Here is a 72,089-nt window from a genome sequence, read left to right on the forward strand (position 1 = left end):
ACTATGATTCTCCTAAACTATGACACTGACTATGATTCTCCTGAAGTATGACACTATATGATTCTCCTGAAGTATGACACTGACTATGATTCTCCTATGTGACATTCAATAATAGAAAGTACATTCCGGTTAGGTATAAGCTCACAGACGTCATTGCACATGCTTAATGTTGTGTGGGGAAGAAAGAAAACTGACCTTTCCAGGAAATAAACTAAGTATATGTCTTGATATGAGAGGATACATCTTTTACAAATAACACAACGGCTTAAAAAAATGTGTGATATGCCAAAAAAGCTTGTTTTATCCAAGACATGACTCAATTTCAAGATTTTATCACTCACCAAGACATTCAAGTTACGCTGTATGAAAACAAGTCCCTAGATCTCACAGAAATAAGACTGGTTAGATGATTGTACCTTATATTAAGTGTGATGAGGTATTTTGAATAGAAATAAGCCAGATGTACTTCATAAGATTTTGAGCAGTGTAAACTATGATTCTCCTAAACTATGACACTGACTATGATTCTCCTAAACACTATGATTCTCCTGAACTATGACACTGACTATGATTCTCCTAAACACTATGATACTGACTATGATTCTCCTAAACACTATGATTCTCCTAAACTATGACACTGACGATGATTCTCCTAAACTATGATACTGACTATGATTCTCCTAAACTATGACACTGACGATGATTCTCCTAAACTATGATACTGACTATATTCTGCTAAACTACAATACTCTGGTACTGACACAATGATACTGCTAAACTACAATACTCTGGTACTGACACAATGATACTGACTAAAGTAAACTATGATACTGACTAAACTACAATACTCTGGTACTGACACAATGATACTGACTAAACTTTATTCTATGATACCGACATGATACTGACTAAACTGATGTTTTGCGGGGGTCCGCGATGTATTTCAACCACATTAATAACAATGAATGTGGATGAACCTCACAACGCGAGGTTGTAGTCCGGCTATTTTCACAATTTGAGTATATATAGTTTGGTTTTTAAAAGGTCTTAAAGTCCTTAAACTTTCACTTTTTGTCATTTGGGCTATAGCCTGTCCGAAATGGGCTTACTCAAGTAAAAGTATGAGAAACAGTGTAAGGATGTTATGGTTTCTGTGGAGCTCCATGTGTTTGGACCTCCTCTCTTCCTGTGGCGACTGGAGCAGCTTGTTCTGGAGGCCATCAGTCTGGAATCCTCAAGTAACCTCATAATTACCTGGAGAGAGTAATGGAGTTTCAGGTCACCATCAACTGCTGAAGTTGCACACACACACACACACACACACACACACACACACAGACAGAGGGTTCTACCCAACATAACATACAACAGGACAAAGGTGAAAAATGTCAGCAGGGCACTGAACCCCGTCCCGTCCCGGTAGAGCAGGAGTACCATACTACCAGCGCCTTTTGCTTTTTGACACCATGTCCTTACCTGCATGTGAATCAGTGTTGATTTCGTCAACAAATAAAAACTAGACTCAAATGTAAGGGTGGAGAAGAGATCCAGTAAAAGACAAGTCACAATATGGCCCCTTCACTCCTCGGTGAGCCAAATAAAAGAGTGATACCTTAATTAATGTTCCTGGATGCACCAACAGTCAGTCACAGGTGCAGTTACAGTAGCAGACTAGCATGTATCTCAGTCCAGACACTATCTTCTCATCCCACGTTACATTACATTAAAGTCATTTAGCAGACGCTTTTATCCAAAGTGACTTACAATAAGTGCATTCAGCAGGTAGGGAACGAAACTACTAATCACCAGAAGTGTTAAGTGCATTCTCTTATAAGACAAGCAACTAAGAGTATACCTAGTGCTCAGGTAAAAGTGCAATATATCAGCTACCTACTTTCTTAAACAGACAAATAGGAAAATCAAATGAGCAAGAGCTAACAAATAAGTGTATCAAATAAACAAGATCCAATAAAACACATTGCCAGAGAACTTAGAGCGAAGTCCTGGTCGCTCGAGCTCTATCTGTAATGTCCTCTTTGCGTCCTCCAGTAGAAAACAACAGACTCACCACATCAACGGTCCAACTGTGGAAGTTAAACTGTGTCTAGAAAACGTCTGTTCACGTGCAATGAACCCTGTGGCACTATAGACTCACTGTGTGCAGGGTTGCCAGATCTGCTTATTATAATTTCCCCACAAGATTTTATTTGAAAATAGCAGATCTACAAGCTCACAACACGTCGCATCGCGACGCGTTGTCGCAGGGGTCCTTAAGGGGGTTCCAGGGGACAAAGCTAAATTATAGATGAAAATCAAATCATCAAAATCAAAACATCTTCCAGGTCAGATGTTTGTATAGAGGCTGGTGTGTTATTATATTACATACAGATGTTTGTATGGAGGCTGGTGTGTTATTATATTACATACAGATGTTTGTATGGAGGCTGGTGTGTTGTTATATTAGTTTTCTTCAAGTCCAGTCCATTCTAACGGTGTGTTGAGGCTCACTGCTGTTAAAAAGGAGGGGGGAAAGTAATAATAATCTTAATAATTAATCAATTTACTATAACGGTTCGTTTCCCAGTACAGAGGCAAATTATTTTACATTTTAAATGTAATAGAATTTTGTGTTTTACATTTAATCACAAATGTAAAAAAAATGCAGATCTGCAAGATGACAACGTGTTGCATCGTGACACGTTATGAGCTTGCAGCTCTGCTATTTTCGCTGTGAATACAAGTGTCTTGAGATTTTGAATTCAGAGCATTGAGAGAGTGCAACAGAAACACACTATAGAAGAATATGAAGTATACAATTAAAACTAGTTAATCAGGAGTTGAGAAAAGAACATAAGAACAATAAAATAAATAATGAATTACAGTTCAGAATCAATAAACTCATTAGAGGGCTGTGTCAAACAGAAAAATCTTTTTATTTCAGAGAAAATTCATACAGATGTGACAGGATTTAAGGTTAGGCAGGATTACAGCGGTTTAACTGTTATCTATTTAAATGACTTTAAACTTGTTTTTATGCCAGCTGCTGAAATCCTCCAAAACAATATTAGACAATAAAGTTTGACTGTAGCCTGTCCTAGTTGCTTATTTTGAGCTTCTTTTTATAGACCTGGTTGCTTGTTTTCTCTGAGAACAGAATCAACACTACTGACTACGGCTAAAAACGATAGCTCCGGTCTGGGAACCATGCTCTCTGACTGGGACGGTGGATAGAACTTTCTGTTACAGTAAAATCCATCTAAAAGTACCACCACACAACTGAAAAGTATCGCGACTATGACCGCAAGTTAGAAACTCAAAGTGGTTATAATAACATTGAGGTACAGCTGTTAACAATGCGATGTAAATACCAGCGGCCGTCAAAGTTTTGGTATCGGGTCGAGTCGAGTACACAAGTACAGTATCGGGCCCGAGTACCGATACCAGTATCGGTATAGGAGCATCTCCAATCACAATTAACTCATTCACTGCAGGACTTATTTCTGGCTGTGTTTGCCCACTGCTAGCGATTTTCGTTTTCTTTTACCTTTTCAACTGGTCACAGAAAATGTAGCTCCATTATGATCGCTCGTCTGACCGTTTGTAAAAAACAATCCAACCGCTGTCCATTGCCTTGTTACAGCATGTGAATATACCATCTCTCACCAAAAATGCACGCTTTTCTTACCTTTTCAACTGGTCACAGAAAATGTATATCCATTATGATCGCTCGTCTGACGGTTTGTAAATACAAGCGGTATCAGTGTGCGTCACCCAGAGAAAAAAACAATCCAACCGTGACCGCCCCTTGGCTTGTAACAGCATGTTGAAAATAGCATGTCTCGCGAAATGCAGGGGAAAAAAGTCAACTCAAGATACAGCTGTTTTCACGAAAATGCTAAACAGGGAGTGGACGGAGGCGGATACCTTCGGATGACGTTATTTCCGGATCCGTGTGAGTAGAAAGTGAAAGCGATCACTTGGGTGATAGAGAACAACACAATCTTTTATAAAACCACAAAAAAACTAAAAGTCGTCATAAGTCGTCCTTGGCAGTTGGACGATGTCTCATCATAAGTTGTCCTTGACAGTGAATGAGTTAATAGCGGTACCTAAACTTTTGCCACACAAACGGCAACTAAAACATTTATTACCATGTATGTGTCCTCAGTTGTATCTTCTTTTTTTTTACATAACTTTTTTTATCCCACGATTTTGTAACCCCTATATTTTACACCCAGTGCCAATTGTCTATGTAATCCTGGGCACTACCTTCCCTCTGCCAACCTAGGGGAGGCCAGGGCCAAGCTCATGCCTCCTTCAATGCATGAGAGCCAACTGACCTTCTTGTCACCTGACAGGGGGGTTTCCCTGGTTGGACCCTGGTTCCCTGGTTGGACACTGGTTCCCTGGTTGGACCCTGGTTCCCTGGTTGGACGTAACGCGTGGAAGGAACACGTTATTCCAACCAGTTCCTTTCCCCTCCATCAGGCGCCCCGGCTGGCCAGGGGGAGGCAGTATAGTGACCAGGATTACTGCATGTTTTTGTGAGGGTACCCTAGGTTGTATTTTCAAATAACATTTTCGATTGAAGGATTTTTCAGAATCTGGATATCTGGATCTGGGCTTTTCCTCCGTATGAATCCTCATGTGTCTTTTCATATTTTTAGATTGGCTAAAGCGTTTGCTACAAACTGAACAAGCAAATGGCTTTTCCCCTGTATGAGTCCTCATGTGATCTTTCAGATGTTGACTTATGTTAAAACTTTTGATACAAATTGAACAAGTAAAGGGCTTTACACCTGTGTGTGTCCTCATGTGTTTTTCCAGATAAGCAAAATGGCTAAAGCTTTTTCTACAAATTGAGCAAGCAAAGGGCTTCTCCCCCGTATGAGTCCTCATGTGACTTTTCAGATTTCCAGAGAGGCTAAAGCTTTGGCTGCAAACTAAACAAGTAAACGACTTTTCCCCTGTATGAATCATCATGTGTGTTTTCAGATTTCCAGATTTGCTAAAGCTTTTTCTACAAATTGAGCAAGCAAAGGGCTTCTCCCCTGTATGAGTCATCATGTGACTTTTCAGATTTCCAGAGAGGCTAAAGTGTTGGCTACAAACTGAACAAGCAAATGGCTTTACACCTGTATGTGTCCTCATGTGTCTTTTCAGATTTGCAGTATGGCTAAAGCTTTTATTACAAACTGTACAAGCAAAGGGTCTGTCCCCTGTATTAATCCTCATGTGTTTTTTCAGATCAGCCTTGTAACTACATACTTTTTCACACTCTGTACAACAAAAGTTTTTCTTTCCTGTTTGACTACTCATGGATGGTGTTTGTTCAGACGATTTCACGTTCTGAGACAACCTTTGTCCTTCCACATGTTGTGTCTTGTGTGATTTCAGTGTGTTTAAAACAGACTGATCATCACTGGGCTCCCACTCATCACTGTCCTCAGTAATGTCAGATTCAGAACTGTGTGAAGAGAGGAGCTGGTAATCACCAGTTGGTTGTGATGTTCCACAGTGCTCTACATCAGCTTGTGTTTTCATGTGTTCTGTTGAGGTGCTGGCTAGAGGCTCTGTCTCTTTGTTTGCATCATCAACTTCACTTTTCACTGCTAGTAATGTCAACGATGACCCTGCAGTCTCCTCTGGTCTTTGAAGTAGCTTCTCCTCCTGTTCCTCTTTAATCTGTAGAGGTTCTAGTTTCACCTGGACCAGACTGATGCTCCTCTCTTGCTGTTCCTCCTTAATTTGTATAGGTTCTAGTTTCACCTGGTCCAGACTGGGACTCACCTCCTGCAGTTCCTCTTTAATCTGTGGAGGTTCTAGTTTCACCTGGACCGGACTGATGCTCCTCTCCTGCAGTTCCTCTTTAATCTGTGGAGGTTCTAGTTTCACCTGGACCGGACTGATGCTCCTCTCCTGCAGTTCCTCTTTAATCTGTGGAGGTTCTAGTTTCACCTGGACCGGACTGATGCTCCTCTCCTGCAGTTCCTCTTTAATCTGTGGAGGTTCTAGTTTCACCTGGACCAGACTGGGACTCATCTCCTGGTGTTCAGGGGAAGCCTCCTCTTTACACATAGACAGGCATTGGAGATCTAGAACAAGGAGAGAGGAGGTAACGTCAGCGGAGGGCAATTCAATTGTTTATCTATTGGATTGTTTGATTTGTGTTTTGATCTTTAATAAACACTTAAGTTACTTTTTACACCGTGTCTCCCTTGTTTTAGCTATGTTCCCTGGTTCCCCTAGGCTAGGGGTCGACCGATAATCGAACGGCCGATTATCGGCGGCCGATATTCATGATTTTTTATTGATATCGAAATTAATCGAAATCAAAATTTTCGCGGGTGTTAAATTGGAAAATGTGACCCGTAGAAATGTGTTACCCGAAGATATGTCTCATATGAAACTCCTCAGAGAGTGACACATATGGTCACATAATTCTACAGGTCACAGCTGCTGAATTCGAGAGACAAGCTTGCAACTTCAAAGTTGGACTGGTTAATTTGATTAGTTTATTATTATTTATTTTCATTATTATTATAATGTTTCCAGGAAAAATAAACCTTTGGGGAACTGTTTTGTAATGTTTTATTTATAATTCAGTTCATAAGAAATGCTGCTACAATGGAGTCTGGTACTGACCGACCTGACCTTACGGGGTTACTGTCTGGTACTGACCTGACCATGTAGTACTAGACTGGAATGTTAATGTATGTCCATATTATATGTTTATTATAATAAAAAACATCAATGGCACTGGTCTGAGTAATATCTACTCTTAACTCACGCGCTCATGGGACATGTATTGATTGCATAAATGTTATTGGTATTAATCTAAGAAAGCCAAAGCCTATTATAATAATAATAGTTACACATTGCTTGTGTGACTGGCTATAAGAATCGGACAACTTTGCTATATTATTTATGAGTGCTATGGATAAAAATAAAAGGGAAAGACTGCTGTAAGGGTCCATGTGGTTCTGTAGTGTAGACTGTAAGGGTCCATGTGGTTCTGTAGTGTAGACTGTAAGGGTCCATGTGGTTCTGTAGTGTAGACTGTAAGGGTCCATGTGGTTCTGTAGTGTAGACTGTAAGGGTCCATGTGGTTCTGTAGTGTAGACTGTAAGGGTCCATGTGGTTCTGTAGTGTAGACTGTAAGGGTCCATGTGGTTCTGTAGTGTAGACTGTAAGGGTCCATGTGGTTCTGTAGTGTTGTAGACTGTAAGGGTCCATGTGGTTCTGTGGTGGACACTACAGAACCACACAGACGGACGGACAGGGGGTAAAACATACTCTCGCCGTGCCTTTCGGCCTGGCGGAGACAATAACGGGTGGCCGTAATTTATGGCAATTCGCGTCGAAGTGTTTGTAGATGTTGGCTGGTGTGTGTGTGTGTGTGCTTGGTGCTTCGTGGAATCTCAACAGTCAAAATGCAGTCTAATCGAACCGCATTTCTAACACCAGCCAGACACATCCTCACATATAGAAACTATCAGGCGTCATCCGGCATCAAGATGAGCCATTGGTCTTGGAAGAACTGATGAAATACTGCCTGGTGCCTGTACCCCCCAGCCTAGGGACACAGGATGTTTTTTTCTCCAAGACCAATAAAGCCTCTTTCTTACAATACCTTCTGGAAGATTCAACCCCTGGAAATCTGACCTACCCCAAGGATGCTCTCTTCATCCAGGATGGCATGGCACTGCTTCATGCTCTTACCAACCTTCCCCCAACCTGTGGTGATATATGTCTACAGATACTAGATCAGATGGTGGCCAAGAAGCACTTTTTGTTCTCAACTGACAGTTACCATACAGACTCAATTCAATCCCAAGAAAGGTTGAGGCGTGGCAGCTCAGAGAATCATTTTGGCTGGACCAGCAACTAGGAAGCCATATGACTTCAAGACGTTTCTTGCCAATGATGACAACAAAAAGCAGTTTTGCCAGCTCCTGCTAGGTGTATGGAGTGACCAACAGGCAGCTTCAAGGCTGGAGAGAACAGAGATGGCAGTGCTGATCGTGGAGGGGAAAGCCCATCAACTGGCCTCATCAAATGGAAAGGTAAATAGGAAGCCTATATTCTTCTTCTTGAGATGTTTTGTCTAGATCTAGAATTGGTGGTGAAGTAATCAAAATGGCCCTGTGTTTCAGGTTGAGGTGTGTGAGCGCCCTGAAATCTACAGCAACCAGGAAGAAACTGACACAAGGGTGGTGCTGTACCTTCATTATGCTGCTGCGCTAGGATACGAGAGTGCTGTGGTCAGAACGCCTGACACAGACATTTTTGCTATTCTTCTGTACCATGCTCATGCCATCAAGTTGACAGTTTACCTAGATACAGGATCAGGGAAGCATCGCCAACTGCTCAACCTCTCTGAGCTTGCAGAATCCCTGGGAGAAAACTACTGTGCCACTCTTCTGGGATTATATGTGTTCAGTGGAGAAGACTGCACCAGTGCATTCAAAGGGAAGGGGAAGGTGGGGCCCTTGAAAAAGCTGGAAAAGAATCCCAGGTTTCGCGAGGCATTTTGTCAGCTTGGTGACGACTGGAATGTCAAGCCTGAGGTGATGAGGCAGTTGGAGCAATTCACGTGTCTGCTGTATGGACAGAGTCACGAGTCTTCAGTGGACATCGTCCGTGCCAAGTTGCTGCAGAAAATGGTGGGGGCGGATGACAAACTCAGTTCTAAATCTAAAGTTGTCCTGGCTCGCCTTCCTCCATGCTACTCTGCTCTGAAGCCACACATCCAACGTGTGAACCACCGTGTTGCCGTGTTGCCTTATACAAGCGAGCTGATTGCTATTGTGGAAAAACCAAACCCCTATGATGAAGGGCAGGGATGGTTGAAAACCGAAGGGGAATTGACACCAGTGTGGTCCTGCGGTCCAGTCCTACCAACCTCACTGGTTGATCTCCTTGACACTGGAGATCATGGACCAGAAGACAACGAGATTGAGGAATTTGAGGACAATTTTGACTCTGACGAGTTCTATGATGACTGATTAATGTGACTGTGCATTTTGTTCTGCATGGTGCAAGTTAGTGTATATGGTGGACACTGTTTGTACACTGTTGCTTACAAATGTCCCTGTGTACAGGGCAGGATACTGTAATGTGTGTATTTAGTTAATTGTTCATTACAGAGGATGTTGTTTTGTGTGTGATGTTATGCTATATGTTATAAAGCTTGCTTAAAAACTCTGTCTAGACATCTTATTTGCACATAGAAACCTATTGTTGGATTCTAGGCTTCTAGAAAGCTACTGACTGAATTTAATATTTTCTCCGATTTGAGGTATAGTGCAGACTTTTGGCTACAGAAAGAGTAATTTTCAAGATAGAAAGGTCATCTTGGGCTTAAATTAAAGCTTAGGCATATGGGAAGTTTTCTATATACAAGTGGGGCAGTGATACTCACAAAAAAGTGCTGGAAAATTACCATCTTTGTTGTTGTTTGTCAAGCGGACAGTATATTTTTCTGTGTTTCTGGGGATTATATAGGTCATATTTATAAATACAATGGTAGCAAGCCCCAAAATGCTATTCTGCTACTTACCCTTATGTGTCAGGATAGTCCATGACAAATTTCAGACTACCATGTCTATTTTTGGAATTTTGATGAATTAATATTTGCATTTACATAATTTAGCCAGAGCCATATACAAAAAAGGGGATTTTGAGGTAGGTGGGACATTTTGACAACTTTTTATCATAGCTCATCATTTTCAGCACATATTTTTCCAATAAGAAAAACCTGATTAGAAGTATAATTCCGGGGGGTGCATGATACCCCCCTGCAGTGACTGTACTATATAGCTTGGAACTGTATTTTACCGTTGGTGGTTGTGTTTGAAATGTTGTGCTGGACTTTGCATCTGGAAGACGTAAATACAACTAGAAGATTTAGATTATAATGGTGCTGTTGTAACAGTAGGGCTCAAGTTGTACTGCTTTGGATCAGTGACTGGCGGAGAATTGAGATGCTAGGATAGGGTTCATGTGGTTAATTATGTAGAATAGAGATACTAGGGTTCATGTGGTTAATTATGTAGAATATAGATACTAATGAGGAATGTGTTCACTGTTTAGCAGCAGGTAGATTGTCACTTTTCTACGTTTTGATTTTTGACAATAGTTCCTCCCTTGGATTTACTCTGCTCTGTGTGTGTGTGTGTGTGTGTGTGTGTGTGTGTGTGTGTGTGTGTGTGTGTGTGTGTGTGTGTGTGTGTGTGTGTGTGTGTGTGTGTGTGTGTGTGTGTGACTCACTGCCTGTCTCAGTATGGTTGTTGTTTTCCTGAAGGGTGAAGATGGGAGGCGTGGAGGCATCAGTCCTCCAGGGGGCAGCAGAGCTCAGGTCCCGACTCATGGCTGCTGAGTCATTGGAACGCAATGAAACACACACACACACACACACACACACACACACACACACACACACACACACACACACACACACACACACACACACACACACACACACACACACACACACACACACACACACACACACACGAAATAGAAATGTGTTTAATATTCCATTTAGACTAGAGCTATTATTAATAATTAAATACATATAGTTGTACAGTCAAACAATGAAGGGGAAACGTTTTCTAAATTCCACAGACAGCTGGACATCTAGAAATGTGTACAATGACATTATTTACTCCTGTCACTATTGGACTCACTGCTCTAACTATCAAAAGCTATAATGTATAATTACATTATAATTAAATCTATGATCCAATGTTGCACCTACATTTTTCTACAGGCTAAGGATTATTTATTGTCTATATATCTAATTCCCGCCGGCCGATAGGTCTATTGAGAAGGAACCATTGCAACGTTAATGCAAGAAAAAAAATACAATATGCAAGTATAATCAATGTATGGTTTTTATACTGTGTACATGCGGCAGGAACACCGGTTTGGTTACCAAATGGCCTTCGGCCTTTTTTGAAAACAAAGGCGTCTTGCTGTGGTTGGCTACAACAGAAGAGGGGGAGGGGCTGATCATGTTGTTACCGTATGTTGATTTTGTATTTTTTCTCCCTGGTGAATCTTGCCCAGGAGTTTGAGCAGCTAGTACTGGGCAGGATCTTTACTGACCGGGCAGCTCAGCTGTCCCCACTTGCCCTCATGACGCAACGCCCTATTAGCCCAGTGGTGTACAGTACCTAAGTACATTTACTCAAGTACTGTACTTAAAGGGCCATTTCACCCCTGGAAGAAGTTTTCGGTCTTTTAATGAAGTTTAGGAGTCAAGAAACAAGATCCTGGTTTTTTTTTGTGAATAATCTGTGTTTTTAGATATCTAGTAATCTTCGCAATATTCGTGACGTTATTTGCGTCATGAGAGATTGGTCTCATTCCTTTCCGCACTACATGTCTCGGCGTGTCTCAGTCAGACCATCTCAAAAGACAGCCCCAATGGGGTGTCCGTAACACTTTGTTCAACCTTCTTTCCCCACTCGGCCACTCCCATTAGCTGCGGCCAGCGGCCCTTGCAGAGTGAGGCATTACTTTACCTGAGTTATCTTCTGATAGTTGTACTTGAATGTTGACATGAAATAATAATCCTGTGTAGTGTTTCATAAGCGCAAGCTTGAAAAAAAAATACAGCGTGGAGTAGCAGCGCTGGTAAACAAACACCGTCACGAAAGGCTAGGATCATAATACCAAGGATGTGACAGTGATGTCAATACTATGCGACACGGAAGTGAAACTGCATGAAGATAATAAGGATGTCCCAGTGATATGACATCACTAACGAATCCTTGGACATGTAACTAGATGAACGTTTGCGAGGACAGCCAGTGTTGCCAGATATTGTGAGAGAAATAAGCAGCCAGGTCTATGAAAACAAGCCCAAAAGAAAAATAACTATGCCAAGAGCACTTTACCTAGACATGGGATATTATATATTTGAAAATTGCTGATCTACAAGCTCACAACGCTTCGCAACCCATTGTGAGCTTGTAGATCTGCTATTTACAAAAAAATCTTGAGGGGGAAAAAGTCCAAAATGTGGATTTTTCTTTTTTTTTGCAAAATATTTTTATTTGCTTTTCAAAATGTGGAATATTTTTGACACATATTTGTTAGGGGCTCCCTGCCACAAATTATAATTTCAGATGGGGGTCTGTGGAAAAATACATGAACATGTTTGAGAACCACTGGTTTAAACAGCAATCAAAACATTTGGAAACAAGCCCAAATATCAACTACATTTTAGAAAGAAGCCGCTTATAATAAGCAGACGTGGCGACACTGGCATGCTGTTTGGATGTTATTGTTGGAGATCACACCCACATGGAACCTCCCCTGCCACAAGGCACCAAAGCATTATGGTCATTGTAGTAATGCAGCAGTCCAGTCAAACCCTAGTCAAACACACAGATTTCATTATTTTTCTGGCCATAGGGTGCAAATTTTAAATTGTGCTACTGTTATCTACTACAAATACTATTACCATTGAGTGATTGCAGTTTCTTCCAGGGGTGAAATGCTCCTTTAAGTACAATTTTGAGGTACTTTTACTTTACTGGAGTATTTCCAATTGTCTATACTTTTACTTCTACTCCACTACATCTCAGAGGCAAATATTGTACTTTTACGAGTCCCCTACAATTATTTGAAAACTTTAGTTATAGTTATGCAGATATAGATTATTAAATTATGAAACATACATTGAGCACTTTAGCCCTATTTTATACCTATGCTATTGGAAAATAGCAGATCGCGACGCGTTGTGAGCTTGTAGATCTGCTATTTTCAAACATTTTAGCACTTTCACTTTTGGTACTTTAAGTACATTTTGATACCAATACTTTAGTACTTTTACCCAAGTAAATTTTGAATTCCTGACTTTTACTTGTAACAGCTGTTCTTCTACATTGCAGTATTGATACTTTTACTTAAGTAAAACATCTGAGTACTTTTTCCAGCACTGCCTAATATTCATAGAGTTCATTCATAGAGTATTCCGTTCCGTTTACATTACAGACATGTGATTATTATTATTATGTAAATCCTCCCGTTTCAAAAAGGCATTTACAAACTTTATATCTGAACATAAGACACATGAGCACATTCACAAACTAGCAAGTATCATTCATAATGTGATACAGCTGTGTTACATGGTCTATAAAAGGAAATAAAGAGGTAAAATAAACAGTAAATAAACAATACCTTCTCTGAATCCTGCATGGACTGAGAGCGAGGCGCAGCTATGATGACGTCATAGAGCCACTTAAAGTGACAGTACTGTTAGTTACTGCTAGGCTGTCATTACTTCAGCTGGAATAGAACTGTAAACCTAGATTACTATTTCTATGCATTTGATGTATTACCTCATGTTTACCTGGCCCCTGTCAAAGTCTTAACCGAACCCCTCAGCACCCCCCCCCCCCCCCCCGAACTATTTTTCTTTTTTTCTTATTATATTTCTCATATATTTCTTATTTTTCATACCAGCAACCTCTAAGCTGATTATATGACGTTCTAGTTATAGTAGTGTATAGAGTACAGAAGTCCTGGCGTCACTCGTTCATCGAGTAATGTTCGTAAAGTAATGTCTCTATGGAGAATAACATTGGGTCATCATAGAATCGTCTCATATAAGAATTGTGGTCCAAAAATAAACAAACTGTCTCGGCGATATTGTCAGGGAGGAGGTTCTGTATCGTTTATGATAGTCAGTCATAGTCAGTCGTTTCCTCACCGTCAGTTGATGGTTCATATCCATAAGAGTCAAACCGCCGGGGTCATTTGTTTATTTTTGGAACACAGTTCTTATTTGACGCGATATCAAACACGTCTATGGGGATTCAGAATGGGGGTGGAAAGCCGCGAACCAGGTAGACAAACCTAGGATGTGTAAATTACGTCAGACTTCGGTGCTCAATATCTGTCTGTCTCTTATATGTCATCATGATTTGTGTGCGTGGGGATCTCATTTTAAACAAGCTTAGTACTTTGTGAGCCTTCCAGTTTAGTAGACCTTGTATTGTGAATGTGTATTTCCATGTACTGTTTTTCTCATGTCTTACTAAATAAAGTACATCAAACCTTGCTTACAGTCACTCTGCATGGATTAACAGCGTCTGCTACATGCCTAAATGTTAAATTGTATGTGTTTACCTTGCTTACTGTAAGTCACTCTGGATAAATGCCTACATAGTAAGTTGTCCCATTTCGTTACACTGCTCTCTCCTCATCTCTCTCCATGTCAGCTTCATGACGACAGTTCAGTACAACAGTGCTTCTCAAAATGGGGTCCGGGGACCCCCAGGGGTCCTTAAGGGGGTTCCCGGGGACAAAGCTAAATTATAGATGAAAATCAATTGGACCCTTCCAGGTCAGATTACATGGAGGCTGGTGTGTTATTATATTACATACAGATGTTTGCATGGAGGCTGGTGTGTTATTATATTACATACAGATGTTTGTATGGAGGCTGGTGTGTTATTATATTACATACAGATGTTTGCATGGAGGCTGGTGTGTTATTATATTACATACAGATGTTTATATGGAGGCTGGTGTGTTATTATATTACATACAGCTGTTTGCATGGAGGCTGGTGTGTTATTATATTACATACAGATGTTTATATGGAGGCTCGTGTGTTATTATATTACATACAGATGTTTGCATGGAGGCTGGTGTGTTATTATATTACATACATATGTTTGCATGGAGGCTGGTGTGTTATTATATTACATACAGACAGATGTTTGCATGGAGGCTGGTGTGTTATTATATTACATACAGATGTTTGCATGGAGGCTGGTGTGTTATTATATTACATACAGATGTTTGTATGGAGGCTGGTGTGTTATTATATTACATACAGATGTTTGTATGGAGGCTGGTGTGTTATTATATTACATACAGATGTTTGCATGGAGGCTGGTGTGTTATTATATTACATACAGATGTTTGCATGGAGGCTGGTGTGTTATTATATTACATACAGATGTTTGCATGGAGGCTGGTGTGTTATTATATTACATACAGATGTTTGCATGGAGGCTGGTGTGTTATTATATTACATACAGATGTATGCATGGAGGCTGGTGTGTTATTATATTACATACAGATGTTTGCATGGAGGCTGGTGTTATTATATTACATACAGATGTTTGCATGGAGGCTGGTGTGTTATTATATTACATACAGATGTTTGCATGGAGGATGGTGTGTTATCATATTAGTTTTCTTCAAGTCCAGTCCATTCTAACGGTGTGTTGAGGCTCACTGCTGGTGCAAGGAGGGGGGAAAGTCTCACACACCGGCTCTGACACTGAGGCCTATTAAAGGGCCGCAACGTCAAATGAACTACTGCATAGATGGAGTGTGAGACTTTCCCCCCCCTCCATTTTAAAGGGATATTTCATCGTCATTTTATCATCTACTCAGGCTTTTGTGAGCCCCACAGGTCGTTTTTTAAGTTGCTTGATTCAGTATTTAGATATTTGATATTCATTTTATCAGACCGTGTTTTTTGCTAACACAAAGAACAAAGAACACGGCCCCCTCACGTATTAGGAGGGCAGGGTGAGTCACCAGAACCAAGGACGGGTGTTTTTGATTAATCTAACATGTTAAAAATAGAGTTTGAAGTTATAATGGGTTTGTATAGGAAGGGGGCGTGTCTGATAAAATGAATATCAAATACCTAAATACTGAATCAAGCAACTTAAAAACTGTCTGGGGGGCTCACAAAAGCCTGAGAAGTTTTTTTTTAAAGTGAAATATCCCTTTAAGATTGTTCCCGAAGGTCAGCACTTCACCAAACCCTTGGTGTGCGTTACCGTTCCTGAGGCTCACTGCTGTGCCATGAGACAAGTCCAGATATGACAACCACACATCATTATTATAATTTACATCAAGTTATACATTATCTTAATAATGAATCAATTTACTATATTGGTTCGTTTCCCAGTACAGAGGCATTTTTTTGCACATTCTGGGCATGTCATTATAGGTGAACATTTTAAATGTACTATAATAGAATTGTATGTTTTATATTTTATCACAAATGTTCACAAATTAGCTTGTAGCTCTGCTATTTCTGCTATAAATACAAGTGTCTAGAGATTTTGAAAAAAGCATTCAGAGCATTAAGAGAGTGCAACAGAAACACATTATACTGTAGGAGGACATTCAGTATACAATTAAAACTAGTTACTCAGGAGTTGAGAATAGAACATAGGAACAATACAATGAATAATTAAATGAATGAAGTTCAGAATCAATAAACTCATTAGAGGGCTGTGTCAAACAGAAAGTTCTTCAGTTTTTATTCCAGAGAAAATTCATACAGATGTGACAGGATTTAAGGTTAGGCAGGATTACAGCTAGAATTTTGAAGACGGTTTAACTGTTATCTATTTAAATAACTTTAAACTTGTTTTTATGCCAGCTGCTGAACTCCTCCAGATGAAGTAAGATAGCAGAATTCGGATACATATTTGAGTCAAAGACTGTGTGTCCCTGTAGGTGATACCATAAGTCCTGTTACAGAGACCGCAGGATACTGTGTGTGTGTGTGTTCACAATACAAGGTCTACTAAACTGGGAGACTCATTAAGCACTAAGCTTGTTTAAGATGAGATCCCCATGCACACAAATCATGATGACATATAAGAGGCAGACAGATATACACACTACTATACAGAATGTCATACAATCAGCTTACAGGTTACTGGTATGAAGAGTAAAAAAAAAATTTACAAGAGAAGAAAAAGAAATAGGGGGGGGGGTAGGGGGGTAGGTTAAGACTTAGACAGGGGCCATTTTCGAATTGCAGCCTCCTGAAGGTGTATCTTTAGGGCAGTTTTGAAAGTGAGCAGGGTTTTACACTCCTTTACTCCTTTTGGTAGGGCATTCCACATTTTTGATGAATAGCATGAGAACGAGTTCATTCCCTTTGTTGAGCCAAATCTGGGTTGAACATGATTTGTGGAGCTGCCTCTGGTGTTAAACCGAACAAGCGAATGGCTTTTCCCCTGTATGAGTCCTCATGTGTATTTTCAGATGTTGAGATTGGCTAAAGCTTTTGTTACAAACTGAACAAGCAAAGGGTCTGTCCCCTGTATGCGTCCTCATGTGTCTTTTTAAATGTTGACTTTGATTAAAGCTTTTTCCACAAACTGAGCAAGCAAAGGGTTTGTCCCCTGTATGAGTTCTCATGTGTGTTTTCAAACCTCCAGAATGGCTAAACTTTTTGCTACAAACTGAGCAATTAAGGGGCTTTTCCCCTGTATGTGTCCTGATGTGTCTTTTCAGATTTTCAGATTGGCTAAAGCTTTTGCTACAAACTGAACAAGCAAATGGCGTTTCCCCTGTATGAGTCGTCATGTGTCTTTTCAGATCACAAGTTACATTAAAGCTTTTGCTACACACTGAACAAGCAAAGGGTCTGTCCCCTGTATGCGTCCTCATGTGTCTTTTCAAACCTCCAGAATGGCTAAACTTTTTGTTACAAACTGAGCAATTTAGGGGCTTTTCCCCTGTATGTGTCCTGATGTGTGTTTTCAAACCTCCAGAATGGCTAAACGTTTTGCTACAAACTGAGCAATTAAGGGGCCCTGTATGTGTCCTAATGTGTTTTTTCAGATTTTCGGATTGGCTAAAGCTTTTGCTGCAAACTGAACAAGCAAAAGGCTTTTCGCCTGTATGAGTCCTCATGTGTCTTTTCAGATCACGAGTTACATTAAAGCTTTTGCTACACACTGAACAAGCAAAAGGCTTTTCGCCTGTATGAGTCCTCATTTGTCTCCTCAGTTCAGTCTTGCAACCAGAGACTTTGCCACACTCTGTACAACAAAAGCTTTTCTTTCCTGTTTGACTCCTCATGGATGGTGTTTGTTTAGACGGTTTCATTTTCTGAGACAACTTGTTGCTCAAAGACAACCTTTGTCCTTCCACATGTTGTGTCTTGTGTGATTTCAGTGTGTTTACAACAGACTGATTATCACTGGGCTCCCACTCATCACTGTCCTCAGTAATGTCAGATTCAGAACTGTGTGAAGAGAGGAGCTGGTCATCACCAGTTGGTTGTGATGTTCCACAGTGCTCTACATCAGCTTGTGTTTTCATGTGTTCTGTTGAGGTGCTGGCTAGAGGCGCTGTCTCTCTGTTTTCATCAACATCTTCGCTCTTCACTGCTGGTAATGTCAACGATGACCCTGCAGCCTCCTCTGGTCTTTGAAGTAGCTCCTCCTGCTGTTCCTCTTTAATCTGTGGAGGTTCTAGTTTCACCTGGACCAGACTGGGACTCATCTCCTGGTGTTCAGGGGAAACCTCCTCTTTACACATAGACAGGAATTGGAGATCTAGAATGAGGAGAGAGGAGGTAACGTCAGCAGGGAGCAATTCAATTCATGGATGCTCTGATCGATCGGTTAGCTTTAATGACTCGATCGGCCGTCGCCAAATTCACCGATACGGAAAAACGATCTTATATAAAAAAAGATTTGCCGTTTACATCCAAACATGTTTTTTTCTGGCACTGAATGAGTTAATAAGGAATAGCTCTGCATTCTGGGAGGCCCTCCAGCGCCTGCCTGCATTCCAAGCATTCCAACACGGAACTGTAAACAGCAGCTCTAGGAATATTTATTTGCTGACATCCCATTAATTAAATAATACGTGCCGTGGCATGAGTTTCATAGTCATTTTTTGTAGTGTGCATCAATCATTGTTTATGGAATAAACAAAATATTAAGGAAGAAGCCAAATACTATTTGCTTCATTGAAATAAAACCTAAATACATCAGCACCGTTATTATAGCCTACCTATGAAGTCTAGACTGTAATTCTTTCTTTAGGAACCAACTGGACCCTTACAGTTCTAACAGTGTTAAGGGGGTTTGTGGCCTAATCTATAACAAATCCTTAAAATTAAAAGAGAAACACTGCAATAAACTGTGTATTGGAAACACTGATTACTGATCTGAGTACAGTTGCATAGTACATGTGAACACTAATTCATACTTTGTTCATGATCCTTTTTGCAAGTATCACTTGATTTTTTTTTTTAAAACAAGACTGACATGAAATGTCATTTACAGCTTGGCTACCAATATAAAGAAAACTAGTGCATCTATGTCTGTTTTGAGCACCGAGCAGGCGCACTAGGGTTCCAGACGATAGAAGTGATAGAAGCCCGCGCAGTAGCGCTTTAAATGTGGTATTCTTGCAATCCCAGATTTGACCACCAGGCGACGGCAGCTTCACTGTTTTACCGCGGTTCTGGGGGCTTGGTTCAGAGTATGGGAAGCCAGAGGCGACCCCTCATTGGCTGGCCTTTAGTCGAAAGAGAGAAAGTGACGACTAGTTGCAGCTTCTGTTTATTGACAGATTTGCCAAGCTGTAATAAAAGACTATCAAAATCATTGCAAAACAAATCAGTAAGTAGGAAAATCAATTGTAATCGATTGATAAACAATTGAATTAGGGATGCTCCGATCAGGTTTTTTGGGACCGATCACAGATTATTTTTTTTCATGATCGGCCGAAACCGATACCGATTATTATTTTGGAAGGAAAATATTTACCCTTTGCTACTACAGTATGTTTGTTTGAATGGTCTTACCCATACCATATTGATGACACTTGTAGCTTAGTTTGCCCTTTATTAAACAATCATTAACCTCACTCACCTCTTGAATAGGAGGGAGCTCCGAATATTATTCAGTACAGTATATCAGCTTCTTGCTTAAATATATCAGTATTAACTAAACAAAAATATAGTACAAACAACCCCCCCCCCCACCCCCGCCACTGAAAGCTGAAAGCTGAAATCTTGTCAGTGGCAGGCAAATAGCTATGGGCACTTTGAGAATCACTGGTTTATTGAGACGCAATAAAACAATTACAATGCCTTAAGTCAAGTAGTGACTTCTTTATTAGACAGAATCTTCATTCACATGGGATTATCCCACTGATAATTAGTAGGCCTTTATAGACACTTGATAGTTATGAATAAGCTGGTGTGTCTCAATTCTGGGGTTAAACCCTGCAAGGTGCACATTTTAAATGCGATGACATCACAGGGGCACGCCATGTGCCATTTCATACACCCCTTCTACTCTTCGAATGTGCCCTATTCCCCCCAATTTTTAAGCATACACCGACACACGCTTCAAGCACCTCGGTGGATAGCCAAGCCTGAGCAGTCGCAATTAAAAAGTCCATCACATAAATATTTTAGAGCCCCCAAAAGAGCTCAAAGCGTCGCTTTTATGGCACAGAATTTACTTGTAAGGTTTTTTAGAATAGTATTTAGTTGTTTAAATTTCATATATACAGTATGTGGTCAATTCACCATGACAGAGCCTATTTTAAAATATGCCACAACTTTCTCTAAGAATTCAGAGAACCGGTATGTCTTGTCCTGTGGCGGGCAGTGATACTCATGTAACCGTCTAAAGCAACCTGTTGTCGGCTTTTCCTTTTCATACGTCCCCTGACTCCCCTCGCTCCGACGTTGCTCTTGTGGATCTTTATGAGATGCATGACTGAGATATGATTTGTTGTGGCTATAATCTACAGGCAATCGGTTTCACATTGTTTACTGTAGATTATATATTAAAGAAACTTTCTCTGTGTAATGTTTGATTTAATGTTTTGTTTTAAATGTTTTCATGTAACATGAGGAAACTGCCTTAATTCGGGCGGCAGAAAGCACATCTAGCCTATTTATTCATTTACGGTATATTACCGTGCCTTATTTCATGCTCTTTATTGTTTATAATATTCATGCCATTAATTCTGTTCTGGCGTTGTCTGTTCAGTGTTCTGAGGTCTGACGTTTGTGTGTGATTGAGTTTGAGAGCCACTGTATATATAGCCGTGCCGTCGGGTCGGGACTTCTAGGATCTCTTCGACCGCCGAGCATGTACCGACAGCCACAGCCCGTCGTTAGCCGAGGGGTAGTGAAGAAAGGGGAGAGAGGGGGGTAAAGGCTCCGTAGAGTGGACCTCTACAGACGACGCACATTGCCCGTCACATATTTGAACAAGATACCATATTCTCAACACTCAATTCTGATACCGATCGATCAATTCTAAAGCAAAGCAGTAGGCTACTACAGGTACGACTAGCTATCGCAGTTTAGGTCCAAGGACCAAAACAAAGAAACTGCAGGCTTAAAAGCTGGGTACTCGCTCCAGTCCGGGGGACCCACGCCTCCGGGGGACACCCGGCTCTCCAGGCGGTCCCGTGGACCCACTCTTAAGTGTTTTCAGATTATGTGAGTGAAACCCCAAAAGAAGGGACCAGTTTTACCACTTGAACCCTATTACATCAGTTATTTTCAAAAATAATCTTGAAAGCAAGCCAAAATAAGCAACTACACTTCAGAAACAAGCCCCAACAAAAGCACAAAACCTGCAACTATGAATATTTGCACACGACGTTACAGGAAAACAAGCCCAGAGTCGCCTATAATAAGCAGAACCTGGCAACACTAGCAGCCCCTGCAGACCAGCGTTGCAGACTACTGCCGCCTCCTGGTGTGCAGAGTTATGTCATCTGCTTTACTCTCTACACATGCGCACAACAATGTGCCGTTGGCTGACAGTTTGTGGAGATTTCTTTTGCCAAGTATGTTGTAGTGTGGAAACATTCAATGACAGACAAATACAATACTATGCAAAACATCATATGAACAGTTAGAAATCAACTTCATCATCGTGGTAGTTATTTTTTGCAGATCTGGTCATGGCAGTTACCTTATTTTTTAGCTTATTGTTTTTGGAGATTCACATGGTGGGTTTTGAGATCCTCGTTGAAGGATATAGCGAGCTTGGTCTTACATTTATGAACTTCAGAGCATAAACCTAACATTATTAACTTAGCCTCAGTACGAACAAAAGTTTACCAACAAAAACAAGAATACAGAAACCGCTGGGGACGAGCGATTCGCAAAATAAATGGAGACGAGTGTGCTTTGGGGCGAGCGTTCCGGTTACCATGTAAACATGTGTTTGGAATGAAGCCTGAACCAACACTGGCTCTGTGTAGTTTGATGTGTGGCTGTAGCATCATGAACCAACCTGCTCTGTGTAGTTTGATGTGTGGCTGTAGCATCATGAACCAACCTGCTCTGTGTAGTTTGATGTGTGGCTGTAGCATCATGAACCAACCTGCTCTGTGTAGTTTGATGTGTGGCTGTAGCATCATGAACCAACCTGCTCTGTGTAGTTTGATGTGTGGCTGTAGCATCAGGTCCAGCAGTTTGTTCTCTCTCTGGAAGAGGTTGCACATGAACTCTGCAGCCGCACTGAGGCGCTCCAACACAAACACTCTGACATTAAGCTTCACACTACAAACATCAACACCACGATGCTGTTCCTCCAAAACACACAATATCTCCTCTCCCACCGACGTCATGTGTTCATTTATCTTCGGCCGTACAGACTCCATTTGACTCATTTTACCTCCTTTATGAGACATTTTCACCAAGCTCTCTGTTCCTACTGTAATATACTTATATAATGTGTAAAGCTCTCTGTTCCTACTGTAATATACTTATATAATGTGTAAAGCTCTCTGTTCCTACTGTAATATACTTATATAATGTGTAAAGCTCTCTGTTCCTACTGTAATATACTTATATAATGTGTAAAGCTCTCTGTTCCTACTGTAATATACTTATATAATGTATAAAGCTCTCTGTTCCTACTGTAATATACTTATATAATGTGTAAAGCTCTTTGTTCCTACTGTAATATACTTATATAATGTGTAAAGGCACAAAGATCCACAATTCCACCATTACGCTAAACAGCTCGGCTAACGCGAGCCACGGCTAGAGAAAATAAGAAGCAACACGCATTTACTTCCGGGTCAACGTGTTTCAAGCATGCGCAGCATAGGACCCAGGCACTGCTGCCTTCCGCCGCCTGGTGGAGGAGGTGTGTAACTGTTACTGGCCAATCGATTATTTATCAAGAAGTTTTTAATGAAATGACGGCTCTGTCCAGCCTCAATGAAAAAGCTTTATTCATTTCAAATAAGTCAAAACGTTAGAAGTGAATACAGATGTTTACATGGAGACTGGTGCATTATATTAACCTATTAAAACTGGAAAAGCATCTTTGCCACCAGTTGAATATTCATGCTATATAGTATCATATTTATTTTTATTCATGTTTGAATACAAATGTACAGCTTTTCAGAAAATTGTTCATCAGGTCTTAATCCACGTTGGTAAATGGACACTACGATGTGTTGTTTGTGTACATACAGTACACTTTAATTAATCTGTCTCTTGATCCTTCTGTCTATATTTCAGCTCACTGACAGGTTCCATGTGGCCATCATGAGTAGGCAACTGATTCTGTCACAAATAATTGTCACTTTTACACATATTTGATGATTTGATGTATTTAATTTGCACAAGAGGTTGAAGTGTATTATTTTGTGTACTCACTTTGTATTTTTGATTGCTATTTTTATATTTTCTATTATTATTATAATCATTTCAAATACAACTAAAATGTGTGGGTAGTTTGTATGAAAAAACAAAACAAAACATAAGTGAGTTACTACCGTGAATAAAGTTGGTCAAAGCGAGCCTCCGTCTTTTTGTTATAATTCTGTCTTTTTGCAGTTTGATAACATTACACAGCAAGCCCAAAATAAGCAAATACACTTTAGAAACAAGCCCAAAAAAACACAGCTACCGATATTGAGAAGCAGCTTTACATAAAAACAAGCTCAAAGTCGCTTATAATAAGCAGCCATGGCAACGCTGATGGGAAGGTGGTGTTTCACCTGGGCATAGACGGGGGAATCAGGGAGCAGCCTGTTTGGGGGAGTCACGGGAGCGGCAGGGAATTGGGGACGCCAAGGGAAGCCAAAGGCCTACAGTTCTTCAACCGTATTGTTCAATTTGCATTTTGAGTTTTTTTTTCCAGTTAATTTTCTCGTTAACAAGTTTGTTTTTTATATTATCAATTCAATGGGCAGCTTTTTTTATGCTGTCAGTCTGCATTAAAATAAACTCAAGAGAAGACCTCACTGTCAACACGCATTGGAAATGCTTCACACCTAATTCCCTCACTGGCAGATTATTGTTGTTCGGTTGCAAGAACAAAACCCTTGACTCCCTGTGTTTGCTTCTGCATTTGGGTTCACCAGGTTGTAAATCATGCGAGAACTTAGTATAAATTCTCACTTCAGTATACTAATGCAAATGTAATGCACCATTATGTTTCAGATGTAGAGAGATAGACCCAATGATAGACCCAATAGGTAGATTTTGTGTAATAAATGAACATTTCTGGCACAGGATTCCATCGTCCACGTCAGACTCAACACAGATATAATACTTTTAATACTTTAATTGCAATATTCATATTCACAAAACACAAACGTACCCTACAACCCACTCACCCACCCACCCCACAATACATCTGCACCCCACCCACATACAATCCTACATATACATACAATACAAATTCACACTTTAATTCCTCATAATTACATTAAAATCCCTTGATTTACCAATCTATGACGTTACAAGCCAGCCCTGTAATTGTACAAAAACATCTTTTGTTGACCAGGATTGGTCTAATTTCTTCTTTGGGTGTGGTAAATGTAGGTTATAATGAGTTGTGGGTTAACAACAGTAATGGGAGTATACTGCAATATCCTCTACAATGCAGAGTCCTGCAACGGGCCGGGTACCCGCGGATACCCGACGGGTACCCGCGTTTGACGGGTGAAAACGGGTGAAAATTTTACTTTGATAAGATCACAGGTACGGGCACGGGCGGTACTGAACTAATCGCGGGCGGGTATCATTTTATTGTGAAAATCAGAGAGCACTGTTTCCGCCCAAACAACATCACTTGTGTAACTTAACACAGCACAACTGCATGGAGCACGCTGGTCAGTTATCTTAACTCACAAAAACACATTGAACATCCTGTTACACCTTCAAATTAAAACTATCTGATGACGTAGTAAACAACGACACATGTGTGCTGCGTAGATGCGCGCTCGCGCGTGGCTTAACACATTGACTGCCAGAGTTTTTTCAGAACAGTCTGTAGCCTCTGCCAGGGTTTTGAACGATTTTGGTACCTTTTCGCATAGCCACAGAATATTTTTCTCCAGTATGATTGATCCCCAGATGGTTTCTAATCACAGATGAGATTCAGGTGTGGTTTCACAAATGTCAACGAGGTCATTATGACCTTGTTGTCATGTGTTGTTTGATGTTTGAAAATAGCTCCAAAAAACCAAAAAACAATGTGAATTGTTTGTCCGTTTGAATTTTAACATTGAAGTGGATGGAGCAGCAAATATTTGGAAATTGTTATCTCCTTATTCGTTTGGAATATCGAAAGAGTGTCAATACTAAATAATTAGAGAATCTTTTTTTTTTTTTTCAGGACGTTTTTAAACGTCTTTGGCAGGCAATAGCTGAATTCCCAAAGACGTTTATAAACGTCTTTGGCAGTTAATGTGTTCGCTCGCTCCTCCGTCTTCACTTGATTTCTGTACAAACCTGACCACTGAATGTAGCGCTGTTGTTGAAGGCTGCTATCTTTTTCAACACACTTTTCAAAAGGTTTTACACGGGTAAACGGGCGGACAACGGGTCGTTTATTTGACGGGCAGGGTGGGTCTGGTTCGTATTTTGAAATAATCACGGGTGACGGGTCGGTCTACGGATCTGAGTATTGACGGGCAGGGCGGGCGCGGGTTCTCAAAATTGGACCCGTACAGGACTCTGCTACAATGACCACAAAATAATTAACTCAATTGGCATCCTTATCCACTGTATGTATATTGATGTGTAGTAACACTCATAACTGAAAACAACAAGCAGAACTGTCATGGCTAAGTAGTTTCCTCCCACAAACTCACAGATCTACAAGTTATGAATCTTTGTTTAGATATTGTACCACTGCACATGCTCACAGGCCTAGAGAGCTGTGTCCTACACCTAAACTATGGATAGGCCAAATAGAATATATTGTGTGTGTGTGTGTGTGTGTGTGTGTGTGTGTGTGTTCAAGATTATCAACCATACTTTGAATTTTACAATGTATGCGTCTTCACATGCGTTTTCAGATGATGAGATTGGTTAAAGCTTTTGCTACAAACTGAACTAGCAAATGGCTTTTCCCCTCTGTGTGTCCTCATGTGTTTTTTCAAAGTTTGAGTTACGCCAAAGCCTTTTCCACAAACTGATCAAGCAAAAGGTTTGACCCTTGTATGTGTACTCAAGTGAGCTTTCATATATCGAGAATCACTAAAGCTTTTTCCACATACTGAACAAGCAAAGGGCTTCTCCCCTGTATGAGTCCTCATGTGTGTTTTCAGATCTCCAGCTCGGTAAAAGCTTTTTCCACATACTAAACAAGCACAGGGCTTTTCCCCTGTATGAGTCCTCATGTGATATTTCAGATTACTAGAGTATCTAAACGTTTTGCTACAAACTGAACAAGCAACTGTCTTTTCCTCTGTGTGTGTCCTCATGTGAGCTTTCAGAGCATGAGTTACACTAAAGCGTTTTTCACAAACTGAGCAAGCATAGGGCTTCTCCCCTGTATGAATTCTCATGTGACAGTTCAGAGATCCAGATTGGGTAAAGCTTCTTCCACAAACTGAACAAGTAAAGGGTTTGTCCCCTGTATGAAGCCTCATGTGAATTTTCAAATTTCCAGATCTGCTAAAGCTTTTGTTACAAACCGAACAAACACATAGTCTTTCCTTTGTATGAATCCTCATGTGTATTTTCAGATCAGCCTTAAATCTACATACTTTTTCACACTCTGTACAACAAAAGTTTTTCTTTCCTGTTTGATTCCTCATGGATTGTGGTTGTTTTGACAATTTCATATTCTGAGACAACTTGTTGCTCAAAGACAACCTTGGGTTTACAACAGACTGATTATCACTGGGCTCCCACTCATCACTGTCTTCAGTAATGTCAGATTCAGAACTGTGTGAAGAGAGGAGCTGGTAATCACCAGTTGGTTGTGATGTTCCACAGTGCTCTACATCAGCTTGTGTTTTCATGTGTTCAGTTGAGGTGCTGGCTAGAGGCTCTGTCTCTCCGTTTTCATCATCATCTTCGCTCTTCACTGCTGGTAATGTCAACGATGACCCTGCAGCCTCCTCTGGTCTTTGAAGTAGCTCCTCCTCCTGTTCCTCTTGAATCTGTGGAGGTTCTCGTTTCACCTGGACCAGACTGGTGCTCCTCTCCTGCTGTTCCTCTTGAATCTGTGGAGGTTCTAGTTTCACCCGGACCAGAGTGGGACTCATCTCCTGGTGTTCAGGGGAAACCTCCTCTTTACAAATAGACAGGAATTGGAGATCTAGAACGAGGAGAGAGGAGGTAACGTCAGCAGGGAGCAATTCAATTCATGGATGCTCTGATCGATCAGTCATCGATTTAAATCGGCCGATTTTAGCTTTAATGACTCGTCGGCCGTCGCCAAATTCACTGATACGGAAAAACGATCTTATATAGAAAAAGATTTGCCGTTTACATCCAAACACGTTTTTTCTGGCACTGAATAAGTTAACTCTTTCTGTGCCACAGGACGTAAAATACGTCCGTTCTAACAAACGCCCTGAGTGCCCCCGGACGTAAAATACGTCCGGGGAAAAAATATTAGCTTTTTTTTTTTTTTTTCACTTTCCACTAGATGAAACTCTTCCCCAGCCTGTGACAAAATTTGGGGCTTCTATCATGAAAGAAAACATGAAATCATGCCATCAAAAGTCAGGGTGACCTAGAATCAAAAACATTTTATTTCGAGTTTAGAGTGCTTCTGTGTCAGTCATACATAAACATTCTGTGATCGCAGCCGCCGTCGACCACGTGATCAAAACAACTCGTGGGAACACAGACAGAGACACACACACACACACACACACACACACACACGCACACACACACACACACACACACACACACACAGAGCGTGGGGAAACAAATCATTGGGGCTTCTCTGATGGAGGAACCACCTGACAAAACAACTTATTGGGACCTCTGTGATCAAACACCCCGACATCAAGTTATGGGGTCAGCTTGGGGACATCTTCTTTGCAGAAAGGAGACACGTGAGCAAACAAACTTGTCGGGGCATCTATCAAACGAACCCGACAACAACATCCATCAGCACTGATCATAAACAACCTGTGGGGCTCCGAAGATCAAAGTACCGCCGAACATCACCTGACCCAAACAGAAGTTTATAAAGGTTTGTGGGACACACTGTCCTTTGAGGGGAAGCAGTAAGGAGAAGCTTAGAGAGAGAGAGCGTAAGCGATCGATCATACTACTATACAGAGATTTTGAGAGAACACACACACACACACACACACACACACACACACACACACACACACAACATGCCTGCCAAGAAGAAGCAAGTCAAGAAGCGCGCAGCCTCCGTCGGGGGCAGACAAGCTGCTTCTGTGGACGAACCCGTCGCTGGGCCCAGCCGGGCCAGTACCGGGATGCGACAGCAGACCATCCAGGAGGCGTTCCGTCGCGTCGAGGTGCCGGTGACCGAAGCCTCCGCGAGGGTACCGTCCGTGCCTGTTGCCTTGGTGCCCGAAGCCTCCGCGAGGGTACCGTCCGTGCCCGTTGGAGAGACCGACTCTGAGGTCTCTGGCTGTGAGGAAAACGTCGCGGAACCGATCGATTGTCTCCGTCGCAGTGTCAGGCTGACAGTTAGTCGACGTGAGGTTCTGGAGAGTCCATTCAACAGTCAGAAATCTCAGTCCGATCCCTCCGACACGGACCTGGAGTCGGATTGTGATGAATGGCTTCCGTACGAGAGAGTGGACGAGACGCAGAGCAGACTACGTTCTGTCCCAGACATCAGTGGTAAGAAGAATCTATCTGTCTATCTGTCTGTCTGTCTATCTGTCTGTCTGTCTGTCTGTCTGTCTGTCTGTCTGCAGTTGTCCATGTAACATGAAAGTATGTTGAAAGATTTGCGCACATTTTCAAAAATAGCAGATCTACAAGCTCATAATGGGGCATACACTCTCAGATTATAGACCTGTAAGGGTCCATTTGGTTCTATTTGTACACTCTAGACCTGGCTGTATGGGTCCATTTGAAACCCCCCCCCCTCCCCCAAGGGGCAGGGGGGGTTCCATTTGGTTCCATGGAACCAAATGGGGGTCCATTTGGTTCCATGTGTATTTAGTATATACTCTAAGTCCAGACCTGTAAGGGTCCATTACAGGGTGTTTGAGATTCTGTCTGTCTGTCTGTCAAATATTTTTCAAAAATAGCAAATCTACAAGCTCTTAGGAGTAATTGACTGTTTTTTTTGTTATAGAGAGATCATATTTGTGTGTGTGCGTCTGTCTGTCTGTCAAATATTTTTCAAAAATAGCAAATCTACAAGCTCTTAGGAGTAATTGACAGTTTTTTTTGTTATAGAGAGATCATTTGTGTGTGTGTGTGTGTGTGTGTGTGTGTGTGTCTTTTTGGGGATTCAGATATAGATAAGAGTGTCTGCTAATGCCTGAAATTTGTGATTTTGTGGACATCATATTTACCTAGCAATACTTTACTGTAATTTTAGACTCTGAGTTCAGTGAGGAGGACAGTGAGGAGGAAGAGGGCCCACTACCTGCTGATGAAGAGTTGGGAGTTGCCAGAACAGCTCGTGGTAAGAAAAATAAGTTGATTTCCCTGCACATCTGAGATGAAATGTACGGTTCCATTTGGAACCCCCCCCCCCCCACACAAATACAAAAAAAAGTGTAATATGTATTATATGGTATTTATGTATTTCTGTCATTTACAGGTCGACCACAGCAAGGGAAGAAGGGGCGTCGTCGTGAGGGTGCACGATCATCATCTGATGAAGATTTGGGACATAGCAGTACAGCTTGTGGTAAGAAAAAAAAGTCAATTTCCCTGCACATCTGAGATGAAATGTAAGGTTCCATTTGGAACCCCCCCCCCCACACACACACACAAATACAAAAAAAGTGTAATATGGTAATTATGTATTTCTGAAATGTACAGGTAGACCACCACAGCAAGGGAAGGGGCGTTGTCGTGAGGAGGAGGAGGAGGAGGTGGAGGGTGCACCATCTTCTGAAGAGTTGGACTTTGGCGCTACAGCTAAAGGTAAGCTTTTTCTTTTTCTTACTGAAATTTTCACCAATCTGGGAACACAGATCCAACTGAAACTGAAAATGAAAAACAGCGACATCTGCTGTTTGTTCTATGTCTTGCAGAATCTGTTCTTGAGAGATTACATTTTCACAGAAGCCAGCTTGCATTGTAGCATACTATAAGTCAATGAATGGAGTTGATATGGAACCAAACATTGTGCATTACCTGGGGAGTCAAACAAGTGGTCCTATCTGTTTGAGATCTGTTGGTTCAATGCTTTTATCATTTACAAAGCTAAAAACCCACATGGCAACTGTAAAAGTCTTCTCTGATTTTGTGCATATCTTTATCATAACTATCTGATATTTTGCTATGATTTCAGATACTGAGTCAAGGAAGAGACAGCGCAGATCCAGTTCTACCGCACGCGTTGGCAGTACAGCTCGAGGTAAGGTTTCCCTGCACATGTGAGATGAAATGAATGTATTTAGTACGTTATAAATAATAATAATAATGAATTGCATTTTTATAGTGCTTCGCTAAGAGCGCCACTTACTCAACGCGCTATACAATGTTTCATTCATTCACACACCGATGGTGGAGGATCGACATCGGGAGCAATTATGGGTTCAGTGTCTTGCTCAAGGACACTTCGACACCAACTCTGGGGGAGCCCGGGATCGAACTGGGAATCTTCCGGCTTCCATTCGGCCAAGATGTCATAGCAAGTTCATAGCACGGCGTGCTATGAACTTGCTATGACATCTTGGCTCTTATGTCATAATGTGGCGGCAGTGGCTCAGGGGTAGAGTGGCCGAATGGAAGCCGGAAGATTCCCAGTTCGATCCCGGGCTCCCCCAGAGTTGGTGTCGAAGTGTCCTTGAGCAAGACACTGAACCCATAATTGCTCCCGATGTCGATCCTCCACCATCGGTGTGTGAATGAATGAAACATTGTATAGCGCGTTGAGTAAGTGGCGCTCTTAGCGAAGCACTATAAAAATGCAATTCATTATTATTATTATTATTTGTAATGTACTGACAATAAGGTTACATTTGGTTACATTTGTACATTCTCAAAGTTTGACCTGTAAGGATCCATTTGGTTCCTTTAGTGCACTCTCAGAGTTACAGACCTGTAAGGGTCCATTTGGTTCCATTTGTACACTCTCAGAGTTACAGACCTGTAAGGATCAATTTGGAACCCCCCCACAAATAAAAAAAAAGTGTTGTAATATGTATTTTATGGTAATTATGTATTTCTGTAATTTACAGCTACACCACAGCAAGGAAAGGGGCGTCGTCGTGGCGTGGCCGATCCTCTGCCGTGGTATGACCTGGGTGAAAAGGAGTGGATGCCAGAGGAGTTCCCTTTTACAGCTGATCCCGGACCTCTCAATGGCGCTGCTGAGCTGGACTCAGACATCCCACTGGACTTTCTCCAGCTGTATCTAACGGACACCCTTCTAGAACTTATCGTGGTTCAGACGAACATCTACGCAGAGCAGGTCATTGCGAGCGTCACCAAGCCAAACTCAAGAGTCCACCAGTGGACTCTAAAGCCACTCACAGTTCAGGAACTGAAAAAATTCTTAGGGCTCCTCTTCCTGACCGGTATCGTTCGTAAGCCTGCCCTGAAAATGTACTGGTCCACAGATGACATTTATTTTGCCTCCTATTTTGGCAAGACCATGAGCCGTAATCGGTTTCAGCTAATCCTCAGATTTCTGCACTACACGGACAACAGTGTGGCTGATGAGAATAGAAGAGTAGCTGACAAAATGTACAAGGTACGTCCTGTTTTGGACTACCTAGTCACCAAATTCAGTGACTTGTATCAGCCAGATTCATCTATCTCAATAGATGAGGGTACCCTACTCTGGAGAGGTCGACTTTCCTTCAAGGTCTATAACCCCCAAAAGCCTGTAAGGTATGGCATAAGATCTTACATACTGTGTGACTCAGCTACAGGGTACTGTCATAATTTGACTCCATATTGTGGGAAATCTGAAACCCTAGAATGCACAGTACTCGCTCTTCTTGGTACCCTGTCAGGTCAAGGTTATACATTATTCATGGATAATTTTTATAATTCAGTGACATTGTGTCATAAGCTCCTCGATAGGAAGACTCACATCTGTGGTACACTCAGGAGGAGCAGGGGTGCACCACCGGCCATAAACTTGGCTGACAATTCTTCCCTGGCCGTTGGGGAGAGAATTGTCAGTCACAATGAAAGGGTGATGGTTACAGCATGGAGAGACACAAATGTGGTCAGGATGGTCACCAGCTGCCATGAGAACCAGATGGAGAGTGTACCAGCGTGGCGTCGGGTGAAGAGAGGACACCATATTCGAGTGGAAAAAGCGAAGCCGGTCTGTGTGGTCGAGTACAACAACGGCATGAATGGAGTGGACAAACTGGATCAAAACATTTCCTATTATCCCTTTGCCCGGAAGACCATGAAGTGGACAAACAAATTCGTCTTCTACTTGATCCAGATATGCATCTTCAATGCCTTCATTCTGTACAAGGCCAAGAATCCACAGGGCGAGTGTAAAACCATGCTGAACTTCACCGAATCTGTCCTCAAGGCATTCACCAGGCCTGAACAGGAATCCGCTGCACCACGCCCAGCCAAAGCAGACCCCCAGAGCAGGCTGTCTGCTCTCGGCCATGTCCCTGTTTATAACCCGCCCACCGCCAAAAAAGAGAGACCAGGTAGGAAATGCATTGCCTGTACCAAGAAGAACGAGCGGAAGGACTCACTATTCCAGTGTGCTATCTGTCTTGTCCCTTTGTGTAAATGGTGTTGGTCATCCTATGACCACAAAGTGTAGAACAATGTGAACAGTTTTTTTTTTGTTATTTACTACTATTTTTTTGTCATTTATTACTATTTAGAGTCCCGACCTGTAAGGGTCCATTTGGTTCCATGTGTATTCTAAGTGTCCAAACCTGTAAGGGTCCATTTGGTCCTATTTGTATTTTGTATACTTTACCATGCCCATTTGCTTCAGTCTCAACTGTATGTCTGCATCACTGGAGCCAAAAATAAAATGAAGATTGACTCATAAAAATGCCTTTTACTCATGTTTCTATTCTCAGGGCTGTTTTTGATGAAAAATAGCGGCACGACACACTATTCCAGTGTGCTATCTGTCGTGTCCCTTTGTGTAGATGGTGTTGGTCATCCTATGACCACAAAGTGTAGAACAATGTGAACAGTTTTTTTGTTTGTTATTTACTACTATTTTTTACTTACTACCTGTAAGGGTCCATTTGGTTCCATGTGTATTTTGTATACACTCTAAGAGTCCATTTGGTTCCATGTGTATTTTGTATACACTCTAAGTGTCCAAACCTGTAAGGGTCCATTTGGTCCTATTTGTATACACTCTAGAGTCCAGACCTGTAAGGGTCCATTTGGTTCCATGTGTATTTTGTATACACTCTAAGTGTCCAAACCTGTAAGGGTCCATTTGGTCCTTTTTGTATACACTCTAGAGTCCAGACCTGTAGGGGTCCATTTGGTTCCATGTGTATTTTGTATACACTCTAAGAGTCCATTTGGTTCCATGTGTATTTTGTATACACTCTAAGTGTCCAAACCTGTAAGGGTCCATTTGGTCCTATTTGTATACACTCTAGAGTCCAGACCTGTAAGGGTCCATTTGGTTCCATGTGTATACACTCTAAGTGTCCAAACCTGTAAGGGTCCATTTGGTCCTATTTGTATTTTGTATACACTCTAGAGTCCAGACCTGTAGGGGTCCATTTGGTTCCATGTGTATTTTGTATACACTCTAAGTGTCCAAACCTGTAAGGGTCCATTTGGTCCTATTTGTATACACTCTAGAGTCCAGACCTGTAAGGGTCCATTTGGTTCCATGTGTATATGCTCTCAGAGTTGTGAACTGTTATTTTTATTTTTTTGTATGTTATTACTCATTTATCAACACTTGATAAATGAGTGAATAAAATAGTTTTATTCAACTGCCTATACATAAAAAACGGAACATGCTAGCAACTCACTTTTTGTTCCTGGGCAAAGAAAAGACTCTCATCTTTCTTTTGATATATGGTACATACTTTTAGTCAAAGCACAAAACATTCTGTGGGTCTTTGAAAGTAGATTCTGCCTGAAAGTTGTCTCCTCCCAGAAAAAGCCCTTTTCCTCAGGTTTCTATTTTCAGAGGGCTGTGTTTACATGGGAAAATTGTTTTATTCAACTGCCTATAAATAAAGAACGGAACATGCTAGCAACTCACTTTTTTTTCCTAGGCAAAGAAAAGAGTCTCATCTTTCTTTTGAGATATGGTACATACTTTTAGTCATAGCAGAAAATATTCTGTGGGCCTCTAAATAGTAGTAAAAATGCTCATACATGTTGGCACTGGGAGCACACTGCCAGAAAACACTGTGGCACTGAAAGAGTTAATAAGGAATCGCTCTTCATTCTGGGAGGCACTCCAGCGCCTGCCTACATTCCAAGCATTCCAACACGGAACTGTAAACAGCAGCTCTAGGAATATTTATTTGCTGACATCCCATTAATTAAATAATACGTGCCGTGGTCATGAGTTTCATAGTAATTTTTTTTGTAGTGTGCATCAATCATTGTTTATGGAATAAACAAAATATTAAGGAAGAAGCCAAATATAATTTGCTTCATTGAAATAAAACCCAAATACAACAGCACCACTATTATAGCCTACCTATGAAGTCTAGACTGTACATTTTTCGTTAATGTAATCTATCCACAAATAAATGTGAGGCTAGCCTAATGTTTTATTAGGACCGGTACTTTGCAGACCATCGCAAAGGCCATGCACGCCAGTTGCTTTCCCAAGTCCTCACTTCAAACGCGGATTTAGACCCACAGCCACTGCAGCCAGTTGACGAAATAGCCAAAGTCCCACGAGCTGGATCCTTGCATGCAATGTATTCTGAAATATTAAACAACTAAGTCAGGAACAGGCTGTTTCTGACAGCGACTCCACAACATTCCAGATTAATTTGTATCTGGGCGAGCCACCAATCGCCCGAAGTGAATCCCCTTTGGTTTAATGGCAGAAAGAGACGCTTTGCAGCCCGGTGTACATTAGGGCTTGTAGATCGGCTTATTTTCAATGTATATGTGACAGGGTCGAAAAAGGGGTATTGCTAATTATTTTTCTGTTATTTATTTGTTTGTATTTAAACCCTTAAAGCATGTATGTGATGATTTCATTACATTATTTTTCGGTTCTGTATGTGCAATAATTGTTTGTTGGTCCCTGGGTCACATTCCACTGCCCTGAGTACTTGAACACTGACAGCTGTGGCAATGACCGAACCCGAAGCCGACCAGTGAGAGCAGAGCTGGGCGGAGCTTCCCCGCTATAAATGAGAGCGCGGTCTCATTCAAAGGGGACACAGAGGAGAGAACACACACAGAGGAGGTGTGAGCCAGGTGTGAATGAACCACCGGAGCTAGAATGTATATTGAGCCAGGTGAAGGTGAAACCACCGGAGCTCGAGGTGCAGAGCAAGCAGAGAGGAAGGTTGTGAATACAGAAAGGTGAAGGCACAACAGAGAGAAGGAGCTGTTGGAACCGAGAGAGTGTCGGAGGGGACAGAGGACGAGCGAGCCAGACGAGTGAGCACCACCATATGGAGTGGAGAAGGAATTGGAGCAAACAGCGGCGGGGCAGTGGCGATAGCGTTGCACACGCAACTCCATCAGTAGGCAGGGTAATTCCTGCCTCGGGAGTAAGTACCTGACCACGCAACGCTAACTTTTATAACTACTACCCCAGAGCTATTGCAATATATTACCCATGAATAGATGAACTGGTTCCAGTCTTTGTAATTTCAGGCAATGACGTGAAGAGCGCATGACGAAGATTCCTGGCCTAAGCTACAAAAACCCCACATTGGACACTTGAACTTTTGATGCCTTTTGATGAGTATTTAGCACTTTATTAGCGTTGTCACTTTACTTCTGAAGTAATTGGAACACATGATCTGCTAGTATTTGCACTCTGCTCATTTGCACCACTATCATAGGATTTTAGTAGTATTTGATTGTATGTTAGTTAGCATATTTGACGTCATAGGAGGATAGGGATTTTTAGAAGTATATTTGATTTATGGTTTTGTATGTGTATTTTATGGCAAAGAAGCCGATGTCAAGGGACCAATAAATGTACTTACCTTTTATACAAACTGTTTCTGTGTCAGATTCTCTCAAGCAAGGTTTTATTGTGTTGTTCTCAGAAACATTACCTGGTATTAGCTCGAACCTGTGCGTAGCCTTAAAAGGAAGTGTTAATATATATATATAGATATTTAGGGGACCTTCCCCTCAAACAAAGGTGGCGTAGTCGACAAATATAATTGCTCAATTTGGGTTTCACAATAATTTCGCACCCTGCACTTTAAACAGTGTAACCTTATATTTTATTGTTGTGAACCCAATGCAAGCAATTAACAAACTCCCCGTGCCATATTTGAGTATAACTGGGCAAGTTAAATGTGACAGTTGGCCACCGTCACATATACAGTATACGATACATGCCGCTGTTTAGAAATGCCTCAACAAAATCATAGTGTGCTAAAAAAATCCAAACTAAAATTAATTGAAGGTGAATTTGCCATCTATGCTTAGAAGCCAAAAGCTGGTGTTTGGACTTATTCTATTTTGATACCTTATAGGCTTGCCTTTCAAATGTGAATTAATATCCGAACTGCAGTTTGAGTTCAGATGTTTTATTTTATTACACAGACACACCGTTTGCTTTTGAATGTTGAGTTTACTGTAAGATTCAGTTCAGACTTCAGATATTTATTTTATTTGATCTACCTCACGTAGGCTTACCTTTAATTCATGAGACTGATGTTAATTCAGTTCAGACAGATTTTATTTTGATGTACCTTACAGTATGTTAGTACCAGTGGTGGGTTCTACCGTCAGATGCTGTGTACGTCGTACACCTTGAGATTTTTTTTCGTCGCCACCGTACACCTTCAAAAACTGTTCAAAACAGCGTATCTGAGACGCTGATACGCTCTGATACGCTAACTGACGGCGCTAACTGACGGCGCTAACTGACGGCGCTGACTGACTGGCGTTAACGTGCACTGTGCTGCTCAGGGCTCTGGCAGCAAAGCGAGAGAGAGTAAAAAAAACGATTCCGGGCGAGCGTTCCGTTGGTAACTGGAACGCTCGCCCCAAAACACACTCGCCCCCATTCATCTCGCGGACAGAGGCCGCCGGATTAGACCCGGGGCGAGTGTGTTCGAGTCTTCTGTGATTTCATTCACCAGCCAGTGTTGCCAGATTTTGCAAGAGAAATAAGCAACCAGTTCTATGAAAACAAGCCCAAAAGAAGCAACTTAGGCCAGATGAGCACTTAAAACCTACGCTATTTTTTGAAGCAAGCCTAAGCAGGTACACTTTAGAAACAAGCCCCAAAAAAACGCAACCCACAACGACCAACATTTTACAAGAAAACTTTACAGAAAAACAAGCCCAAAGTCGCTTATAATACGCGGACATGGCAACACTGGCCCCAGCAGGTAAAGCCCCGGAAGAGTGAGACAGGCAGCGCCAACAACAAAAACAAACAAGGAACCGAGAGTGGTACGAGAGACAGAACGAGAGCAAGACAGACATTACAGAGCGAGACACACACGCCGTGCGAAGCGCGCGGAAAAGTTTCACATGCAATATTTTTGTGGGCCACACACGTGCGCGAAGCGCGCGTGCACATTTTTTACGTTTAATTAATTATAGACGCGCGCATGCCGTGCGTGTGGGAGGCAGGGAATAATCATAGTATACCTTAAAAAAAAAAAATAGAACACACCACTGTGAGCACACCACTGCGCGCGGAAAAGTTTCACATGCAATATTTTTGTGGGCCACACACGTGCGCGAAGCGCGCGTGCACATTTTTTACGTTTAATTAATTATAGACGCGCGCATGCCGTGCGTGTGGGAGGCAGGGAATAATCATAGTATACCTTCAAAAAAAAAAATAGAACACACCACTGGTTAGTACCTTATTGGGACTGAGGTTCTGATCGGAAGATATGTAGCTATATGAGGCTGCCATTATCATATAGATAATAATAATATGGAATGTCCCAATTATTTTTTCTTTTACTATACTGTCTCAGGTGGTCAATTAAGATGTTTTTGTTTGTACTGTATTTTTGTTTAGTTACTACTGATATATTGAAGCAAGAAGCTGATATACTGTACTGAATAATATTTGGAGCTCCCTCCTATTCAAAGGGTGAGTGAGGTTAATAATTGTTTAATTTTTTTATTTGATTTGATTTATTTGAAAAGCCAAAACCACATGGTCACCGCAGTTCGAGGATTACACAAGAAAGTCCTGAGACTTATTTCCGTTGAGGTCCTCTTACAATTAACAGTCAATACGTTAAAATACATTACAGTACAAAACATGTAACTAACGTCACACTACAAAGACACAAGTAACATACACAGTACAGCCACAGTACACATTACACGTTACGCAACAATACAAAAACATTAGACATACACAGTACATGCATACAAACAATACAAGAACACAAGTAACATACACAGTACACATATACAAACAAGTGCTACCTTATCTTTCCTAGTCTAAAGACCCTCTATAGGGGAACCTTTTCTAATAGACATGATTTCGTTTTCTGCTTAAAAGTCCTCAGATTGGTTGTCAGTTTGACACTGTTTTCGAGGTCATTCCACTGTGTGGCTCCTATGTAAGTAAATGATTCTCTGCCAACTTTACTTTTAAAAGCCGGATGGCTCACATCTGCTACACTGGCTCTAGTGAAAAAATGGTGTACTTCGCTTCTCTGAGTAAAATATGTCTTTAAAAATATGGGGACCTCGCCATATATTATCTTATGAACCATGGTCAATCTGGCCATGGTTACCCTGGATTCTACTGGGAGCCAGTTGAGTTCTCTAAACTGGTTCCTACCTATATGGGATCTGGGTTCTAACCCTAGAATGACCCTGATCAGTCTATTCTGAGCTGACTGTAGCTTGGTTTTGAGGGATTTCATTAAGCCCTCGTACCAAGATGTACATGCGAAATCAAAATGGCACATAATAAGAGAGTTGGCCACCACCTGTTTTGTCTCCCTATCCAAGTACCTTGCTGTCCTTGCCAGAAATTTAGTCAGTCCGGAGACTTTGTTCAATACCTTGCTGGCCATATTTCGGCCATCTAGGTTACCCTCCAAGATACAACCCAGGTATTTCACAGATGATTTTGCTGCAATGTAGTCCGAATTTAATTTGACCTTGAATTCCGGGCTCTTTCCTAATTTGATTTTAGAGCCAAACAGAATTGATTCTGACTTCCCTGTGTGTAAAGATAACTTGTTATCTATAAGCCAGGAATTAACATTTTTCAATTCCTCACTCAGTGAACTCTCCAGTGTGGCTTGTTCCTTATGGGACATCAGCAGAGCAGAGTCATCAGCATACAAGAACAAATCACAGTTACAGGCGTCTGTCATATCATTCACATATACTAAAAACAGTGCTGGGCCTAGAATGCTTCCCTGAGGAACACCACATTTCATGATGCTTGAATCAGACAAAACACGTGTGTCGGTTGAGTACGACTTTCTAAAGCCCGATTGGAGTTCATACATTAGATTGTTCCTATTTAAGTACTTGTTTAGTTGGTCATTAATTAGCCTCTCAAATATTTTTGACACTGAACCCAAAATTGACACCGGTCGATAATTACCAGGGTCATTTTTGGCTCCTTTTATATACAGGGGGAGTATTTTGGCCTTTTTTAGGTCATGGGGGAAGACACCCTGCTCAATAGATAGATTGAAGATGTGCGTGATACTGGGCGCTATCTGCATTGCAGCATCCTTTAAAAAGAGAGGAGCTATCCCATCCAGGCCTGTGGCCTTAGCGCAATTGATCTTGGACAGCATCTCAGAGACCACCTCCACCTCTACCTTCTGCAGGGAGAATGAGTTGGAACACACTCCTTGTTTCCCATAAAAATCCCTTACCCTGTCTATGTCAAATATCCCAGGTGATACTGGCAATTTGGAGACCAGATCTGCTGCGACATTTGTGAAGTAATCATTGAATTTATTTGCTACCAATCTTTTATCGAAAACCATCTCTTCATTAATTTTAAGGCCTATATTACTGCATTTGCTACTTTTGACTTTATCTCCCGCACCTAGTTCTTTTAGAGTCTTCCAGAGTTTTTGAGTGTTGCTTTTATTCTCTATTATTTGATCTTTATAATGAGTCTGTTTTGTGCTAATAATGAGCCTCTGAGTCTTATTCCTCAGCTCTCTAAAAAGGGCCAAATCTTCTACTGAGTTAGTTTTACAATAACTCTTGTGGGCTTTCTCTCTGGACCTGATCAACTCCAAAATGTCATTATTAAACCAATGGCTGGACCTCTGTTTAATTCTCACCTGCCTAAGTGGTGCGACTGTGTCAATAGCTTGGTGGAAGATCTTCCCAAAAGCTTCCCATGCTTTATTGACACAGCTACATGTTAAATCTGGTGTCCAGTCCTTCTTGCCTATTTGCTCTATGAATTTTTCCGCTGTATAATTTTTGAAAGTCCTTGCTAGGACAGTCTTGTGAGTGTTAAATATTTCCTTCTCTATTCTTCTCGTGCAGTATGTCATAAAGTGATCGCTGATGCCATACACAATAGTGCCACTCTGTGATACTTTTGTGACATCTGAGACTAGAATAAGATCAATAATGGTTTTCGTTGTTTTACTTACTCTTGTGGGTTGTTTTATTAATTACCTCAAACCAAAGGAATTACACACATTTTCAAACCCTTTAAGGGTAGGGTGGGCAGGTTTAGATACATCTGTATTCATGTCACCCATTATCCAAGTCTCCATTGAATCAGCAACGTTGGATAACACTGTGTCCAATGAGTCGTAAAACTCTGTCTGCTCTGGAGGTCTGTAACAAGCCCCAAATAATATGGGTTTTGTTTTGGTTAAACAAATGTCCAACCATACAATTTCCAGTTCATTCATGAGATCTTCTCTGAGGTTAAACGAAATGTCAGAGCGTACATAAACACACACTCCACCCCCTTGACGATTTCTGTCTTTCCTTACAACGTTATAATTCATGATTGCAATTCAGGTGCTAGTGGCCACACCGGCTGCTGCTGGATGTTGTTGTTCCGTAGCCTGCTAGCCACATTAGCCTGTGTTGGGGGTGCCAGAGTTGTTGGTTGTGGCCCCGGATTCCGTTCCACATCGCCTGCCAGCAGGAGAATCACAGCAACCTGGGCCCAGCCTCTATAGGAGCGAGATGTTACCCTCTCTTCACTTTTGGAAGGAGTCCTAGCGTGTCCGTTCTCTAACAGCCCAGAGAACAGTAGGAATTGGCTTCTCTCTGCTTGTTAATGTTTAGCGTGAGATGCCGCGACTGGAGCAAACATACACATGATATTAAAAATCCGATCGCAATCCACGAGGGTGCTGTTGTTATTACCCGTGGTTTCCCTAACGATTTTGCTGCTTTATCCACGGAAAAGCGTTTAAATAACTTAAAGGTTTGCCGCGACGCGTTGGGAGCCAAACCGGTGGCGACCATCTTGCTCAAGGACACTTCGACACTAACTCTGGGGGAGCCTGGGATCGAACTGGGAACCTTGCGGTTCCCATCCGGCTACTTAACCGGCCACTCTACCCCTGAGCCACTGCCGCTCCTATATGTGTACAAGTGTACACATATTCACAAGACATGGACACACACACACACACGATAATAATAAAGGGCAAACTAAGCTACAAGTCAGTGTCATCAATATGGTATGGGTAAGACCATTCAAACAAAAATACTGTAGTAGCAAAGGGTAAATATTTTCCTTCCAAAATAATAATCGGTTTCGGCCGATCATGAAAAAAGAATAATCGGTGATCGGTCCCAAAAAACCTGATCGGAGCATCCCTAATTCAATTCTTTATCAATCGAATACGATTGATTCTCCTACTTACTGATTTGTTTTGCAATGATTTTGATAGTCTTTTATTACAGCTTGGCAAAGCTGTCAATAAACAGAAGCTGCAACTAGTCGTCACTTTCTCTCTTTCGGCTAAAGGCCAGCCAATGAGGGGTCGCCTCTGGCTTCCGATACTCTGAACCAAGAAAAATGTCAAGCCACTGCCCGCGAAAACGAGCGATTTTTAACCTTTGAAAAATCATGGAATATTTTCCGTGATTGCTGTCCTCGCTCGATGTATTGAGGTACTTACCATTCTGCAAGATATTCTTATACTTAATTTTCACCTGCTGCCAGGTCCTTATAGTGCCAGTCCTGCTTGTGCTTTATGGACATTATCAAGTTAAGATAATTCATTATTTAACAAATGAAACTAGAATACATTACAACTGTTGGAGCTATTCACTGTTTGTATTATTTCACATTTATTGTCTTTATTTATTTGATTTGTTTTGTAGAATTAGTTTGATTACAACTGTATCCATTATTATTTCAGTTAAGTTTGTGTTCCAGCTAAATGCTTTTATTTTGAAGGTATTGGGGCAGTTGGGGTGCACAGGTGAATTTATCATCAGATTGGCACCAGGAAGGTGCACACGTTTTTACCAGACTCAGGGTCAGACCAGAAGCAGAACAAAATAATGCTGATTTTCCTGTAAAAGCTGAAATGGAATAAAACCCCACAAAACCTGTTCATTCTGCCTGGACATTGGACTATTTTCAAGCCCTGACTGAGTAAGATTCGCTACCTGGTACCTCAGTGGCCTTTTGAATTGTTTATTGTTTGAGGACAAATCGCCACTACAACAACCATGTAGGCTGAAGGCTATGTACCTTCCTCTCAGTCTCTCATAATTATGGAAGAACACATTTTCTGAATAATTTGTATTGCCATGCAATCGTGACATTACACGGCACTGCAGATAGATCGATCGATCGATCAATCTAACTCATGCTCGATCGATCGATGGATGCATGAGTTCGATCGATCGATCGATCGATAGATTCCATGTCAACATTGCATGGCACATATAATATAGCATTGTAGATTAGTAGGCCATAATTCCAATATTCACTTAAACTCCTCATGTTTAAGCCTACAACTGAATTATATATTTATGGACTTTAGGACTTTTATATAAATATATTTTTGGACGACTTTCTCCCTGGATCTATTTATTGCGGCCGTGTTTCCTGTCTTGCTTATTATACTCATATGATTCCATGAGCTGCTGCTATTCAGCCACAGAGAAGAACGCCGCTCAGGTTTTGGGCTCCATGATTAGTCAAGTTCAAGGAATCTGCGATCGAGTTCATGGTATTTTATACAGTAGGAATACGTGAAGGCGCATTCAGACTGGCTTTACCATCCTGGCTCGACACACTCTGGCCTAAAACACCGAACCCATCTAACCCCTGCTCACTTTGCAAGGATTGGATGGCTTTGGGTTGAGGACAGAGTAAAGCAACTTACAATGGGCCTGGTCTACAAGATACACCACAACATTTGGATCCCCCTGTATTTGTCTAAATACTTCAAAAACGTAAGTGAAGTCCATGATCATAACACCAGAGGCAGCTCCACGAATCAGGTTCAACCCGGATTTGGCTCAACAAAGGGAATGAACTCGTTCTCATGCTATTCAACAAAAATGTGGAATGCCCTACCAAAAGGAATAAAGGAGTGTAACAACCTACTCACTTTCAAAACTGCCCTAAAGAAACACCTTCAGGAGGCTGCAATTCGAAAATGGCCCCTGTCAAAGTCTTAACCAACCCCCCCCCCCCCTTATTTAATTCCTCTTTCGTGAAACAGGCCCCTGCTCTGTGTAGTTTGATGTGTGGCTGTAGCATCATGAACCAACCTGCTCTGTGTAGTTTGATGTGTGGCTGTAGCGTCATGAACCAACCTGCTCTGTGTAGTTTGATGTGTGGCTGTAGCATCATGAACCAACCTGCTCTGTGTAGTTTGATGTGTGGCTGTAGCATCATGAACCAACCTGCTCTGTGTAGTTTGATGTGTGGCTGTAGCATCATGAACCAACCTGCTCTGTGTAGTTTGATGTGTGGCTGTAGCATCATGAACCAACCTGCTCTGTGTAGTTTGATGTGTGGCTGTAGCATCAGGTCCAGCAGTTTGTTCTCTCTCTGGAAGAGGTTGCACATGAACTCTGCAGCCGCACTGAGGCGCTCCAACACAAACACTCTGACATTAAGCTTCACACTACAAACATCAACACCACGCTGCTGTTCCTCCAAAACACACAATATCTCCTCTCCCACCGACGTCATGTGTTCATTTATCTTCAGCCGTACAGACTCCATTTGACTCATTTTACCTCCTTTATGAGACATTTTCACCAAGCTCTCTGTTCCTACTGTAATATACTTATATAATGTGTAAAGCTCTCTGTTCCTACTGTAATATACTTATATAATGTGTAAAGCTCTCTGTTCCTACTGTAATATACTTATAGAATGTGTAAAGGCACAAAGATCCACAATTCCACCATTACGCTAAACAGCTCGGCTAACGCGACCTACGGCTAGAGAAAATAAGAAGCAACACGCATTTACTTCCGGGTCAACGTGTTTCAAGCATGCGCAGCATAGGACCCAGGCACTGCTGCCTTCCGCCGCCTGGTGGAGGAGGTGTGTAACTGTTACTGATAACTTATCAAGAAGATAATACTGCGTTTTTAATGAAATGACGGCTCTGTCCAGCCTCAATGAAAAAACTTTATTTATTTCAAATGCTAAGTCAAAACGTTAGAAGTGAATACATGCAGATGTTTACATGGAGGCTGGTGTGTTATTATATTAACCTATTAAAACGGGAAAAGCATCTTTGTCACTTTAGATTTGTTTGTGTACATACGGTACAACAGCTGTGTTACACGGTCTATAAAAGGAAATAAAGAGGTAAAATAAACAATACCTGCGAGAGAGCGAGGCACAGCTATGATGACGTCATAGAGCCACTTAAAGTGACAGTGCTGTTAGTTACTGCTAGGCTGTAGTAGCCTGGGCACCATTCCTTGTATATGATCCGGTCGGGAGCGGAAGTTAAAAAAATAAAAAGTGGCCGGATGGGCAGAACCGGAAAGACGTCTCACCTCAAAATAGGTCCGTCCTAATAAAATCCTTGTTGCGGCATAGTTTAGCTTATTTTTTAAATGTGCACTATCCGGAGACTATTTAGTGTCTGTATTATCCCACGGGGAAATTCTATTCAATTTAAATAGGGATTGGGGAACCAAAACAAAGCAGCACTGCAAAACCGGATGGGCACAATCCGGAAAGAGGATTATTTTTTCTTTCTTTTTTTCAGTAGGCGTGGCCTAGACCGGATCATATGGGTCTTTAGTAACAGAGACCAGGCTTTCCTCCGAGGTGGAAAGACTGGTGATGCGAGGTTAGCTAGGCTGTCATTACTTCAGCCTGGAATAGAACTGTAAACCTAGATTACTATTTCTATATTTCTATGCATTTGATGTATTACCTCATGTTTACCTGGCCCCTGTCAAAGTCTTAACCTAACTCAACAACCCCACTCCTCAGCAACCCCCCCCCCCTCCCTGAACTATTCCTTTTTCTTATATATTTCTTATTTTTCATACCAGTAACCTGTAAGCTAATTGTATGACGTTCTGTATAGTAGTGTGCATATATGTCTGTCTCTTATATGTCATCATGATTTGTGTGCGTGGGAATCTCATTTGAAACAAGCCTAGTGCTTTCTGAGCCTTCCAGTTTAGTAGACCTTGTATTGTGAATGTGTATTTCCATGTACTGTTTTTCTCATGTCTTACTAAATAAAGTACATCAAACCTTGCTTACAGTCACTCTGCATGGATTAACAGCGTCTGCTACATGCCTACATTTAAAATTGTATGTGTTTACCTTGCTTACTGTAAGTCACTCTGGATAAATGCCTACAAAGTAAGTTGTCCCATTTCGTTACACTGCTCTCTCCTCATCTCTCTCCATGTCAGCTTCATGACGACAGTTCAGTACAACAGTGCTTCTCAAAATGGGGTCCGGGGACCCCCAGGGGTCCTTAAGGGGGTTCCCGGGGACAAAGCTAAATTATAGATAAAAATCAATTGGACCCTTCCAGGTCAGATTACATGGAGGCTGGTGTGTTATTATATTACATACAGATGTTTATATGGAGGCTGGTGTGTTATTATATTACATACAGATGTTTGCATGGAGGCTGGTGTGTTATTATATTACATACAGATGTTTGCATGGAGGCTGGTGTGTTATTATATTACATACAGATGTTTGCATGGAGGCTGGTGTGTTATTATATTACATACAGATGTTTGCATGGAGGCTGGTGTGTTATTATATTACATACAGATGTTTGCATGGAGGCTGGTGTGTTATTATATTACATACAGATGTTTGCATGGAGGATGGTGTGTTATTATATTAGTTTTCTTCAAGTCCAGTCCATTCTAACGGTGTGTTGAGGCTCACTGCTGTTAAAAAGGAGGGGGGAAAGTCTCACACACCGGCTCTGACACTGAGGCCTATTAAAGGGCCGCAACGTCAAATGAACTACTGCATATGGAGATGGAGTGTGAGACTTTTCCCCCCCTCCATTTTAAAGGGATATTTCATCGTCATTTTATCGTCTACTCAGGCTTTTGTGAGCCCCACAGGTCCTTTTTAAGTTGCTTGATTCAGTATTTAGATATTTGATATTCATTTTATCAGACCGTGTTTTTTGATAACTTTTTTCATTTATTTTTTATATATTTTTTGGAAAATGAAATAAAATTAAATACAATAAAATAATTAAATAAAATAAATGAAAAAAGTAATCGAAAGAACACGGCCCCCTCGCGTATTAGGAGGGCAGGGTGAGTCACCAGAACCAAGGACGGGTGTTTTTGATTAATCTAACATGTTAAAAATAGAGTTTGAAGTTATAATGGGTTTGTATAGGAAGGGGGCGTGTCTGATAAAATGAATATCAAATACCTAAATACTGAATCAAGCAACTTAAAAACGGTCTGGGGGGCTCACAAAAGCCTGAGTAGACGATAAAATTACCCAAAGTTTTTTTGAAAGTGAAATATCCCTTTAAGATTGTTCCCGAAGGTCAGCACTTCACCAAACCCTTGGTGTGCGTTACCGTTCCTGAGGCTCACTGCTGTGCCATGAGACAAGTCCAGATATGACAACCACACATCATTATTATAATTTACATCAAGTTATACATTATATTAATAATGAATCAATTTACTATATTGGTTCGTTTCCCAGTACAGAGGCATTTTTTGGTCGGGGGATCTTAGTATAATTTGAAATTCAATTCCGATTCACTTTTCAAATAATTATTTTACTGATTTTCCTTTCAGAAACCAAATTAAATATTGCTCCATTTTTCAAATAATCACTTCCAAATTAAACCTCAGATTATACTAAGATCCCAAGGTCAGTTAGGGTCGGGGGATCTTAGTATAATTTGAAATTCAATTCTAATTCACTTTTTAAACAATAATTTTACTGATTTTCCTTTCAGAAACCAAATTAAATATTGCTCCATTTTTCAAATAATCACTTCCAAATTAAACCTCAGATTATACTAAGATCCCCCGGGCTTTTGGAGTCAGGGCATCTTATTTATTATTTGTTTTTCAATTGGAATAAGCGTCTGAAAAGTATATTTTACTGATTTTCGTTTCAGATCCTAAATAAAACATTGCTTCATTTTGAAACTTTTATTTTTTCCCTTAAAATCTGGAAAATGGCCCATTTTTATGATATTCTCATTAGTATTTTGGCTTTTTTTGATTTGGGACTGACACTGAAAAAAAGCTCTTAAAAAAGGTTTTGGCGTTTTTTCATCCCAGACCAAAAATCAAATAATGGCTTCATTTATCCAATTTTCTAGCCCACCAAAAAATCAGGAAAATGCTCCATTTTTCTGATATTCTGATTAGTATTTTGGCATTTTTTGATTTGGGACTGACAAAGGAAAAAGCTCTTTATTTGTCTTTGTTTTTCTTAATTCATCTGGAATCCAAAAGCCTGGAATGGTTATTATTCAAAATGTCAGTCATCTTTTAGTCTACCTTTTTCATCAAAACAAAGAAGCCATGTGACCATGGGTCAAAGCACATGGTCTTTGTCCTTCAAAGTAAAAGTTGTAGTCTAACATGTAATCAATAGGATCTACAGACAGTCATTAACACCACATGTAATTACTGTATGATGTGTTTTTTAATGCATTTTCTGTCATTTTTTTTAGATCAAAGCTACATCTCACAAAAGTATGTTGCAAGACTACTAAAACCTTTCTGGGACATAAAACCGTAAACTCCTTACAACTATATACTTGTGGTGTGGAAGCTCCACCAGCAGGGGTCATTCACTTTCTAGGACCTGGCTAAGATATGTGTGCACTTCATTTAGGAGAGAATATCTCAACTGTTCTTGGCTAATATGACCCCAGGGAACAACTTAGGAACTGTGACTAATTCTCTATTCGGGACGAAATACCCGAAAATGACCACGCCCTTTTAAAAATCAAATCAAATCAAATCAAGGTTTATTTATATAGCACATTTAACATGACCAGGTCAACCAAAGTGCTCTACAGGTAAAAAGCAAAACAAAGCAAAAAAAATAGTAAACAATGAGTAAGCACAGACAAACAAACATTAGCGCCAATAGAGGAAGGTAAGGCTGCTTTAGTTGTTACTGAATGCCAAGGACAAAAAATTAGTCTTTAGTAAAGATGACTGGGCTGCTTTGATGCGTAAAGGAAAGTCATTCCAGAGGGGGCAGCCACGGCAAAGGCCCGGTCACCCCTGGTAACTTTAGTGGGTGCAGTTGGCACTTCCAGCAGCAGCTGGTCAGCAAACCATAAGATCAATGCTCAGCATAAAGTGAATACTATCATAATAGTCAAAGGTGTATGGAATTTGAACAATATGTTCAAATTAGAATCTGAAAAGTGAATTGCTAAACAACAAATCGTTGCTAGGAATGTGTCTTGGTGTTACAACAACAGAACAGCTCTGCGATAACTGATACATACTGCACCACACACACACACGCACACGCGCGCACACGCACGCACGCACACACACACACACACACACACACACACACACACACACACACACACACACACACACACACACACACACAGTTGCATGTGCTCAGTCCTTTTGATTCCTCGGGTGATGATTGTTTTTAATGTCCTAATCACACAACATCTAAATATCGAGATGCAGCAGACTCAGTTTTGCAGCATTTGCTGTGTCCACTACATGACTTTTGCAGCCACAGTGGAGGAGGATGGCGCAAGCTTTACTGGCATCTGCGAGATGGGTCCAGTAAGGTTCCCAGGTTCGGACATGCTGAATCAGTGCAGCTTGGGTGGGAGGAAGTTCTCAAGGGACCTGGTTACCATTTGACCAACATCAGCCTTCCCTGACTATGGGAAAAGGAGTGCAGGTATCTCAAAGAATCTCTGGTCACCCTTACTTTGGAGCCTGAAAAGATCAACTTTCCATGTCCAAAGATTGGAGTATATGGTCATCATCATATACTGTACGCCGGCAAGAGCCGTGGTGGCCACAGCAGAGTAGATGAATCCTGACAGTGGCTAGTGACTAGTACCGTATGATATCATACTAGTCAATGGTGTATAGAATAGTAATACTATATAGTATTACACTTTATGCTGAGCATTGTTGAACATACTGTATTAGCTCTAGCTGTAGGTCTATCATCATAGGAATTAGTTCTACTGTTAAATCATTCTTGTTTCAATGAAATTACATCGTAAGATACATTGGTTGTTTCAGAACATAGTAGCCATATTTGTGATAATCAAATTAGTGTCCTCTAGATAGATTAAATCATAAAGATAAGCATTCAAACATGTTTTTAATTGTCAAAAAACATGATTTAGACACCAAGTTTGCATAGCTGAAAATGTGGTTCAAACATTATAGCCAAAAACTTTGTCAGGTGGTGGTCATATTGGATTTAGCCACTATGATGACCCTGAAGGTTGCTGGCTCGGGCGCTCTTGCTAAATCATTAGAGCATGCCCTGGGTTACATCTGGGACAAATGTGGTGCTCTTAGATTGATTTGCGCAAAAATATCCTTATGGCCCTGGACAGTAATACGTTTCTTTTAGCTGTTCTGTCAAATATCAAATTAGAAATTTTACACTTTACTATGTTTCCCTAATCATAAGTATTCTGAACATTTTGAACACCTCAGTAAATCTGTAGCTCCAGAGCCATGTTGGAAGTAGTGCACCGGTTATGGTCATTTAAAAAAAGAGCGTGGTCATTTTCGGGTATTTCATTCCGGATAGAGAATTAGTCACAGTTCCTAAGTTGTTCCCTGGGGTCATATTAGCCAAGAACAGTTGAGATATTAAGTACATACACTAAAGAATACATCACATGGATGCACCTGGGATGTATCATCAGTGTTGTAGCCTGGGGTCATAGGGTGTTTCGGGTCTCGCAACATGAACCCTCGCCCAGGTGACCCAGCCGGGGTTGATCAAGCCCCAACTTACATCCCAGGTAGCTACCCACGGTCAGTCCTACTTTTTACTGTCTTTCCTAGGGAAAGACAGTAAATTAAGTTACCTCACATATACAAATGACATCCTGCACATAATTCTACATTCAATAAAACTATGAACTCTGACTGGGGAGGGAGTTTGGGATATAGGTGGGTTACTTATTGATAATGGGTAATGGGTTATTAGTCTAATGATCATTAAAGAACGACTTCACCCATTTTCAACCTATCTTCATAGATCCTCACTAATGCTCATGCTAAAATTGTGTGATTTTTTTCTTCTCAGTCTGTGTCTCATAGGAGGGCTATGGACACTTCAGAAACGCATCTACCAGTGAAAGTATAAAGAACGTTCAGGGCATACTTGCCAGCATTAGCCATAGATGGATAACACCGCAAGATCATGGCAAGGTGCCCAGAAACCTAATGGGATGAATGACCTATTCAGTCCCGACTTTAGTGACCTATTTGATCACAACCTTCCCAAATGGAGATTCCCATAGATGGAGACAATTAACCTCCCCAAGTCTGACATCTGATGGCAATTGATATCCCTTTAAAGCTTTAGTTAATACTAGTTGGTATTATAAGAATATGCGATTGCTTTAATTACTATTGTTTAATTGCTGTCCCAATAAAGAAGACAAAACTGTCAGATGGCCCGGCCGTTGAAGTGATGAGAGGTCATCTGTCTGTACATGTGTATGCATTTGTGGTTTCTGTTCCTTTCTGTCCTTCCCTAATCTTAGAAAGATGCAGGTTGGAGAGAAATCCCCCCCCCCCCATTGTTTGAAGACAAATGCTGAGTCAGGTGGCGAACCAACCTGAAGACCATCCCACATTTCAGTATATAGGGGCTCTAGGGACAGATAAGAGGGCTCAGACTTAGTGAGGTGACCTCGATGCAATTTGTTGCTGATAAGGAAAGCTAGTGTGAGCCCAGAGATCTCTGTTAAGTACATTTCTCTAACTTTTAACTTACTGCTTGATTAATTAATACACTTAATTTTAACAGTCTTGTCTGCTCTTAATTTCACCAATACAATGGACGGACGCACGACAAATTATGTCATTGCACAATTTGTCTGTTGTTTAAATAGCTGAAATCTCCAACACATCATAGAATCTCTCCTAGACGATTATCATGGAGATACCTAACATACCTAGCGCTGACATCAGAGAACCCCTACTGGAACTCCATATATGGAGATAACCAAAACGTCCAGGACAAACATCAAAGTCCTAAGGGAGTTCATCAGGACTGACATCATGGCTAAGGGAGTTCATCAGTGAAACCGAGCGACATTAACTCTTAGATAAGCATCAGACAACTCATCAGCCTAGTTGGTTTTCACAGCCTAAGCCTTACATATCGATTTTACTTACTTCTCATAGCGGCTCTCGGATCTGGTCAAAGAATCAGCCGATTATCAGTTCAACAGAAAGGATTTTTTTCCCTTCAATATTTAAAATTGTATATATTTGTTTTTATTAACGCGAGAACAATGGTTTCCATTATAGCGTGCTAACAGGAATAGAAAGCCTGTAGTTTCTATTATCTTGGATTCCCCATCGATTATTTTTTTCTCGATGGGTGCCATATTATCATGAGCATTATTGAGGAACAATTATATGAAGACAGGTTGAAAATGGGTGAACTCGTCCTTTAAATCCTGATGTGAAAGAAAATATTTGTATAGAAGAACAAAAAGGTTGCTAGGTTGACAGCACCTCAGTAAAACTACTAAGGTGCTGTGAAGTTGGGAGGCACAAGGGGAAAGTGAATGACCCCTGCTGGTGGAGCTTCCACACCACAAGTATATAGTTGTAAGGGATTTACGGTTTTATGTCCCAGAAAGGTTTGGTAGTCTTGCAACATACTTTTGTGAGCCGTAGCTTTGATCTAAAAAAAAGACAGAAAAGGCATTAAAAACAACATCATACAGTCATTAGATGTGGTGTTAATGACTGTCTGTAGATCCTATTGCTTACATGTTAGACTACAACTTTTACTTTGAAGGACAAAGACCATGTGATGTAACACGTGGTCACGTGACATCTTTGTTTTGATGAAAAATTTAGATTAAAAGATGACTGACATTTTGAAAAACAAAGACAAATAAAGATGTTTTCCTTTGTCAGTCCCAAATCAAAAGATGCCAAAATACTAAGCACAATATCAGAAAAATGGAGCATTTTCCTGATTTTTGGGTAGGCTAGAAAATTGGAAAAATGAAGCAATGTTTAATTTAGATTCTAAAAGGAAAATCAGTAAAATAGACATTCTTTGATTTTTATTCTGGGATGAAAAAATTGAAAAAAACCCTATTTTGAGCTTTTCTCAGTGTCAGTCCCAAATCAAAAGACGCCAAAATACTAAGCACAATATCAGAAAAATGGAGCATTTTCCTGATTTTCTTTGTGGGCTAGAAAATTGGAAAAATGAAGCAATGTTTAATTTAGATTCTAAAAGGAAAATCAGTAAAATAGACTTTTCAGATGTGAATTTGAATTGAATATAATATATCAGATTATACTAAGATACCCCCAACTGACCTTGGGATCTTAGTATAATCTGAGGTTTAATTTGGAAGTGATTATTTGAAAAATGGAGCAATATTTAATTTGGTTTCTGAAAGGAAAATCAGTAAAATAATTATTTGAAAAGTGAATCGGAATTGAATTTCAAATTATACTAAGATCCCCCGACCAGTTAGGGTGTGGGGGTATCTTAGTATAATCTGATATTCAATTCAAATTCACATCTGAAAAGTCTATTTTACTGATTTTCCTTTTAGAATCTAAATTAAACATTGCTTCATTTTTCCAATTTTCTAGCCCACAAAAAAATCAGGAAAATGCTCCATTTTTCTGATATTGTGCTTAGTATTTTGGCGTCTTTTGATTTGGGACTGACACTGAGAAAAGCTCAAAATAGGCTTTTTTTTTCAATTTTTTCATCCCAGAATAAAAATCAAAGAATGTCTTCATTTTTTCAATTTTCTAGCCCACCCAAAAATCAGGAAAATGCTCAATTTTTCTGATATTCTGATTAGTATTTTGTCATCTTTTGATTTGGGACTGACAAAGGAAAACATCTTTATTTGTCTTTGTTTTTCAAAATGTCAGTCATCTTTTAATCTACATTTTTCATCAAAACAAAGATGTCACGTGACCACGTGTTACATCACATGGTCTTTGTCCTTCAAAGTAAAAGTTGTAGTCTAACATGTAAGCAATAGGATCTACAGACAGTCATTAACACCACATCTAATGACTGTATGATGTTGTTTTTAATGCCTTTTCTGTCTTTTTTTTTAGATCAAAGCTACGGCTCACAAAAGTATGTTGCAAGACTACCAAACCTTTCTGGGACATAAAACCGTAAATCCCTTACAACTATATACTTGTGGTGTGGAAGCTCCACCAGCAGGGGTCATTCACTTTCCCCTTGTGCCTCCCAACTTCACAGCACCTTAGTAGTTTTACTGAGGTGCTGTCAACCTAACAACCTTTTTGTTCTTCTATACAAATATTTTCTTTCACATCAGGATTTAAAGGACGAGTTCACCCATTTTCAACCTGTCTTCATATAATTGTTCCTCAATAATGCTCATGATAATATGGCACCCATCGAATTTTTTTTTCCGATGGGGAATCCAAGATAAGAGTAACTACAGGCTTTCTATTCCTGTTAGCACGCTATAATGGAAACCATTGTTCTCGCGTTAATAAAAACAAATATATACAATTTTAAATATTGAAGGGAAAAAAATCCTTTCTGTTGAACTGATAATCGGCTGATTCTTTGACCAGATCCGAGAGCCGCTATGAGAAGTAAGTAAAATCGATATGTAAGGCTTAGGCTGTGAAAACCAACTAGGCTGATGAGTTGTCTGATGCTTATCTAAGAGTTAATGTCGCTCGGTTTCACTGATGAACTCCCTTAGCCATGATGTCAGTCCTGATGAACTCCCTTAGGACTTTGATGTTTGTCCTGGACGTTTTGGTTATCTGAAACCAGCCCTTGAGAAGTCCCTGGACGGGTGCTACACCAGGATGCTGCGTGCAGTGCTTAACATCAGCAAGAGTGCGCATGTTACCAACATAATCCTGTATGAGGGAATACCAAGGGTGAGCGAGAAGATTGCTGTAAGGAGAATGAGACTAGCAGGACACTGCCAAAGGCACCGAGAGCTGCCAGCCAGCAAACTGGTGCTGTGGGAACCAACACATGGGCACCGGTCAAGAGGACGCCCCACACCAACATATGTGGACACGCTCAAGAAGGATGCAGGAGCCCATAGCACCAATGAGCTGGCCAGATGTATGGAGAGTCGGGATTACTGGAAGCAACGATGGAGGGCTCGTCTGAGGACGACCTAGAGAGAGAGAGATTCTATGATGTGTTGGAGATTTCAGCTATTTAAACAACAGACAAATTGTGCAATGACATAATTTGTCGTGCGTCCGTCCATTGTATTGGTGAAATTAAGAGCAGACAAGACTGTTAAAATTAAGTGTATTTATTAATCAAGCAGTAAGTTAAAAGTTAGAGAAATGTACTTAACAGAGATCTCTGGGCTCACACTAGCTTTCCTTATCAGCAACAAATTGCATCGAGGTCACCTCACTAAGTCTGAGCCCTCTTATCTGTCCCTAGAGCCCCTATATACTGAAATGTGGGATGGTCTTCAGGTTGGTTCGCCACCTGACTCAGCATTTACAATGGGGGGGGGGGGATTTCTCTCCAACCTGCATCTTTCTAAGATTAGGGAAGGACAGAAAGGAACAGAAACCACAAATGCATACACATGTACAGACAGATGACCTCTCATCACTTCAACGGCCGGGCCATCTGACAGTTTTGTCTTCTTTATTGGGACAGCAATTAAACAATAGTAATTAAAGCAATCGCATATTCTTATAATACCAACTAGTATTAACTAAAGCTTTAAAGGGATATCAATTGCCATCAGATGTCAGACTTGGGGAGGTTAATTGTCTCCATCTATGGGAATCTCCATTTGGGAAGGCTGTGATCGAATAGGTCACTAAAGTCGGGACTGAATAGGTCATTCATCCCATTAGGTTTCTGGGCACCTTGCCATGATCCACCTTGCGGTGTTATCCATCTATGGCTAATGCTGGCAAGTATGCCCTGAACGTTCTTTATACTTTCACTGGTAGATGCGTTTCTGAAGTGTCCATAGCCGTCCTATGAGACACAGACTGAGAAGGAAAAAATCACACAATTTTAGCAGGAGAATTAGTGAGGATCTATGAAGATAGGTTGAAAATGGGTGAAGTTGTTCTTTTCAGTTCATGTTGCGAGACCCCAGGCTACAACACTGATGATACATCCCAGGTGCATCCATGTGATGTATTCTTTATTGTATGTACTTAATTTAGGAGAGAATATCTCAACTGTTCTTGGCTAATATGACCCCAGGGAACAACTTAGGAACTGTGACTAATTCTCTATCCGGAATGAAATACCCGAAAATGACCACGCTCTTTTTTTAAATGACCATAACCGGTGCACTACTTCCAACATGGCTCTATCTGCTAAACCTTTGGAGCTACAGATTTACTGAGGTGTTCAAAATGTTCAGAATACTTATGATTAGGGAAACATAGTAAAGTGTAAAATGTATAATTTGATATTTGACAGAACAGCTAAAAGAAACGTATTACTGTCCAGGGCCATAAGGATATTTTTGCGCAAATCAATCTAAGAGCACCACATTTGTCCCAGATGTAACCCAGGGCATGCTCTAATGATTTAGCAAGAGCGCCCGAGCCAGCAACCTTCAGGGTCATCATAGTGGCCAAATCCAATATGACCGCCACCTGACAAAGTTTTTGGCTATAACGTTTGAACCACATTTTCAGCTATGAATGCAAACTTGGTGTCTAAATCATGTTTTTTGACAATTAAAAACATGTTTGAATGCTTATCTTTATGATTTAATCTATCTAGAGGACACTAATTTGATTATCACAAATATGGCTACTATGTTCTGAAACAACCAATGTATCTTACGATGTAATTTCATTGAAACAAGAATGATTTAACAGTAGAACTAATTCCTATGATGATAGACCTACAGCTAGAGCTAATACAGTATGTTCAACAATGCTCAGCATAAAGTGTAATACTATATAGTATTACTATTCTATACACCATTGACTAGTATGATATCATACGGTACTAGTCACTAGCCACTGTCAGGATTCATCTACTCTGCTGTGGCCACCACGGCTCTTGCCGGCGTACAGTATATGATGATGACCATATACTCCAATCTTTGGACATGGAAAGTTGATCTTTTCAGGCTCCAAAGTAAGGGTGACCAGAGATTCTTTGAGATACCTGCACTCCTTTTCCCATAGTCAGGGAAGGCTGATGTTGGTCAAATGGTAACCAGGTCCCTTGAGAACTTCCTCCCACCCAAGCTGCACTGATTCAGCATGTCCGAACCTGGGAACCTTACTGGACCCATCTCGCAGATGCCAGTAAAGCTTGCGCCATCCTCCTCCACTGTGGCTGCAAAAGTCATGTAGTGGACACAGCAAATGCTGCAAAACTGGAGTCTGCTGCATCTCGATATTTAGATGTTGTGTGATTAGGACATTAAAAACAATCATCACCCGAGGAATCAAAAGGACTGAGCACATGCAACTGTGTGTGTGTGTGTGTGTGTGTGTGTGTGTGTGTGTGTGTGTGTGTGTGTGTGTGTGTGTGTGTGTGTGTGTGTGTGTGTGTGTGTGTGTGTGTGTGCGCGCGTGTGCGTGTGTGTGTGTGGTGCAGTATGTATCAGTTATCGCAGAGCTGTTCTGTTGTTGTAACACCAAGACACATTCCTAGCAACGATTTGTTGTTTAGCAATTCACTTTTCAGATTCTAATTTGAACATATTGTTCAAATTCCATACACCTTTGACTATTATGATAGTATTCACTTTATGCTGAGCATTGATGTTATGGTTTGCTGACCAGCTGCTGCTGGAAGTGCCAACTGCACCCACTAAAGTTACCAGGGGTGACCGGGCCTTTGCCGTGGCTGCCCCCTCTGGAATGACTTTCCTTTACGCATCAAAGCAGCCCAGTCATCTTTACTAAAGACTAATTTTTTGTCCTTGGCATTCAGTAACAACTAAAGCAGCCTTACCTTCCTCTATTGGCGCTAATGTTTGTTTGTCTGTGCTTACTCATTGTTTACTATTTTTTTGCTTTGTTTTGCTTTTTACCTGTACAGCACTTTGGTTGACCTGGTCATGTTAAATGTGCTATATAAATAAACCTTGATTTGATTTGATTTGATTTTTAAAAGGGCGTGGTCATTTTCGGGTATTTCGTCCCGAATAGAGAATTAGTCACAGTTCCTAAGTTGTTCCCTGGGGTCATATTAGCCAAGAACAGTTGAGATATTCTCTCCTAAATGAAGTGCACACATATCTTAGCCAGGTCCTAGAAAGTGAATGACCCCTGCTGGTGGAGCTTCCACACCACAAGTATATAGATGTAAGGAGTTTACGGTTTTATGTCCCAGAAAGGTTTTAGTAGTCTTGCAACATACTTTTGTGAGATGTAGCTTTGATCTAAAAAAAATGACAGAAAATGCATTAAAAAACACATCATACAGTAATTACATGTGGTGTTAATGACTGTCTGTAGATCCTATTGATTACATGTTAGACTACAACTTTTACTTTGAAGGACAAAGACCATGTGCTTTGACCCATGGTCACATGGCTTCTTTGTTTTGATGAAAAAGGTAGACTAAAAGATGACTGACATTTTGAATAATAACCATTCCAGGCTTTTGGATTCCAGATGAATTAAGAAAAACAAAGACAAATAAAGAGCTTTTTCCTTTGTCAGTCCCAAATCAAAAAAAATGGAGCAATATTTAATTTGGTTTCTGAAAGGAAAATCAGTAAAATTATTGTTTAAAAAGTGAATTAGAATTGAATTTCAAATTATACTAAGATCCCCCGACTTTTTTTGCACATTTTGGGCATGTCATTATAGGTGAACATTTTAAATGTACTGTAATAGAATTGTGTGTTTTATATTTTATTTTAAGAATAGAACGTAAGAACAATACAATAAATAATTAAATGAATGAAGTTCAGAATCAATAAACTCATTAGAGGGCTGTGTCAAACAGAAAGTTCTTCAGTTTTTATTCCAGAGAAAATTCATACAGATGTGACAGGATTTAAAGGTCACATGACGTTCAGTTTTACCACACATTAAAAGTCTTTGTCATGGCCCTTCAAACGTGTATAAAAAGTTTTAACCAAAAATTAGGGGAGGGGAGGGGCGAGGAGGAGAGTGAGCGGGATTAATCGGCTGTGACTTCACTGCCCAAGGGCCTAGCTCAGATTACTTTTCAGCCTAATTATTCAGAAAACCCCAGACCACAGAAAATCCACAGATTTTGTGGGTGTAATTGAGGTCATAAAACCCCCCAAAAAAACATTTTTAAAAAAAAAGTGAAAATGAATGTCATAGAACCTTTAAGGTTAGGCAGGATTACAGCGAGAATTTTGAAGACGGTTTAACTGTTATCTATTTAAATTATTATTATTATTATATATATTATTATGCCAGCTGCTAAAGACTGTGTGTCCCTGCAGGTGATACCATAAGTCCTGTTACAGAGACCGCAAGATACTGTGTGTGTATGTGAGTGTGTGTGCGTGTGTGCGTGTGTGCAAATAATGGAGGTAAAATAATCACAATAAACAGCGGTACCTAATCTTTTGCCACCCAAACTGCAACTAAAAATGTATTACCATGTGAGTGTCCTCAGTTGTATCTTCAAATAACATTTTCGATTGAAGGGTTTTCAGAATCAGGATAAGGGCTTTTCCCCCGTATGAATCCTTATGATGTGTCTTTTCAGATCACTAGATTGGCTAAAGCTTGTGCTACAAACCGAACAAGCGAATGGCTTTTCCCCTGTATGAGTCCTCATGTGTATTTTCAGATGTTCAGATTGGCTAAAGCTTTTGTAACAAACTGAACACGCAAATGGCTTTTCCCCTGTATGAGTCCTCATGTGTCTTTTCAGAGCACCCTTTTCATTAAAGCTTTTTCCACAAACTGAGCAAGCAAAGGGTTTGTCCCCTGTATGAGTTCTCATGTGTGTTTTCAGAGATACAGTATGGCTAAAGCTTTTGTTACAAACTGAACAATTATGGGGCTTTTCCCCTGTATGTGTACTCATGTGTCTTTTCAGAGTTACAGTATGTCTAAAGCTTTTGTTACAAACTGAACAAGCAAAGGGTCTGTCCCCTGTATGAGTCCTCATGTGATTTTTTAGATGTTGACTTTGATTAAAGCTTTTTCCACAAACTGAGCAAGCAAAGGGTTTGTCCCCTGTATGAGTTCTCATGTGTGTTTTCAGACCTCCAGAATGGCTAAACTTTTTGGTACAAACTGAGCAATTAAGGGTCTTTTCCCCTGTATGTGTCCTGATGTGTCTTATCAGATTTTCAGATTGGCAAAAGCTTTTGCTACAAACTGAACAAGCAAATGGTGTTTCCCTTGTATGAGTTGTCATGTGTCTTTTCAGAGCACCAGTTTCATTAAAGCTTTTTCCACAAACTGAGCAAGCAAAGGGTTTGTCCCCTGTATGAGTTCTCATGTGAGTTTTCAGAGTTGTGGAACGGCTAAAGTTTTTGTTACAAACTGAGCAATTATGGGGCTTTTCCCCTGTATGTGTCCTCATGTGTCTTTTCAGAGTTACAGCATGTCTAAAGCTTTTGTTACAAACTGAGCAATTATGGGGCTTTTCTCCTGTATGTGTCCTGATGTGTCTTTTCAGATTTTCAGATTGGCTAAAGCTTTTGCTACACACTGAACAAGCAAAAGGCTTTTCGCCTGTATGAGTCCTCATGTGTCTGTTCAGTTCAGCTTTGCAACCAGAGACTTTGCCACACTCTGTACAACAAAAGCTTTTCTTTCCTGTTTGACTCCTCATGGATGGTGTTTGTTTAGACGGTTTCATTTTCTGAGACAACTTGTTGCTCAAAGACAACCTTTGTCCTTCCACATGTTGTGTCTTTTGTGATTTCAGTGTGTTTAAAACAGACTGATCATCACTGGGCTCCCACTCATCACTGTCTTCAGTAGCAGATTCAGAACCGTGTGAAGCCCAGTCATCACTGTCCTCAGTAATGTCAGATTCAGAACTGTGTGAAGAGAGGAGCTGGTCATCACCAGTTGGTTGAGATGTTCCACAGTGCTCTACATCAGCTTGTGTTTTCATGTGTTCTGTTGAGGTGCTGGCTAGAGGCTCTGTCTCTCTGTTTTCATCATCATCTTCGCTCTTCACTGCTAGTAATGTCAACGATGACCCTGCAGCCTCCTCTGGTCTTTGAGGGTGCTCCTCCTGCTGTTCCTCTTTAATCTGTGGAGGCTCTAGTTTCACCTGGACCAGGCTGGGAATCATCTCCTCTTCAGGTGAAACCTCCTCTTTACACACAGGAAGGAGTGTGAGATCTACAAGGAGGAGAGAGGAGGCAACATCAGCAGAGAACTTCTCAATATACTGTATTTTCTGATTGTATCAGATGTATTCCTCTGCTAATTAATTTGTTTTGTAATTATTATTGAATTGCACATTTTGACAAGTGTCAAGCAACACTTTGGAGATAAGTGAACTCTGAAGAGAAGACGTGCCGCGACGTGTCAACGTGGACGCAACGTGAAAATGGCTGGAGCAGGAACACTACCACAGCAGATTATAATCGATGGAACAGAAGATAAGAAGATATGATCTGTGGGAGACTAGATTCCTTAGCCGTTTACACATTCTGAAGCTTAAAACACACTATTTTGCGAGCTCCCACTGGTGTAGAAGCATTAGCTGCAGACGGAGGGAAGAATGCAGACTGTTATGCTCAATTAGTGAATGCCCTGGATGATAAGAGCCTGTCATTGATAAGTCATGATGCCGCAGAGGATGGAAGGAAAGCCCAGAAATTATTGAGGGAGCATTATTCTGGAAAAAGCAAGCCCAGGATTCTCAACCTGTACACATCATTGACCACCATACAAATGGAAGACAATGAAGCTTTTACTGATTAAATGATAAGGGTGGAACATAATTTCAGCTCTTCGTGATGCAGGAGAGAACATGAGTGATGGGCTGCTTGTAGCCACTATTTTGAATGGACTGCCAGACTCATTCAGGCCACTGGCTGTCCATATAACACAGAATGAGGACAGCGTTACATTCAAAGACTTCAAGAGAAAAGTGAGGGTCTATGAAGAGTCTGAGAAGATGAGGACGACTGGATCTACGGACAGTGTGATGAAGACTAGCACAAAGCAAAGCAAACAAGGCACCAAGACACACAGGAAGGATGGAGAAACCACTCTGACAAGTGTGGACAAACATTAGAAGCAAGTGCACCCAGAAAGTGTGGTGCAGTCACTGCAGGAGTAACACACACACACAGTCCCTGTGCAGGAAAAAGGGAAAGGAAGACCAGAGCCAGAAAGGTTGCAGAGGAAGAAGAGGAGGACATCGACGACGAGGATCATTGCTTCATGGCCAAGCAGGCAAACAGCGAGAAGCCATCAGCCAACGTAATAGAGGAAAGGCATCATGGTGGACGCCGAAGCGAAATCCCACATCGTGAACGATATCGCCAAGTTCAAGAGCTTTGATAACACATTCCAGCCCGACACCCATTCAATCGAGCTGGCGGATGGGACCAAGTGCAGCGGGATGGCACAACGCGGAGGAACGGCGCTGATCTACCTGCTAGACAACGATGGGCGACAACAAAGAGCACAGCTACAGGATGCACTGTACATGCCGTCCATCTTCTCAGTGGCAAGAGCAACAAATGGAGGAGCGACAGTCACTTTCAAGAAGGGGGACAGTCACATGATAAAATGGTAAATGGTGCATCTATATAGCGCTTTTATCCAAAGCATTTTACATAAATTGTGCATTACATACACACACACATTCATACACCGATGGCGGAGGAAACCATGCAAGGCACCAACCTGCTCATCGGGAGCAATTATGGATTCAGCGTCTTGCTCAAGGACACTTCCACACTAACTCTGGGGGAGCCCGGGATCAAACTGGGAACCTCGCGGTTGACATCCGGCCGCTCTACCGGCCACTCTACCCCTGAGCCACTGCCACATCACCAAGAGTGGTAACAACAGGCTTGACAGAAAAAAACTTGATAAATGTAATGTGTGTCACAACATGCAAACTCGGCATGACATTTTGGGTCATTGCAATAGGGCATAGCAGTGGCGGCCATTTTCTGGTTCCACTTCCAAATAATAATGCATTTTTCCCATTGACATTTCCAAAAATATTGATATCAATTAATTTAAGCCTAGAATCAAGCCATCCAGGATCCTGGTGAATCATGACCATAAAACGTTTGATTCTGTGAAAAAACTTTTTTGAAAACGGCAAAACAAAAGGGTACTTATTAAATATAGTATATCATATAATTAAATATAAAATAAAATAAAATCACAGAAATACATGTTTTATGGTCATGATTCACCAGGACCGTGGATGGCTTGATTAGGGTTAGGGTTAGGGTTAGGGTTAAAACATATTAATTGATATCGATATTTTTGGAAATGTCAATGGGAAAAATGCCTTGACTATTTTGAAGTGGAACCAGAAAATGGCCGCCACTGCTATGCCCTATTATGAGGATGTACAGAAGTTACTGGGTGTGGTAAAAGGCAAGGAGATAAGCGGCAGTGCAGTCAGGCCAGCACGACTGTGTGAAATACGTACAAAGGGACAATTCACACAGACAAGGAATAGGGAGCCAGACAGTAAGGCCACAGAACCTGTACAGCTGGTCCACACTGGTTTATAGACTAGGTCAGTTTTCCAAAAATCTTAACCCTGAAGGCAAATCGTGTTAATTTATGACACACATGTTTTTTAGGGGTATTAAGGTGTGCTGAATCCAAATCTGCTGTATGTCAAGCTCAAAAATGGCCGCTAAGCCCTCAAAATGGACCATTTAAAGATGGCGGCCACCACTATGCTGAAACATAATAAAACACTATATGTTTGATTAAACAAGGTAGAAAATAGACTGAAATATGCTTTTTTTATGTTTACATACATGGGGAATACAATTAAATATTCTGATATAAGATCAATTTTGAAGGAACCACTTTTATTTCATTTATATTGTGAAAATTGGCCTCTTTGGTAATGAATAATGTTTTTTTATTTTCCTTTTTTTTGGGTTGTTAATGAATAATTGCTTTAAGATGTATAATTGCCTTAATTTGTGTTTCTGACTTGTATTTGCAGGCAGCAGACACATGGACTTAGTCCCAGTCATCCTCAGTGTTCTGGCAGGTGTTGCCAAGTTTCTTGCAATTACACGCTTCAATGCACTCCATACGTACTTTCCTGCAGCCACAGCGTTGGCTGAGACATCCCTTTGTGCAACTGCATGACGTGATCTCCCTGCATGCTTTTGGCATAGGTGGCAGAGAAAGCAGCCGTGGCACCAACTGACCATTCAGGTGCATCCATCCCATTTCGGTCACTGGAGGAAGATCAGGATGTGGCAAGTGAGCTTGGTTCCAGACAAGAGCTTGATAGTGGGAACGCATGATGTGAAACTTTGTGAGGTTGGTGGCAGAGTCTCTTGTGCACGACCTACAAAACAACTTGACTCTTGCTTCATTGCCTGTATCAACTTCAGGCACACCGTATATCTTACAGATGAATTTCTCTGTTGACCTCGCTATGTCTACTGTGAGAGGGCCTTTTCCAAGCCCAATGAGATCTGTGTGATGTTGCTGGAAAACCTGCCAGGCTGTTTTCTTACTGTGGCCACTGAACTGAGACACACTGTCACAGCCAGTGACAGCATGGAAGGCAAGTAGTGTGTCAACTTGATCAGCAGAAAGCAACATGCGAATTTCATGTACTGGAAGAGAGACTTCAAGATCTGGATCCGATGACTTGACAGTGGTCACTTCGGCAAACCCCCCTGATACAATGATGGTTAGATTATTTGGGCTGTGTTTAATCAGATGGTTTGAAAGCAATAGAGCAAGGTCTGCTTTATTTTCCTCAAGTGCCATGAAGCTAGACCAGTCTGGTGGAAGAGGAACGGACTCGTTCTCTATTTTACGACGTATTGGTCGGCTGCGTTTAATCCTTGTGCCTGCTTTGATCGTTAGCTCTTGATACCTGTCAAAGACTACATCAATCCTCTGGCAGTTTTCTCCCATTTTAAAAACAGCTCCAGCAAACATGTTGGCATATTCACCAAATGTTCTAATGCCAGGTTGCTTTCCTAGTGCCATCACGAGTGCTTGGCCATCAATGAGCAGGCAGCTGGAATCATCAAGTGTAACTTTTGCAGGGGTTTGGACTTGTTCTGTCAGTATGTTTACTAGCACAGATTTGTTTGTGGAATGTAGACTACCATTAGTTGTCGCCAAAGATAGTGGGATGGTCATGAGTTCATGTGTAAGGATGTTTTCAAGGTTTACCTGGCGCCCTGCTCTGTAAGCTGTAATGAGCCTTTGTAGAATGTTCCTATCCACTTTGATAGTGTTTTGCTTGCCCTTGGAAAGTTGCTCAACTTCATATATAGAGGCAAATGTCTTGGCCTTATTCTTTCGAATAGGTGATTTCAGAGCCAGGTGCTGGTCACTATCTGGAGGCTCACATAGACGTTTCTCGACAAAGACTTTCATTTGTGCTTGTCCAAGTTCTTCTGCATTAAGCAGAGATTCCTGAATCTCAGATGTGACTACATCCTTGTTGATCATGTTTTTCAATGTGTCTCCACCATCTTGAAACACACCATGCTGTTTCAATGACACAACTATTCTGGCCTTCATCAGAGTCGTCTTTCTCCATTCTTTTTTTTGTTCACTCATTGTGTGTGTACTCATCATCTTCATTGCCTGATGTCATTCCTAGCAAAGCTGTTGTCTGAGAAACTATGTCTGTCCTCAGATTATATGACAATGTCCATCTACTCAGAGTTTTAAGCAATTTCCTCACACTTGATTTCAAATCAAAATATTTAATTGGATTCCCCATATATGAAAACCTATTTAACACATTGGGTGCCAAAACCGTATATATACGGTTTTGCGCATACTAACGTTGAGTGCCAAAACCGTATATATACGGTTTTTGAAAAAAAAAAAAAAAAAAATTACTTTTTTTTTTTTTCCTTCACAGCAACAGGAAATATCACTCCTACAAGATTTAGACTCCAATCCACCTCCTGGTTAACTTATGACTTCAAAAACCTGTATCTCGGCTCCTGTGCACTTTTTTTTTTTACAATGTTAATTTAACTTTTTTGAACTGGCTGCAACTATGGAATGGATTTCCGAATGTTTTAAATTTTTTCCCCCCGATTGTACGAGACCTGTATGTGTGTAATGAGGGGATCACCGTGAGGACGGTGATCACTGAAATTTTTTTGTGACTACTTGAAAAAGGTTCAAAATGTTTAAAAAGTCCTGGCACTCAAAGTATAATATTTTAATAAACCTCTGGCACCCAAAAAAAAAAAAAAAAAGTTTCTACCTTGTTTAGTCCAAAAGATGCTTTGTAATATATTACAGCATAGTGGCGGCCGCCATCTTTAAATGGTCCATTTTGAGGGCTTAGCGGCCATTTTTGAGCTTGACACACAGCAGATTTGGATTCAGCACACCTTAATACCCCTAAAAAACATGTGTGTCATAAATTAACACGATTTGCCTTCAGCACTTTAAATAAGCACATTTTCTGAAATCCTGCCTAGTCTATTAGCCGGTCCCATGACAAACCCAAGCTTAGAAGGGCACAAATATGCAGTCTTTTACAGACGACTATTCAGGTGTAAGGCTGTCACGATTACAAATTTAAGTTGACGATTAATTGTCATTCAAATAATTGTGATTAACGATTTAATTGTGTGTTTGGCATGGAACATTGGAACATAATTATGAATAAAATAAAGAATTCTGTTTGCCTTTTAGGCTTCGTAATCAAAAATTGCACAGGGCAGATATGACAAATAACTTAAATATACAAAGAAATGATTAACATATTTAATACGTATTTCAATTTTATACATGTACGCAGAAATAGCTGATCTACAAGCTTACAACGCGTAGTGACGCGTTGTAAGCTTGTAGATCAGCTATTTCTGCGTTTTTTAATATTTGAAAATGTGTGAAAATGTTTCAACATGTAGACGATTATGACGATTATGCAACAAATAATTGCGATTATCTAAAATAATTGTGATTAGACGATTATGTAATAATTGTGACAGGCCTATTCGGGTGCCATAACTGTGTATTTCCTAAAATCCAAAAGTGATGCAGTTCAAGCCACAGAGAGGTTCTTAGCAGACGTATGCTGTTACAGTAAGTTGCCAGACACGCTGTGGCAAAGAAAACACTATGTGAGATGCTCACAGGCAAGAAACCAAGCATGTCCAAACGCCAGAGATTCGGATCTGTGTGTTTTGCCTACACACAAGAGAAAGGGAAGTTAGATTCCAGATGTGAGCAGGGGATTTTTTATTGGCTACGACAACAACAGCCCAGCTTACCTTGTGTACTATCCCAGCCTGATCTCACAGAATTTAGTATACATTGCACGGATCCAGTGCACGTCATTCCGTGCATAGTCGCCTAGAAAACCCGAAAATCTGTGCATATATACGGCGAGTCCCACGGTGGGCGTAACCAGTTGCAACCCGGAAAAACACGGAAGCAGAGCAGTCCCCACAACAAAATTTACGATTCTGTGCCTATCGGTGCGTAACTCAAACGGCTCTGAGTAGGCACAAGGGAACGTCGCAACGTTCGGGACGGCAACTCGCTCGCTTCAGCTCGCTCGGTGGTCCCTTACGTGGCGACAGTTCCCTTGAGACTGCGCGCCTCTGAAATGGTTAGAGTCAATGGGGGAGATGCGAGGCATCTATGCACAGATTTTCGGGTTTTCCAGTTGTCTATGCACGGAATGACACCGCCGTGCAATGTATACTAAGTCGTGTGAGATCGCGTTGACTATCCAGACAAAGAGAAGGTCCAAAAACACAGGTTGGTGAAATTTGGCACCCCTTTGACAATAGGGAAAATGGGAACTGCATGAGGTCAAAGTGTTCAAGGTGATGTTTCTGAGGCTGAATGTGAACAGCCAAGCACTGAGAGTGAGGCTAGAAAGACCCCACCTAGAGCTACAGTAGGATTATGAGACTGAGGATAGAGTAGACCAGGGGTGTCAAACTCGCGGCCCGCGGGCATTTTGCGGCCCGCGGAAAGGTCCAGTGCGGCCCGCGAAATACTTTTCAAAATAGTGAATTGATACTACCTCGTTGCCTTGCTGAGCGTCCAAGCAGCTCTCCCCCCTCCCCCACTGGCTGCAGCAAGTACCTCTGATGGCCCGGTAGTCAGCCAACATTCCACAGCCAGCTGTGGACTGTTCTGGCTGATTGGCTCGTTAACAGTCTACTCAAGTCGAGTAGTATTGTCTGTCTGTCTGTCTGTCTGTCTGTCTGTCTGTCTGTGTCTCACACACACACACACACACACACACACACACACACACACACACACACACACACACAGGAGCTTGCCCTGAGAAAGGAGGAGCTCGCACTATGAGCTTGTAGATCTGCTATTTTTGAAAAATCATGGAAATCTTTACAGATGTCTCCTAAATCCTAACAGTTTTCTGAAACACTTATGTTGCTATAATATGTGGTTCTCTAACTTTTTTATGTCTATATTATATGTCTATATTATATATATATATATATATATATATATATGTGTGTGTGTGTGTGTGTGTGAGAACGCTCCCCCCTCCCCACTTGTTCTGTAAAGAACAATAGGCAAGCAATTGAAGCCATGGCCATGTAAATTAACATAAGGTGTCCTCTTCTACGTCGTCAAATACCGCATAAAAAGAGCCACAGGTAAACAGCTATTTACCATTCACCTGAAAGCTGAGGAGAAGAGAGAACTTGAATGAATTTAATTGTTCTATTTCAAATGGATGGGCTCATTACAAATTGCATTGTTTGATTTTAATGTAAATAATTAAAGTAGCTAATCTTCATAAAACATTTTTTAAAGTGATATACTGTAGTTATAGCAGTGACTGAGATGTAGTGGAGTAAAAGTTCTGGAAATTGGAAATACTAAAGTAAAGTAAAACTCAAATCTTTAGGTACAGTACTTGAGTAAATGTAATTAGTTACTTTACACCACTGTTCTATAAATGTAATTATTTAACCACCCACACACATTACCAGGTATTGTTTAATTTCAAATTGAATTATTCTACTTAAAATGGTTTATAATAAGGGTAATAATAATAATAATAATAATAAGACAAGACAAGACAACAGATTGAAAAACAATGCTGTATAACTGAATGCGTGTGAGCGCGCATGTGCGTCCGCAACTGGTTCCTGCCCACCTCAAGTCACCATTTGACCAATCTTGCCCGGACATCAAAATGAGTTTGCCACCCCTGGAGTAGACTAACTAGAAACATGTTGTTATAGAGCAGTTTGTGACATACCACAACATGACCAGGATGCCATAGGGTCAACCAAGTCACGGCAGTGGATAAATGCAATGAATGATGAAATGCAGTCACTAGAGGAGATCACCCAGTTGCCACGAGGCAAAAAGGCAGTGGGGGGGTAGATGGGTCTATAGTGCTTGGCAACGTGTCGTCACCACGGGGGGGGCGTGGCATAGTAGCTGCAGACATACTGGTGGGAGTCAATGTTAAGTCAACCTGTTTATGCCCCACCAAGATGTCTGCGCTACCAAATGACACTTGTTGACGCCCCCTTCAGGATGTTTTGCTACGCACTATACTCCCAAGAGTGATACTGATGGGTCAGACTAATATAAGGCAAGATTTGTTGTAAAAGGTTACAGCCAAAAACAAGGCATTGACTATGAGGAGACATTCTCGCCTACAGCTGACATGACAACTGTGTTATGGTCCGGCTCCCAGACCACAACAAAGAAGGGAAACAGGCAAGGGATAAATGCAAAAATGTATATGTTTATTAAATAGAATAAGGAATTTAAATAGATAAAGCAAATGTCTGCAACAAAAACCTGGCAGGGAAACTAAACTGCCATACAAACTAAGGGACTGAATCAAACAAACAATATGCTCTGTGTGGCCATGCTCAGGTGTTGCCCAGGTGGAAGAGAAAGAAGCACTGGGAAAGGTGTCTCTTTTATAGTGATTGGAGGCCCTGGCGAGCTGCCTCCAATCCTTGATTGCCACCACTCTCCAACCAGGTCCCAGCACACTGAAAGGACATTGAGATTAGCAACTTGCACACAAATCCTGACATAGGCCATGGGGCCGTCACACCCCCCCACTTCAAGACAGGGTCCCAACAGGAACCCTGACCAAAACTACAGCAGTTACTGAAAATACACTTTTTAACATCAAATACAGTGATAGGCCTACTTACAAATAACCCCGAACCCAACCTCCCCCTAGCTCCTGCTCACATCTATATTAAGCCGTAGCCCACACCCCTCTCAGCAACAGGTACCTTTGAAGCAGTTTAAGACAGTGGTGAAAACACAGCAAAAAAGAAATAAAATAGTGAACAAGAACTAATCATGGCTTTGGGAAAGGCAAATGCAAATTTTATCTAGCCCTCCAATTTTGACTGTGAGTGTTACTAACACACACAGTATCTTTCCTTCGCTTTCCAAAATGTTTAGTACGACACTGTACTGGAACTTGCACCGGTTGTGCTGGTTGATCAGCCCAAACACGTCCACCGGCCAAATCATTTCCCAAAATCAGTGTAATACCTTCGATAGGAAAAGCAGAAGATAACCCCATCCTAACTTCACCTTTACCGAACCCAGAGTGAAGCACAAATGTATGCACAGGCACCTGAAATACAGACATGCCCAACACTGGAATACAGGAGCCTGTATCAGTCTCCTTGGAGAAAGGCAAGACAGAACCAAGAACAAATGAATGTGCGGAGCCTGTGTCCCGCAAAATATTCACAGAAACCTGCTCCTTACTCCCGACTAGAGACACATGTCCTGTTGACACAAAGGGCAAGTATGACTTCCAACCAGACTTTTGCCTGACAGGTGAGACTTTACTCTTAGGTTGACCAACAGTAGCACTGGAGATTGGCACAGCCAATGCCGATGGCTGTACATGGGCACCACTGTGCTTTTTCCTAGCCATAAGCACATCGCAGTTATCTTTCCAATGACCTTCCTTGTGGCAGTAGTGGTAAACATTGTCACTGATACGGGCAGCACGATCACCCTGTTCTGCAATATTTCCACCAGAACAGTTAGAGAAATACACCCTGCCAGCAGGGTCAGTTTCTCTATCACCCGTACCTGAATAAGAGTAGGCGTTCCTACCCCCAACTTTATGGGTTAACATATAATCATCTGCCAGTGCAGCAGCTTCTGTTACAGTCTTCACCTTTTTCTCACTTATGTACATTGCCACCTGCTCTGGAACTGAGTTCTTGAATTGTTCCAGCAACAACAAATTGCACAAGTCATTAAAGTCCTTTACCTCTGATGCTACACACCAACGGTTAAAATGAGTCCCAAGATCACGGGCAAACTCCAGGTAGGACTTGTCACCCCTTGTCCAGGTTCTAAACCTCTGGCGGTAAGCCTCGGGTACCAGCTCGTAAGCCTTCAGTACCGCAGCCTTAACTTTTTCGTAGTCAGTACTGTCCTCTGCTGACAGTGAGGCAAATGCCTCCTGTGCACGTCCAGTTAAGACGCATTGTAAAAGGACAGTGCAATCTGAATTGTCCCAGCCTCTCGCATCTGCAATGCGCTCAAACAAGGTGAAAAACACTTCAACCTCCTGCTCATCAAATTTGGGAACCAAGCGTAAGCTTTTTACGATGTCAGTTGGCCTATTGTGACCAACAGCCGACTTTTCCTTTTTTGAAAACTCACTCAACTTGCCTTGACTTACTAGTTTGAGCCTCGCATCCTCAACATCTAGCCTAGCCATTTCTGCTCTATGCCTCATCTTCTCAATTTCCAAATCCTTTTCTTTAGCTGTAATTAATGCACGGAATGACACCGCCGTGCAATGTATACTAAGTCGTGTGAGATCGCGTTGACTATCCAGACAAAGAGAAGGTCCAAAAACACAGGTTGGTGAAATTTGGCACCCCTTTGACAATAGGGAAAATGGGAACTGCATGAGGTCAAAGTGTTCAAGGTGATGTTTCTGAGGCTGAATGTGAACAGCCAAGCACTGAGAGTGAGGCTAGAAAGACCCCACCTAGAG

Source organism: Gymnoscopelus braueri, assembly GCF_963280865.1.
Source record: "Gymnoscopelus braueri genome assembly, contig: SCAFFOLD_51, whole genome shotgun sequence".
NCBI classification, from domain to species: Eukaryota; Metazoa; Chordata; class Actinopteri; order Myctophiformes; family Myctophidae; genus Gymnoscopelus; species Gymnoscopelus braueri.